General features: G+C 36.4%; 7 protein-coding genes and 2 long non-coding RNA genes across 15 annotated transcripts in view; 3 read left to right on the top strand and 6 right to left on the bottom strand.

Moving 5' to 3' along the window:
• Positions 1 to 11856: 11856 nt before the first annotated feature.
• On the bottom strand, positions 11857 to 22959 carry LOC109540977. Of its 2 annotated transcripts, none has more exons than XM_048661317.1 (13): positions 22757 to 22959; positions 20253 to 20445; positions 19864 to 20127; positions 18251 to 18420; positions 17638 to 17877; positions 17368 to 17546; positions 17194 to 17311; positions 16855 to 16978; positions 16313 to 16458; positions 15725 to 15972; positions 14324 to 14545; positions 13052 to 13244; positions 11857 to 12739 (listed from the first exon to the last, which is right to left on the bottom strand). In XM_048661317.1, exons 2-13 carry the CDS (start codon positions 20324 to 20326, stop codon positions 12612 to 12614), a joined length of 2106 nt encoding a protein of 701 aa, XP_048517274.1. In that variant the 5' UTR covers positions 20327 to 20445; positions 22757 to 22959; the 3' UTR covers positions 11857 to 12611. The 2 variants fall into 2 exon arrangements, with proteins under 2 accessions (XP_048517274.1, XP_019765144.1); XM_019909585.2 differs by lacking the exon at positions 22757 to 22959 and adding an exon at positions 20977 to 21131.
• Positions 22960 to 25726: 2767 nt separating this feature from the next.
• LOC109540976 lies at positions 25727 to 32169 on the bottom strand. Of its 2 annotated transcripts, none has more exons than XM_019909583.2 (13): positions 32089 to 32169; positions 30180 to 30336; positions 29495 to 29672; positions 29271 to 29439; positions 28862 to 29216; positions 28351 to 28803; positions 28178 to 28298; positions 27978 to 28123; positions 27732 to 27920; positions 27529 to 27678; positions 27298 to 27464; positions 26838 to 27030; positions 25727 to 26239 (listed from the first exon to the last, which is right to left on the bottom strand). In XM_019909583.2, exons 2-13 carry the CDS (start codon positions 30247 to 30249, stop codon positions 26100 to 26102), a joined length of 2331 nt encoding a protein of 776 aa, XP_019765142.1. In that variant the 5' UTR covers positions 30250 to 30336; positions 32089 to 32169; the 3' UTR covers positions 25727 to 26099. The 2 variants fall into 2 exon arrangements, with proteins under 2 accessions (XP_019765142.1, XP_019765143.1); XM_019909584.2 differs by lacking the exon at positions 32089 to 32169 and adding an exon at positions 31942 to 31999.
• On the top strand, positions 30513 to 31404 carry LOC109540981. The gene is made up of 2 exons (XR_002172274.2): positions 30513 to 30724; positions 31199 to 31404. It is a non-coding gene; the product is annotated as an uncharacterized LOC109540981 (long non-coding RNA).
• A 1393-nt stretch (positions 32170 to 33562) lies between the features above and the next one.
• On the top strand, positions 33563 to 34805 carry LOC109540979. Its single transcript, XM_019909588.2, has 2 exons — positions 33563 to 33701; positions 34430 to 34805. Exons 1-2 carry the CDS (start codon positions 33575 to 33577, stop codon positions 34741 to 34743), a joined length of 441 nt encoding a protein of 146 aa, XP_019765147.1. The 5' UTR covers positions 33563 to 33574; the 3' UTR covers positions 34744 to 34805.
• Positions 34806 to 35076: 271 nt separating this feature from the next.
• On the bottom strand, positions 35077 to 38172 carry LOC109540978 (formin-like protein 20). The gene is made up of 4 exons (XM_019909587.2): positions 37843 to 38172; positions 35651 to 35905; positions 35426 to 35593; positions 35077 to 35228 (listed from the first exon to the last, which is right to left on the bottom strand). The coding sequence occupies exons 1-4, from the start codon at positions 37892 to 37894 to the stop codon at positions 35116 to 35118; spliced, it is 588 nt and encodes a 195-aa protein (XP_019765146.1). The 5' UTR covers positions 37895 to 38172; the 3' UTR covers positions 35077 to 35115.
• Positions 38173 to 38746: 574 nt separating this feature from the next.
• LOC109541011 (keratin, type I cytoskeletal 9) lies at positions 38747 to 43172 on the bottom strand. Of its 2 annotated transcripts, XM_019909641.2 has the most exons (7): positions 43030 to 43172; positions 40590 to 40794; positions 39842 to 39943; positions 39551 to 39631; positions 39309 to 39403; positions 39133 to 39254; positions 38747 to 39073 (listed from the first exon to the last, which is right to left on the bottom strand). In XM_019909641.2, the coding sequence occupies exons 1-7, from the start codon at positions 43091 to 43093 to the stop codon at positions 38882 to 38884; spliced, it is 861 nt and encodes a 286-aa protein (XP_019765200.1). In that variant the 5' UTR covers positions 43094 to 43172; the 3' UTR covers positions 38747 to 38881. The 2 variants fall into 2 exon arrangements, with proteins under 2 accessions (XP_019765200.1, XP_019765204.1); XM_019909645.2 differs by lacking the exon at positions 39842 to 39943 and having other exon boundaries at positions 43030 to 43171.
• LOC125502609 lies at positions 42556 to 43129 on the top strand. The gene is made up of 2 exons (XR_007280378.1): positions 42556 to 42707; positions 42769 to 43129. It is a non-coding gene; the product is annotated as an uncharacterized LOC125502609 (long non-coding RNA).
• Positions 43173 to 43826: 654 nt separating the features above from the next.
• LOC109541008 lies at positions 43827 to 47229 on the bottom strand. The gene is made up of 5 exons (XM_019909636.2): positions 46838 to 47229; positions 46035 to 46337; positions 45683 to 45984; positions 45377 to 45630; positions 43827 to 45312 (listed from the first exon to the last, which is right to left on the bottom strand). The coding sequence occupies exons 1-5, from the start codon at positions 46983 to 46985 to the stop codon at positions 45126 to 45128; spliced, it is 1194 nt and encodes a 397-aa protein (XP_019765195.2). The 5' UTR covers positions 46986 to 47229; the 3' UTR covers positions 43827 to 45125.
• A 67-nt stretch (positions 47230 to 47296) lies between these two features.
• LOC109541009 (phospholipid scramblase 2) overlaps positions 47297 to 50798 on the bottom strand; it is a 5863-nt gene continuing 2361 nt past the window's right edge. For 3 of the 4 annotated variants that reach the window (XM_019909637.2, XM_019909638.2, XM_019909639.2), the window contains exons 4-7: positions 49321 to 49428; positions 48733 to 48950; positions 48351 to 48677; positions 47297 to 48297 (exon numbers count right to left, since the gene is read on the bottom strand). In XM_019909637.2, the coding sequence (XP_019765196.1) occupies positions 48235 to 48297; positions 48351 to 48677; positions 48733 to 48950; positions 49321 to 49428 (716 nt within the window). In that variant the 3' untranslated portion in view covers positions 47297 to 48234. Of the gene's footprint in view, positions 48298 to 48350; positions 48678 to 48732; positions 48951 to 49320; positions 49429 to 50446; positions 50792 to 50798 lie in introns of those variants that run through there. The other variant, XM_019909640.2, reaches the window with a different exon arrangement.

Here is a 50798-nt window from a genome sequence, read left to right as displayed (position 1 = left end):
GCAAGCCACTCGTGCTTGCGAAACGTCAAGAAGAAATTCTACCGAACGACGGCCTAAAAACCCGAAAAACCCATTAGTTTCAAGGAATGGCCTCGTAAGTATATCTCTTTTGATAAAACCGTAATAGCTTTTCAAACAACCCAATACAGAAGATCCTTGCACGTCTAGGCCTACGTGCTGCCTTGAGGCTTCTATTTGGTCACAACCTTTGTAGAAGAGTCACGTGGACAGTCCATGGTGCTGTAGCTGAAAAAGATGAGCATTCAGATTATGGGAAAATCAAGGAAAACAGGCGAGATATTTTTTGAGTACGTTCCAAATTTTCCAGCGGCTGTTTCAAGAACCATATGGGCCAAGATTGTTGATGAACTGACCGACATTAAAGCTGCCGTTGCAATTTTTCAGCTAGAAAATGTACTAAATCTAGTACAAGTGAGTGTTGAGCTTTCAACCAATTGGAATGCGGTTTCGTTGAAGCCCGCAAGTTTGGAAGGCGAGTTTAACCTGACCAGGCCGGTCTCCGTCTGGGCCAAAGCGGCCTCAGGGCATGTTCGTGGATCATTATTTTCCTGGAGGTCAATTCGTCTTATCTAAAACGATTTTCTGAAATTAACTAATTACAGTTCTGATTAAAAAAAAAACTCGCCAGGTTCAAAGAGTAATAAGAAACTACTGCCTTTCAGGATATGCTGCTTAGTTTAGCTCTAGTAATCAAATGCCGCTGATTAAATATGAAGACGAAATGCATTTAAGCTTCCCATTAAAAAAAGAAACAAACTATCCAGCGCTGAATAACAAAATCCATCATTAGTTCGAGACTGATTTGAAAGAGGCAATAGGGAAGGCAATTATTTAATTGAAAGGTTCTCAAGAATAGTAATCAAGGTGCTCGCCACTGATTTTAAGTGGGCTGGAATAATAACTATTGAAATCCGCAATATTCCGCAAATGTCAATAGTTATTAATGTTTCATCAAATAAAACTCTGCGATCCTGAAGCCATAGGACAAAACCCAAATCAGTAAATTGGAAATGGGAGAAGATCGAAGTAAATTGGGACACATTTCCATTGCGATCATTTCAATTCAAATTAGAAAGAATTTAAGCATCGGTTCAATATTTCCATCGTTCCCTCCGAGCAGTAAGACTGCATTAAGCAAATACAAACTGAGGAAGCTCTAAATATTTTCGCCAAACCCATAATTCAACGACTAAAGCCCTTATTAATTGGTTTATGTTAAGGAGCTTTTAGAAGTATGTTGTGAATATAAAAAGGAATTAATTGAAAACCGCTGAAAAGACAGCAATTATGTAACCAACGACAAGCCATTATAAGGCGTAATTAAAAAAAGGAACTAAATGTAGGCTTCAAAGCCTGGAAATAAAATAAATGGCATCAGGTAAAGCAAAATGAAAACTGGTGCGGCTGAAGATAGGCAACCTAAAGGCATCATTAACCTAATCGACGACAGTGATAAAAGCAAATATTAAACTCCACTGAACAACAATAAATAATTATAATGTGCTGAAATGCATTGATCAAATGGAATAAATTTAAATACGATCATAAAGCACGTTTTAGGAATGAAAAGCGGACTCGAAGATGCCGAGGAACGCTTCTTAAAGCAGACTGTAGCTAAGAGAGCTGGATGAAGTTCACAAGAGTAAACCGGTTATGATAATATATTATCGAATGGAACGATTGCTCTTTTCGAACGAGACGCCTATTTTGGTCTCGATTTTATCTTAAAATGCTAATTCGTAAATTAACTGTAGTCCAATTCATACAAAAAGCTAAAAAGCCCCATTCTGAGAAAATGTACCTGTGCGAATTCGTTCTATACCATCCTTATCACCTTTCAACAAAGAACGCCTAGGTAGTAAAACTGATTCTATTCTTCCTTTGGGGTAAAGCAGCATAGATAGTGAAAAGAGTTTGACAATCGCTAACAATATTGATGGTTCATCAATATTAAGGGATTTAATAGGGGAGGTACGGCTCAATATTGTTTAGGATTTTGACCATTAAACTTAATAATAAGACAAGTGTTTCTGATCCTTAATTCCAGAAATGCCCTTAAATTTATTGAAAACGACGTGACAATCTCATAAGGATTTGCATAATAGGCGGATTTTTTTAAGTTTAAATGGCTTGACACCTAACTCAATCTGGCAAATAAGACGGAGGTTTATAACAATACGAAGCTAGGGGATGCACAGGTGAGAAGAGCGAACTTGAAGAATTTGCGTTTCCAACCAACTTGGGAAGAACGTGAAAGAAAGTTGATAACATTTTTTGGAACATTAACTTCGCCAATCACAATATACATATTGATGTATCACAGACTGAAACTGTTCGACTGAAACTGACAATCGTGGCTTTGCTTGTCTTCCTAACATACACAAGTTGATGGACAGGATGTTAGAAGAGTGTCAAAATGAGCAGATCAAGCTTCACACCTACAAAAGGAGTAGGCAGGAACAATAAAACAGAGCCTTAAATCAAAAATCACATACTTGGACTAGACTGATTACTTCTTCCCACAAGTTTGGCAAACACCTAGACAAGTCCAACAGCAAGAAAATGAGGCGGACATTGTGGTGTCCTGGCAGCAGAAAAGCCGCCTATTAAGGTAGAACGCCAAAGCTGGAAACTTTGCTTGGAAGCTTAACAAGACCTTTAGGAAGGCAACTGCTCTCCTAGAGCAACTCCAGAGCCATACTACAAGTACATGCAACCACAATACAAAATGTTACATTTGGTAATCAGAGGTTTACCTAATGACGAGATCCGAGACCCAGAAACATTTCAAATGATCAGAGAAGGACCAAGCAGGAGCTTTCGCTGGTGCTGGTGAAACGGCCAACAAGAAGAAAGTAAAAATTAACGCAGCATCGAGCCAGGCCATACCTTGGCAGGAAACAGGACCGAGATGATCAATCTAAACGGAGAGGATGAAATCAAACTAGTCAGTTGTACTCACTCCTGAACAGAAGAACTCAGATGATGACGAGGAATAAGCTTGTTCTGATCAAGAACTGATAAGGTGAGTGAGTGCCACCTGAAGAGAATTCAGACCATAGAAAATAAACGTCTGCGGAGAGCCATAAATACACCCTGATTTGTAAGGAGCGCACAAATCTACACGATCTGACAAAAGGTTTCCAGAACCGTCGAAAATTATTTACGAAACAATCAGCAGAAAACCAAACAACCACAATAGAAGTCTGCAACAGAGCAGAATTTCATAAAATTTACAAACCAGACGATTTCGATGCACATCATCAGCAGAACTGATTTTGAATTTGTAGACAATTTGAAGCGGCAAATTCTCAATGTCTGAGAATGTTCAAATACGTCGAAGATGCACGAGGAAATGTAAAGAATCAATGTTACAAAAGGTTTCTAGAACATCCGCAAATTATTTTCGAAACAAACACAGCAGAAATCCAAGTAGTGGGAGTAGTAGTAGTAGTGGTAGAGCAGAAAACCAAACAACCACAATAGAAGTCTGCAACAGAGTAAAATTCATAAAATTTACAAACCAGACGATTTCGATGCACATCATCAGCACAACTGGTTTTGAATTTGTAGACAATTTGAAGCGGCAAGTTCTCAATGTCTGAGAATGTTCAAATACGTCGAAGATGCACGAGGAAATGTAAAGAATCAATGTGACAAAAGGTTTCCAGAACATTCGCAAATTATTTACGAAACAAACACAGCAGAAATCCAAGTAGTGGGAGTAGTAGTAGTAGTAGTGGTAGAGCAGAAAACCAAACAACCACAATAGAAGTCTGCAACAGAGTAAAATTCATAAAATTTACAAACCAGACGATTTCGATGCACATCATCAGCACAACTGGTTTTGAATTTGTAGACAATTTGAAGTGGCAAGTTCTTAATGTCTGATAATGTTCAAATACGATGAAGATGCTTGAGGAAATCTGGAGAATTAATCTTACCAATATTTGCGGAACATTCACAAATTATTTACGAAACAAACAGCAGAAAACCAAACAACCACATTAGAAATCTGCAACTGAGCAGGATTTCACAAAATTTATAAACCAGACGATTTCTGTACACATTGGTAGCAGTACTTTTGTTGAATTCGTAGACTATTTACAATTGCTTGTTCTCAACGTCTCAACAAGACCAAATATACAATATTCAGCAAAATAGCTGATGCTCAAAATAAATGTTTGTAGCACAATCTTTAACTTTGACTTGCAGCAGATGTTTAAACTTTCTCTCCAAGTCGAAGACAATTACAAATACTTTCAGTGTAGTGCTGGTTTTGCAGCAGTCTCAATTTGGATCAACATCCAGGACTCAGCCAGTTCATTTTTGTTCTAATTACTACTGCTATCTGCACATTCTTTGGAAATGTGCGTCTATCTGTAGACTTCGATAGTTTCAATTTATCTTCAACTGCTTGCAAGGTTGGAGACTGCGAACCAGGCAAACTTTCCTGAAACATCACTCATTGCGGTATTCTGGTGCATGTTATAGACAAGTTATCGTTATTCCCTACTGAGTGCAGAAATATCCTTGCCTAAACTGGTTTTCAGCTACTTTGGTACTTCAAATGTTTGGAACCTCTTCAGAACAGTTTGTCTCTGCTTGCTGTTCTGTCGAATTGCTGATGCGGTGACTGATGTAAATCTCACTTTTGTCCTTGCCCAATTCCGTTTTCTGTCGCTTCAAGTTTCACTGCCTTTTCTGTATCTGGACTTTTGTAAATATTTCGTCTTGTGCTTGAACTGGAGCAAATTTCATTGCTCGACTTCTTGAAAAAATGATTTGCTGCCAATCGTCTGAACATTGAACATCCTTCGTGCAAATTCTCTTCTAAAAAAAATTGCCTGTAAATTAAATAAAATTTAAAAACAGCGCCAACGAATGGAAAAAACGAGAATAACGAAAAGAAGACCGCACAACCCACAACGCTGACCCACTTCGCAGTGGCAAATACTTCTGAGGATTTATTGAAGTATTCCTGAAAGTTCAATGAATTAGAAGATTGTTATTGGTAGCCTGCTTCATTATTTATTATTTTTTCTGTATAAATAGATGTAAGCAAAAATAAATCGACACGCTAGCAACAACCAATCGACATCACATGGGAAGAAAAAATATTACAATTTTTTAACATTTATTTATTGATCATTTTACATTGTGAAAATATTAGGTGAATTGGAGGCCGTATGGGTCCCCAAACAAACTCAACCGTACATGATAACATTGCACATAAAATTCTGGAAACAAACATTTATTTTAATATTGACTCAGATTGGTTAAGTTAGTTGGGAGACCCTGAAGTCTAGTATTAATCCATAAATTCGCACATTTCACCTTCACATTAAATAAACGACATTTAAAAGGCCAAATGGCTTACAAACATTACGAAATTACAAAAACATTGCAAATAAAAGTAACAAACATGAACAGTGTTTCTTAGCAGGTATAAAAGAGCATTAAAAATAAATAACACAAATAAATTACAATTAATTCAATGAACAATCATAAACACAGTACAATATTCCACTTAAACAGTTCCATTCTGAGTAATCGAAAAATTAAAAAGCGAACAAGGCTAAAGGAATACTTGAAAATGGAACAATTACTCATGGGGACGATTGGGGCAAATGTGAGGATTGGAAGGGAATGCCAGAATAAAAGATGTCCAGTGGGATGGTACGAACAGTTGGTGCTGGTGTTTTACCACACGGATGTATTTTTGGCACGGCGTACAAAACTGAACAGAAGCTGTGGACTTGGTGTTTACAATAAGCATAGGCTCCCCTGGAGTGGGAAAATGAGGATGTTGGTAGTATTGAGTTGAGAATTGAGGGTTAGAAGAATTACACATGTTTCGTCAAATATTACTATAAACAACTGATCACCAACTATTCTCGCAATAATGAAAATGGTAAAACGTGCCTCTTCTAGGCCGTTAGTGGCCAAGTTTTTATCCAGTTCGTTGCGGTTTTGGCAGCGGACAATACTACAGCAGCTGTAAGCAAGCAAAGAAAATCAGTTATAAAACCACTTTAATTAAAATCAACTAACTGTTACAGATTTTGGAAAAAGCAAAGAAACAGGAAACGGGAAGATAGAAAGAACCAAAAAATATATAGTACGTTTCAAAGAGTACCTTTTAAGTACAGGTTTTTGGTAGTGCCACAGGCAAGCACTCTCAGAACCAGTTTCGAACCTGATAGTTCTCCTCAGATAGGTTTAGCTGCTGCTGAGTAGAACCATTGGTTGGAAACCGGTTCTGAAAGCGCTTGTCAATGACAGACACTACCAAAAACATGTGCCTTCTTATGTAAAAATGCTTGCTGATCAGTGATCAAAACTCCCAATACAATAAGATGCCCCAAAAGTTGGCTCTGCACTTTTGAATTCATTATCAATTATTTAACGCATCGAGATTTTTCAATGTTTGTTCTCCTTCGTTGTTTCTTTGCTAAAACCAACCGTTTTAAATCGATGTAAGTATTTATAAAAGCGAGTTGTGTATTTGGAATTTGATGAAAACAAGTGGCAAAGCAAAAGTTTTTTATTCGCAAGCTTTCGATGAAAATATGCGAAATAAGAAACTTTCAATGCCAAAATCTGCGAGTTAAAGTATAGGTAAAATCAGCAAGCAAACGTAGGGATAGAAATTCCACATTTCAAAAACCAACTCCAGAACGCTCTTGAGAAGATTTGGGGGGACTTTTAAAAGCTTAATTACACCTTGCAAGAAATTAAAATATTCAAGAGTTGCCGAGATCAAAAAAATATTTATGTATTGGTCAAGAAAAGGTGAAGCAGGTAGGCAGAACCCATGACGTTACATCTACGTTCCAGAGGCGGACCATTGACGAATTTTTGCTCTACCAAAGTCATTATTGAAAAATCAGTACATTTTGAGATGGTGGATTTGAGAAGGTGCCTTCGAGTTTAATGTGTGTTGATCCAATCATTTCCATAGCAGTACTTTTCAGAGCTGGAGTTGGTTTCGTCAAGTACCCGGTTGGAAGCATGATTTATTCCAAAGGTACGACCACGCTTACCCACGCCAATGAGGACTGATCTGCTAGCGGGGGGGATGGCAGGTTCAAAGAAGTTCGAAAATATCTGTGGTCCACCAGCCTCACCAGTCACGGATTCGATTAATAAAATTCTTCGGTTGGGTTATTCTATAAGAAGTGTATAAGTTAATATGATAAATGCTTCATCATTTTGTGGTCAAATTAATAAAGATCTTCAAACAATGGCGTTTGACTCTAAATTATCACGCAGTCCAATATATCCACAACATCAAAAGATACGAACGCGATAATAATATTCAAATAAAAAGCGCGCTAAGTGAGAAATGCGAGTACAAAGTAGATTAAATTTCCTCATAATCGCAATATCCTCCTATTCGAATGGAGAACTTTTTATTAACATTTATTTATTGGCAATTTTCCGCGCCCGCTTTCCTGTTTATTTAATAAGTGAAACCTGGAAGCCAAAATAATGGCTAAAAGGGGAAAATTCGGCGCAAGCAAAATCTCCAAACGAGCTCGGGGTAATCTCACTTATGCTCAGAATGACCCATGGTAAGTTGGTCCATGTTGGAGTTGGTTCATTGGTAAGTTTGGCAACATGGTGACATAAAGGGTACCAGCGACCGTCTCAGGCTTGGCTTTTCAAACAGGTTTTCCTAACCGGCCGATGTCGATGGGGAAAGCCAGACCGGTACATTGATGGCAAACTTTCCACTCATAGTTGTACATAAATATGTACACAAAAGGAGAAAATGCGAATTAAAACTGCTGCAAAAACGAAAACTGAATGGGCCCTCAAATATCGCAAATAAAACTGCAAACATTTATCCCGCAAGGAAAATGTCTGATATCGTTGTGGGTTGAAGTTGTAGCGACACACTCAGTCAACAATCGAAAACCTCGGACAGCAAGAATATTTCCAGGAAAAAATGGGCTAAAAACGTGTTTGTTGAACGTAAAAATGTAGCTCAGTAGCAAAATGGGCTGAGAAGAGTGAATATTTTACATAGTACATTTAAGCCGAAGCGAGTGGTTCCAGTACAAAGATTTGAAACGCAGTACAACGTCGCTGGGTGACCGGTACCAGCAAATTTTGTAGTACCAGCTCTGGGTCCACTTTTGGTTAATCCTGAACGGTTGGTCAGTTTCTCAAGAAGGTGCGTTTAGGTCATATGTCCTTGCTCTCAGTCTCACATTTTTGGTGCCGGGTGAGTCGTGCGTGCATCACGTGGCTGTTGATGGATTTCCTCCAGAATGGGTAATTATAAACAGTTACCATTTGGGAAAAGCAAGGAATTGAGATTTTCTTTGGTTATCTAGCTGTATGAGTGGTTTCAACTTCATAAAGCTAGGTTACCGGAGTTAACACCAATTCCACTAACAACATGTTTGAGTATTTTTTGCGATGTGCTTTTCGTATTTTCGAATGTTATTAGGTACGAAAACACATTCAGATTATATTATTGAATGCAATTACTTCCGGGCACCTATAGGTTTTTGCCAAAATTGGGTGTTGGTGTATTTGAATTATTAACCTGCATTCAATGTAGCAATTAGTAGCTGGTACTAGTAGATGATATGAATAGAAAATAATTAGTTTTATCAAATTTATTTCGCATCAAACATTCAAATCGAAGCGCGACATGCGGGACTACCGTTGGAACGCAAACCACTAATCAACGAGATTTTTTTGGTGGAGCCTGAATCAGAACTACGAACAATTTGAGCCTCCGAAACGCCATAAGAAACCAAATAAGATGGACTTGAACAGCAAAGAAGACATACTTTAAGTCAATAACTATGAGCAGAAACTGTTTGCGGTTATTGCACGCTGTGCCAGTTTCTTACCCGGATGTAGTAATGATTTTACTAACAAATTATTGTAGTAGTGGATGGCAATAACCAGAAATAGACAAGAGTGGGTTAGGCAGAATTTTTCTTGGTCGATCTATTCTTAGATTTCATTATGTTCTACCTTGATTATGCCTGACAGTTTTTTTAGCTGCAAATAAAAGCTGGACTTTGGCGCCGGACTTTTTAGTTTAAATGATTATTAATTGTAGATCCAAATGAGATGAATGCTGCATTGAAGAACTTCAAATTTTAATTAGCAATCTTCGAATAAAACTAGTTAATTTTATGGAAATTCAATTCCAGGGCCGTTTTATATTAAAACTCTTACCACGTTTTGAATAAGATTGGAGCAGACCAAGAAAAAAGCATTAATTTTATATTAAAGATTCATGATATATGTTGATTTAAACGGAAAAGTCCATGTGCTATTAAAAAATGATTTGACAAATTTCGTGCTAATTAAAATTGCTCTTGGCGGGAAAAAGAAAAAAAGGGTAAAGAAATTGGCATTTGAAAAACCGTGCATTGGCAATAAGCAAACTGAGGTCCGCATAACGCTGCATACGTAATGCCCAATTTGACATTAAAATTCATTTACACGCTTATTGCGAATGAGAAACGCACAGCTTTTCGACATTTCACGTATAAAGCCTGAAATAAAATACGTAAGCTTAAGCCAGTCACATATTATGTTGATTTCAAAATTATTTATTCATGTACAAGCAATTACCTTTCTCCGCGATTTTGTATGATAAATCGGTTAGTGGCGAAAATCCACTCTATTGAGCTTCAGTATATTCTTCAATACGGCGGGGAACAAAGCAAATGTGGCCACAAAATGCAATAAATAGACAAATATAAATGAAATAACTCAACCAAGCAATAGCGTTCATAACAAGCAGTTTTGGATTACACACGTTACCAAATGTAGCCAGAAACACCCCCAAGTCCACGAAAAACTTTCTAGAAAGGTCCATATAAAACCCACTTGCATTTAGCGTGTTTTCAGGCTGACACCAAACGAAACCCGTATGCAAATGTTCACATCTAGACTCCAACGTCGTATCGAATAATTGCTGCATTAAAGAAACAAGTCCAAGCAAGTTCAAGATAAAGCTACAAAGATTCCTTGTGAATTTTTGTAATTAAACCAAACTGTAGTTGGGTCGAAACATCCAGAGTAACGAGTAATTACTGCAGCCCAAACAACTTAAAGTCTCTGGCATTAAATGAAACTAAAATTGAGTGTAGCTGCATCCAAATATTCAATTCTAGCACCAACTTTCACATCGAGAAATTGCTGCATTAAAAGGACACGCCCAGACAAGTTTAGGAGAACCTTTACACCTGGCATCCTCCGAGTATCTAGAATTAAATGAAACCACAACTGAGTGTAGCTGCCTCCAGTTGTTCGCATCCAGCTCCAACTTTCGTTTAGAATAATTCCAGAATGATTAGCAAAATGCCCCTGCATGCCTTATGGCTTCATTAAATATTGAATCCCAATAAAATCGTTTGGCTCGATTAAATCAGGCGCTATGTTGAGTTATTAGTGGCTAAAATTGAAGCCGTTATAAACCTGAAACGACCAGGAACATTTGAGATGAAATCTAGCGATGTAAATGTGAGAAGCCGAAAGAATTTCCAGAAAAATCTCAACAATCCTAAATAGAAATGAAAAACTTGCTACAACATACATTAAAAAACTTAACCGAGCTTGAAATAAAGGAGGTATCATACATAAATTAATGCCATTTTTAGCAAAAGACAACGTCGAGCATTTGATATGAAAAATACCGATGTAAATGTGAGAAGACCAAAGAATTTCCAGAAAAATCTCAGCAATCCTAAATAGAAATGAAAAACATGCTACAAAATACACTTATAAACCGAACAGGGCTTGAAATAAATGAGGTATCACACATAAATTAATGCCTTTTTTTAGCAAAAAAAAACCTCGTAATTCCAAAGGGTTAAAATGGCGGTTTCAACTTACCTACTGGCGAAATTCTGGTCGTCGATCAATCACTGCCTGTAAAATGCTGCCCGACGTACCGGCTACCGACCAAATTTGATGAATTAATATTTAAAAAATGTATTTTGGAAATTTTAAATTTTTTTATCGCGAAAAACCGGTATCGGCAAGCGCAGCCGCATCAACGAAACGATCGGTGGAAAATAATGGAAGGATTCCTCAATGTTACAGGAGTTTATAGAGATGACACATGTCAACGACAAAATTGAGGTGGTTCTGTATGGCCACCTGTTGTTCGCGCAGGATATGCAAAAAGTCAGGAAATCTGTTATCCACATAGTTATTAAAATCGATTTAATTGATAAAACAAGGGATTAAAAACAAACAAAAAACAATTTTTAACTATTTATTAACCATTTATGTAACGCCGTGTTTAATACAAGTTTGCCTTCATAAAAAAAAGTTTAAGCGTGATTGTTGCAAAATTGGGCGTGTCACATACAAGAGCGATGTGATTATTTAATCTTATTGAAACCCCGATTCGGTGCCAGAGAGTAAAAAGTTATAAACGTGCGATTAAAACGCGTAAAAAGGTAGCATGTGAAAGGCATTAAAACAGAGCAAAACGTTCCAGACACGGTAATTTAAACAACTTGTACAACCGTACATAAGTAATATACAAAAAATAAAATGTGTTTTGAAATTAAATGTATTATAATGTATAAAACTCAAATTATTTTAAATTAATTTTAATTCCAATTTAGAAAAAACTGCTATTTGTGATCGAATGAAGTAAACATAAAAGCAGATTTTGGGGATAAAACTAAAAATATATCACAACAAATAAGAAACGTTTCTAAAAAAAAACCTTTTTTAGCGTTCAACTGCGAACTAACTGGAAAAAATGCCTGAAAACCTTTTTTTTACGTGCATAATTTCCTAGCAAAACTAGCAAACTGTTGGGTAGAAAAAAAACCTGCATAAAAAAATGTTTTTATTAGCTTTCAAACACAACTTATATAAATGTTCTCGCAGGCGTGGGATGCTTCGTTTCGCACTAAATGAATGAACAACATTCTATAACGCAGACAGTTTAATTAACATTGCCTTGTTATTTCTTATCTAATTAGCACGCTGGATAAATCATACATCTTTATTACCTTAAATACATACAAAAATCGCAAACCAAAAGCCTTAAGAAGATGAATTTTGAGATATTTGTCAGCAGATTTTTGGTTTTCGGCATGAAAACTTCTGAGTAGTTCATCTACTGCAAACATTTATATAGTATACTCTTATATATTCGCCATCTAATTTCGCAGATATGTGTTAAAACCCGATAATTGTTAAGAATGTCATGGCGAAAAACATCTAATAATACTTTAACGGTATTCAAATAACAGGCATCGAAGCACAAAATGTAAAACAGCAAAATGGACTATTTTATTAAGAGGATTTTTGGCAGTTTTTCCTTGTTTTTTGAGACAAGTCTAATTTATAATTTGCTTCTGTTTGTTTTTTATTATTAGCTTCAACATTCTTCATGCATTGTATATGGCCTTAGTCTAAAGCATATCTAAGCATTAAGGTAAAAATTTGCTAAATTCAATAATGTCAAGTATCACTTTAATCATACAGTTGAGATTAAACAAAACTATCTACTTTTATTTTCCGCAACTTGGCTGGAAAGTGCGTTTTTCCTTTCAGATCTCAGTCACTTATGAAGATGTGAAAGATTATATGTATTTTACTAAGTAAATTAATCCAAATAAGGCGCAAAAGTTGGCTACCAGACTAGATGCCCCGGATGAGTAGCTGTACGTGATTATCACCAGCACTTGGTCTGGGTACCGGCAGTCAGTTTCTAGAAAAATATAATCAACACATTAGCATTTCCAGATAATCATCATCAATACTGGAGAAAAAGCCCATAACTAGGCGTGAAGTCAATATATGGAATAATAATTGTAATAACGGACAGCAATAATAAAGCTTGAAATTGTACGTGAAACTTTCTTGCCTAATTGCTAAAAAAGCAGGAAAACCATTAACAACGCAGATCAAACTGCTATAAACATAAAAGGCAAAAACTTCATGTTTAATACAGAATTAGTATTTATTATTGATCCGTTATCCTTTAAAGCTAATAAGTATTCTAGCAGGTATGTGGCGTTACCTGCGCATTTGATCTGACTGTTGTTGGCCGTGAGAGAGTACTGCAGATCACAGGACGAATCCGGAGTACACAAACTGCCAGAATTAAAACTGATCTCACTGTTTACCGTTAATGGATGACATTGCCGGTTATTTGTATACGTCCGGCTCGTGAAGAAGCAGATGGAGAGGTCACCGTAGTACTTATTCATAAACTAAAACAAATTTCATTTTTGTGTTTTTCCAGTGCGATTTTTTAACCCGTTTCCCAAACCTTTCAATTAGTTCGCTTTCATTTTTCCTTAGTTTATTTTTTATTTAGTTCATAAACTCCAACATAGCTGATCAGCATGCAAAAGATCAAATACAAGACCCAATTGGAGTGGCAAAGATCATTACAAATATCGTTTAATGGTGCATGATTTGCAGGTTTAACGCATTATCTAACAGAAACCAAATTCTAAAGAGACAATTTTTTTGAATTTATGGTAAATCAAGTGAACAGGTTTTTGATTTAAGGTCACCCAACAAAAATGTTAATTTCGTAGCAGTTTAGACCTGCTATGAATTTTTAGCAGGCGTGTTAACATATCAGGGAGTTTTTGATCTGAAATCTTAATTACTGTGAATAATAACACAACACAGTTATTGCGGTATGGAAACGTTCAATTTTACCACTGCCTGTAAAGAATAAAAACTGATATATACACTGTAACAACAGTTAGATTCCAATTAAACAGAAGCGAAATTTTTAAAATAGGAAACACGATTCCGGCATGAATTAGGTGCCATCCAGTTGATATAACGAGTTGTATTCGGGAAAATAGAAAATATCGCGGAAATTGCTGGCAATTCTCATTTGGACAACCAATACCTTTTGAATCAAATATTTAATTATTTTCATGCAGCGGATGGCATCCGTTAGTTTAGCGATTATTGTTAAATGTAAAGTAATTTTCAGGGAAATATCAGACTGATTTCACTCTATTATCATCAGATTGAATGCAAAGCCAATTCATCGGTCTTAAATAGCGGAACGAAAGACCGGCTTAAATCGAAAACTCCCGTTCTGCGTGGTGTCATTGATTCTTTTGTAAACTAGAAAAAAGAGAGAATGTCTTTGCCTTATATGACTCGAATATGTAAAAGTGATTTGTATGCTTCGGCGTGACGCGTTTGAAGTTAATTTATAAGTAAGGTAGACGGGAATTTTCCAGTGATTCAGCAAAACCCATCAACCCGCCTACTTCTGGTTCTTTTTTAATTCGAGTAGGCACTAGATCAAACGGCTTACCTTAGTATTTACGTAGCCACGTTTGATATATTCCCTATGGATTTGAAAAACCGTCTCCACCCCTGGTGTGGCATAATGCTCGAAACGCACATCCGAATGATTGCAGTAGAACTTGATCAAACTGGCAGGAATAACGCTCAGTTTTTCCGCTATTTTTGCTACTGTAGAAAGCACATCGGTGGAAGGATTTACCAGGGAGTCGTCTTCATTAAGAGATAATTCCTACAATTTATAAACCCACAGTTAATTAAATACTTCATCTTTCCCCGAGCCTCAACTACCTATTTTCATATAAAGAAACCGAAATGTATATAAACACCCATTATCATCCCAATCTTTGCCTTTTACGCCTCTATATTAAATGTGGAATCAACATTCATATATCCTGCCTAATCCTCTTTAAACATCCGAATATGGATTCCTCCAAAGTTCAAGCGATATTCCAATTAAATCGGGATTTGGCCGCAAAATCAAACATTACTTTGAGCATTCAGCTTAATATTCCTTTCATGACTCCTGTTTATGCGAAAAATTTCAAAGTGGAATTTGCTGAAGGTTGGTTTCTAAGGCTTTCCAAGACAATGCATAATTCTGTTTCATTGTTCTAACGTGTAAATACATATTAAAATGTCGATAGAGTGGCTTCTCACATTGAAATCCGTTTCAAACCGACCTTACAGCACCTTTTATTTGGGGTATTTCCCTTCAATATTTCAGGCTTTTGGAAAAGACCGATTTTTCGCAAGTTCTTTAATATGAATGGATAATGAGTGCTCTTTTTGTAAAACGGACGAATTTTTTTATCAGACGCTGCGTTTTGATAAGGATTCGTCCTTTATATAAAAGGAGCACTCGTTATCAATTCAGAGTATAAAACGTAAGAAAATTGGTAAAGTAGGACCCTAATTGTGATAACTTAACGCAGAGTTTCTTTCGCATGAAAAAAAGCGTTCGTCAATTCCTGATAGAAGACGTAAGGAAGTTCGCTGTTTTTTAAAACCCTAACTGTAACAACAGCAAAATTTGCTAATTTAATGCAGTTTTTTGATTTCTTATGAAAAGAACGCTGATCAATTCCTAATAAAGCACGTGCGAAAAGTCGGTGTTTCTCAAAAGCCTAACTGTGATAACTGAGAAATTTCCTAATTTCAAACGGACTTTCTTACGAACGAAAAGCGCATTGATTTTTCAGTAAAGAACGTGAGGAAATTTCGTGTTTCTTAAAAACCCTAACTGCGATAACTGCGAGATTTTCGGCATTCAGCGCGGACTTTCTTATAAAAAATAAATTGCTAGTAAAGAACGTGAGGAAATTCGGTATTTCTCAAAACCCTAGCTGTGATAACTGAGAAATTTTGTAATTTAACGTGGATTATTTTATTTGTGAAAATTTCTGATTACCTTTAATACGCCATCCACATCCTGACTAACATAGACCATAACGGTTTGCGGATAGGCCTGCTTAATGGTTTCAAGAGACCTTCTGGCCCTGGTGTTATCAGAAGTCGTCAATCTTCCATCTCCACCAAAAACGACGACTGCTTGACCAATGGGATTCATGACTTTCACACTACAGTCCAATTGGGTTCTGTTCTGGTAGTATTCTATCACGGTTTCCAGGCTTCGACCGAGAGACAATGTAACTGGCCCTATGAAAAAATCTCCGTTAATCCACATGAAAGTCAGAAATGATATTTTACTACAAGAATCCATTAGCGCTGAGGCATATTTAAATGTCTTCAGCTGTAGGAGAATCAAATTAAACCAATTTACACACGATTATCCTTGCATGCTTAGGTATATAAAAACGCTAATGACCATGTATTCAATAGTGGGCCTTTGCTACGCTCTGATGGTTAGGTCATCGTTAAATAATATTTATGAGGCATTTAATGTAATTTCCAAGTCACCTACTTTGGATATTATAAACAATTCCGTTAGCTTAGAGTGGGTTCTAATGAGGTATAAATCAACGCAAATTGTACTCACATGCTCCTTCTTGATCCATCACTTGAAAACTGCGAAAGATTTCAAAATTTTCCTGCGTTACATTGGTTATCCATGCTCCAGTTTGGCCGTTGATAATTCCCAATCTACTTCCGTAGTAAGAGACATCGATAGCTTCGGAAAGCAAACTATAAACCAATGGAAGGTTGTGTAAAGATAATCTGAACATGGACGTAATTTTTCCAATTGCCAATACGCTCAGTCTGTGAGTTGAAGACCGCAAAAACGTCTAAGAGCGTTTAGTAAAGCTTTATTTTCAACTAGAATGGAAAATAAACGGAATAAACCTGCCTTTCAGATATTACTGTAAGGAATTGATATTAGGGATGTAAAACACTTCTTAATTTGTCATGTTGTGGAGATTAAAACTTGTTTAGCAAGGGGCTTCACTAATCATCTCTCTTGGAGAATTCTAATTTTGAATTAAATTATCTCGCGTTATGGAAATAACAATTCCAGCATTTGGGCAAAATTTAAGCTGCTGGATGAGCAACTTAATCCTGTGGTAAATGACAATTACTCACTACACCATTTGTTGCGTGGAATATGAATCAAAAGTGCCATCCAGAATAACTATTACTTCCAAACTGGCCGCCAACTGATTGACAGAAACAAATTCAGTTTTATCGTAGTTGTTTACTATTGATCCTGCAACAGAAAGTTAGAAGTTTCGTTTAGAGATCTTTGCATAAACTTCACGGAACTTAATTTAAAGTTTAGCGGGCTCTATAGAGTTTCGATCAATTCGTACATAATAGCAGGATAGATAGGTAGTTCAGGCCTGTGTGCCCTTTAACCCATAACTCAATTGAGTTTTATTAGTACCCAAGTAATAGGAAACTCGAAACACTGTTTTGGATTACCTGCTTTTTCTCTGTAGTCCGCTGCATGTAAATTGGATAGCGTCTGAATATAGCTATTCGTTAACGTAAAACTGTACGTGCCTTTAATGGCTTGGAGCAGTTTCGTTGCGCCATATATCTTAAAAAGAATCCTTCATAGATAATTAGGGTTTATAATACTGACTGAACGCCTACCTGATTAGAAAAATCAATATTCTGATATAGATACCGCAAAGCTTCAGTCCTGTTAGTTACTTTAAAATGGAATTCATAAGGAATACCGCGGTCTGAATAATACATATCCAGAAGCTGTGATAATCTGGTGCTGCTTAGAATATTGAGAAGATATTGAGTTTTTTTCCCGATTATAGCCGCTGAAACAATAAGAAAATTACATTTAGCTGCCGATTGTAATTATTCATTAGTTCAATTCAATTTGCTTTCATCGGATACTGAAATAATTACCGTCAATTCCTGCAAGAATTTCAGCTTCCGTTAAGTCCCATTGTTGAGATTTCAAATAAAACGCTCTCGGCATCAGGGTATCATGCCAATATCCCTGATTACCGATTATAGGATTTTCTGAGGCTTGACTCAAAAGAACTTCGCCTAAATCTCCGGCTATGGCGGCGAAAAGTACAGCATCAACTTCCTGAGTCGAGTTAGTCTCATTTGATCCAGATTGATAGTAGGCCTTCCTAACTCCTATTGAAAAAATAATTGCTTAACTACCTTATGTCCCTTTCAACCATATCCCAATTAAACCTTTGCAAAAGCGATTTGATTATTAATGCCTAAAATGGCTGGATAAATGGATGTAATTACTACTAACAATCCGCATTAATATTCGAGAAGCACCATAGGAAAAGCATTAATCAGGATTGTGGCTATATTCGAATTAAAGCCAGAAGCTGTAAGTAGAATTATTTCCTGATATATTCAATGTGGAAGCCCAATGAGTAATAAACTAATTCTATGCATTTTAAGCAGGTCGCGAGAGTATTAAGAATTTTGATTTCATGAAACAATGGTTGCGATTTTCATATCCCCTCCAAGCTAAACGGCAAAATATACTAGCCTTTATGGTAATGAATAGCTTCAAACACCCTTTGGAAAGTGACTTGTTCCTGCTGCAATCCAGCCGCTATTCCTGCAATTAGGTGGGATACCGATACGGGGCCCCACTTTGTTTTTACGTTTCCAAGCTTCAAAGGGCAGTTGCTTAATGGGGTGGTAGTTAAAAGTGAACTGCAACAAAATCCATTCTCAATTCATGCCTCGTGGCTTTTTCATATAACGTGTTTAATTTCTCAATTGAAAAAGTTCTGACAATTTGTTCGCATATAAAAGTGGATTACAAGCAAAATTCCTGTGGTGGCTTAATCCAATCTGAGCTTAAAGCCGATCATTATCATTTGCGGCGAATAAAAGCCGTCGCTTTTATATTTCCTTATTTGTAATGCGACAGGGGAGATGCGGAAACTGGAAACGTATTTTAGAATAATTCCTCCCTTTTACTTTATTCGGTTCGTTTATTTCAGAAAAACCAGCCCTTTTATTTTATATTCACTGGACGTTTCTCATATTAAAAACAACGCAAATGACTAATGCTTTTGGCTTGATATGTAGCCTACAGGTCCTGATGCTACAAGAAGATAGGAGCCATATGCAGTTAAACCGGTCCGATTTCCTACTTACACAAGCCTTGTTCAGTTGGTTCTATTTTACAAATATATTTACGTGAATGTTAGCGAATTTATTTTCCTTGTGCCCAACTCCTCGTCAACACCTCTACTGCCAGGTTCAAGAAAATGTGATTTTCACCCACAAAAAAGGGTAGAAACTGATTCCTGTCACCTGCAGCGCAAAAAGGGCGTTTGATCAAATTTTAGCCGTGATATAAACAGTTAAATGAAGTATCTAGCTATAATGAAATTATGATATTACAGCTTGACCCTTGTAAGTGTCAAATATTCTGGGGAAATTTAATATACACGCACGGGAGAAACAACCTTTCCTGAACGTTTTTGTACCCCTCAAGGGTTCATAAAATCAAATCATACCTCTGCGGGGTTCTCATTCATGCGAATGACTGCCCTATATCATAATAAATGAACGGTTAAATGTTTGATAAATATTTATCAGATACTTTATATAGCGCGTGATATTTTATCGCGGGCTTTTGCTTGATGTACATTTTGCCCCAACTGAATCTCCTCAGAATCATTGACAATCCAAGAGGGATGGATAGGATTTTTTCCAGTACCGAATACAATAAAATTTGCCTGCACTGAATTTTTCCATTTTACTAAATGAACTAAAATAGTTTTTCCGTTATTGCTCGTAGCCAATTTCAAATTCCTGAGTGCTTGTTAATAAATTGCTCAAGCATTTTCTTCTTCTGTGAAATTTTAACAAAACGCCCGCTTTTCAAAGGGCGTATTCCGCCCCTTTGAATGCAGATCTCCCAATCAGATAATTAAAATACGCTTTGCGATAATAATTCCCCAACAATAAGCACCGAACTTTAAACGATTTTATTTGTTAAAGCTGAATGGATTTTCTGCGACAATTAAACAGGGATTGTAATTGTTCCTGAATTTGGCAGGGGGTTGATTTTAATCGCCTTTCAAGATTTGTCCTGCGTCTTAAACAATTTACATTCGAACATTAGGAAGCATCTGCATCTACCTGGGCATTAAACTGTTGTCTTCGCAAGTCGACCTTTCGTCTCCCCTCTCATACACATCAACAGTATTTGAAGTGAGTCGATGTAGGAAACAAAATTCACTTTGCGTCAGTGTTTCGATGGGAAACTGCGACATTCTTCCGGATATCAAGTAGTCCACGATCACTTTGTATTTGTGAAATTTATTCAAAGAGGCTGCGTAAGGAATTGCAAACGCGTCGTCTACTTGAACACCTGGGGATCTTTGGATACCATCAAAAACCACTCTAAAAATCGGTTATGAGTAAGAAATTGGGAAAAGAAAAACAGGAAAAAATCTGCGAGGGCATTTTATTGCCAAATTTGCCATAAATTACTTTCGCAACTTCATCATGTTTCTGAACTTTCTCACCCATGCATAATCGATGTTGCAAACATTCTGGTATTAATCCCATAATTTTTGCTTATTTCCACTTTGCGAAGCATTTCGATTAAAATTTGTATTGTGAGGGGCGGCCTAGACACAACAGTAAAGTTTCGTCTGTAACATGGCTGTAAAATTTCGGAAACTAATGGCGAAGTCTCACAGCTTGTTGGTACGGGACCTGGAAATAATGATAAATTTTTAACTTGTTTAACTACTTAAAGTTGTCCATTTTTGAAAAGTTATCGAGGGAAACACAAGTGACTCCTATACTTTAGCTGTTGTAATTAATGTCTAAGTAGTAGTTACAAATAAATGCTTAATGTTCCATTTCCGTTTGTCGTCCACTGTTTTAAAGCTTTTACAATAATTGAGTAGATAATTTCCATCCAATTAAAGAAATTCTGAACTATAAATCGCCATAAGTAGTCGCCTTGGATAAAGTGAACAATGCTCCAAGAAAATGGAGCAAGCAATTTCTGCAAGCCATAAAGAATGTGAACGCTTCAGAATGGAATCAAAGCAACGAGTTGATCAAAACACAAAAGTTTCCAGGTGAATTAATTAGTTTCGCAACAAGAAACAGTGAGAAATAAGTAGTTGTGCAGTTTTCTATCAAACAAGCTTTTGTGAGTTGTTTCGCAATTATTTTAGAGGGTTTCCGAGGCGGTGTCGCATATATTAATAAATTGATATACTTCAAATTACTCACTCAGTAAGCTAAATATGAAAATCACCAGGAGCGTTAGAAAACCTTTCATGGCGCATTATTTTCACACATTAAACCCGAGCTCAAATGATAGATTAATCATTCATAACCAGATAAGCGAAATTTTGCTCGAACCTTACCTATCGTTGCGATATCTTTTGATAACGATGTAATATACCTGTTCCTTGTTCTAACCCAATTTTATCTTACCTCATTAATTTTAGACAAAAGCTAAGCGAAAACATATCATAAGTGATAAGAGCGCATCGATACCTACTGAGGTATTTACTCAATATCGTTAGATTCAAAATTGACCGAAATGAATTAAAATTTTAGTCTAAGGAAGTGCTAACAATTTTACAAGCTTAGCTAACGAAGTCCTTCAAATAAGTTTCCTTCAATTTGAGCGTGAAACACCCGTGTAGATTTGAGTAAATGGACAAAGCCTAACTCAAACAAATTGCGGTATGAAGTTTGGCAACTAACGCAAACATTACATGTTACTCAAAATTAATTTGCACATCAGTTCTAAATAGAAATGCCACGTAAGGCCTCTAGAATGCAAATGGCCAGTTTCTAATTAGAGAAATAACAGTCCCCTTCATAAAGCAACCCTTTCCTGCCTATGCTGGCCCGTAATTAAGCCTTGTCAGAGATTTTCAATGAGATTCGCTGCACAGTTTAATGGCAACATATTGGAAATCAGCGATAAACAATTGGATTGGCTTGGTTTTGAACTTGAACTACATGGTTTATTAGTTCCGGGTTCCAAATTGCCATTGTACTCGTTACGGTTCCAATTTACTAGAAGTAATCGAGCAGCAAAAAATATGCAAAGTCGAATATCGCGAGAACTATTAGATTTATCGGATGTTAACAAGAAAAGTTTTTGCTGAGGGATGAATTGAGTACCTAATAAGAAATTCCGCCCAGGTTTGGGACTGGAAAATGTCGAGCTTTCCGCCCTTAAACTCACGCACATGACCAGCATATAATTTTTCAGCCCTACATACGAAGCTCAACAGTTGTTTTCTTATCTATAGTTTAATGCGTTTCTAAGGTCTTCATCTTAGTGTTACGGCCAGAGTCCTCTTTAGTTCTTCAGTTCTTATTAGCTCGAATCGAGATTCCTTGTCAATAATTCTATGTTGCCAGGGTCTTCATCTCAGTTCCTTCATTCCCTCGTTTTTTTATAGTTTGTAACAAAAAAGAGCAACTGAGATAAGGATCCTACAAACACAATAAACTGCATAAGAGAAAAGTTCCCCCAACAGACGATGTAGTCAGATGTCGTCCAGATTTTCAGTTTTTCTCGTTCATCTCCCTTATTTGTTTTTAGGTATTATTTTTTCTCGGTTTGCTGTATGGTGGAATTTTTTCCTTATGTGTGTGTTTCTTTGCTTTAACTTAAGTAATCTGTTTCTGGGATCTTCATCTCAGTTGCTAAAAAAGATTTTGTTACGAACTCAAAAAAAAACAACAAAAGGGCCAAAGAAAACGCTAGGAGCTCATTAAACTAACGGCAAAAACAAAAATTATAGTTTTGCGTGTTCAGGGCCTTTTTGCTCCCTCGGTTTTTTTTATTTCGTCCGAAAAAAGAGCAACTGGGATTAAGATCCTACGAACAGAATAAACTATATTAGGCAAATCAACACGGACCGACATGGCAATGTTTTTTGCTTCAAACCACCTGTTTTCAGTTCACTGTGTATATGCACTCAGGGGGTTAAACAATATACTCGAACCTAATTCCTTTCAAATGCGAAGTAAAATGTAAACTTACCGCCGGATCTTTGGGCATTCTCGACTATTTTTTTTGCGAATGTACAACGATTTAAACTTTGTTACAGATTAAGTTACAAGAAAAATTAACTCAGCGAAATTGAAAATTCAGCCACGGAACACAAATATTGTGGAATAAAGCTTCCGAGAAACTAATCGCATAACCCCCGTAAAGTGGTTTCCTAGGTACCTCGTACGTGATGAGCGGAAAACAAAAAGCGACTGAAACAATCAGGATGGTTCTTGTGATAGAGCTGGGTACGGGAGCCATATCGATATATTTCGACCTTTTGGCCTCCCTATATGTATATGTTTATAGCCCCTTTTTCTCACCGATGATCATGCAAAACTAAACAAAAATGTCCTTAATTTCCTGTAAACTCAGTCTTTATATCAATTACATGGGCATCAGGAACAGTAATTAAACATAATAAATTAATATTTCAATTAAAATTCTGTTAAACGTGGTGCCGTGGTACCTCCGCCATTGCATGAAGATTTGGGATCTGCTGGTTCCCAATTGATTAGATTTACAGCGTAGGAAACTCGAACCATAGGAAATTTATTTCGCTCTTACTGAAGACTGTAAAGTGCACTGGGGGCAAAGTTTTGATTTCATAATTGCATAAAAGCGCATTTAAACTGCATAAACAGACAATGAGAGGCAGGAGAAATGCGCGGGGATTTTATGCCTGAGCGGTGAATCCTAAGGGAAATTGCACTTTTCATTCATCTTTATCAATATACTTACATTTCGTCCATAGCAAGTGGTTTAAAAAATAAACAACCCACTCTCATGCACCATGCTGAAACGACATCCTTTACCAGTGAAGGATTGTAGAGCTCATTCTTGAAAACATTTGGAAACTTCCAAACCGGAAAATTTTACTCGAATTGATTGTCGAATTTCCAACGGTAATCCTTCAATTAAACTGGAAGCTGAATTATGACAACCCACTTTATGCCTTTATTCTTATTGCCAAGGTTGACATAATTATAATCTGGGATGGATCAAAATAATTTGCATCCTCTCAACGATTATTTAATGTGAAAAGCCTTGATTAAGATAGACCGGCCTAAGTATGGAATTTTATTAATTAATCGGGATTGTTACTCATTGCAGATTTTTAAAAGGCTCACATGGGCCCTAATTGGGCTTCGTTGTTATTTCAGACACCCTGGAATTTCCAAATTAAATGATGATGCTAAAATGTGCTGCCTCAAAACAGCTTATTCAAGATTCTCTACCTATTATCGGCCTCAAATACCAGCCTAACTAGTGGTTAAAATAATTACTGCTACGTCAGAACTAGGGTTTATACAAAAATAGATATTTTAGAAAAATTTTTGCTCGAATATTCTGTAATTCGAACAAAAAAATTTAACAGAAAATTTAGAGTGATTAAACTGTTTTTTACTGAATTTATTTATTGATAGTAATTTTTTTATGCAATTTAGTAGAACAAAGAAATAATACTTTACCAGGATTGATGTACGCTAATATTTAAATATCTTCGATTTCCTTTACTAGTCCATTCATCTTAAGTTATAGAAAATTTTTGCCCTTTATTCTTTTAATTCATTCATAGTTTCATTTTTTATAGTTGCATAAAACTTATAAATAAGATTCATAACTCTAGAATTATTTTATGGTAAGCAACAGTTTCGTTGCTGCAATGACTCACGTATGATCGAGCTATTTGTTATGCAATTCAGCAAGTTTTGATATCCAATGCAGCAAGTTTTGATACAAATTCTTCTAAACTAGTCCTTTTCACAAAGTTAAGAATACAGGGCTGTGCACTTATAAATACAACGGGCTTTTTCTGTGTCTACTTTTTTGAAATAATTCCACACGTCTGACATTTAGGACTACAAAGATATAAAAAATATAAATAAAAATTTATATTTTTATAATATTGAAATACCCTACTTACATTTTGTATATCATCTATGTATATCAAATATCGATCAATGGCACTGAACGCTAAATTTATGAACTGCACATAAAGACAACAGAAGACTAACTGATATAAAATCTAAATTAATTCATCCAATAGACAAAACACACCGTTTCTTGAAATTATATCGAACTGATATGATTCCAAGAACCAAACCGCTTGCGACAGTGTTTTCATCAATCTGGTATATTTGGCTACATTTGTCATTTTCAAATTTTTGTGTTATTCATACATTGAAAACCGATATTTTCTACTAAAAACTAGGTTTTCGAATTTCATAAATTTCTCCAAAAACCCGGTTTTTAAAAACCGGCAAACCCTAATCAGTATATATTCCCCTCGATACATTTACTATTAATTATTTTGTCTAAATTTTAGTAACTTAATTAGGATAATCTTCCTTTGCAAAAGTGCGTCAATCAAGCCTTGGTGGGGCATGTGCTTTGATATCTCGCAAATTTGAAACTGTTCAGTTTTTCGGGCTTTTAAGTCATTGTGGAAAGGAATGAATTAAAAGCAAAGTTTCGCAAACACGAGTTAAGCCTCCACTGAAAGAGCAAGCCATTCCTATTTGTAAAACGTCAGGAAAAAATTATTTTCTAAGGCCCGAAAAATTCGCCAGCTTTAAGCAGCATTAAGTGTTTCGCATTTTTGTCGCTTTTAGGCCGTCGTAGAAACTAATTTCTTCCTGGCGTTCTAACAAAGGCAAAAGAATCAACAAAGTACACGCAAACTGGTAGGTTTTTCGGGATTTTGACGCGATCGTACAAAAGAATTTATTCCTGACGTTTCGCAAGCACGAGGGGCATGCATCTTCAGTGGTGGCTTGCTTGACGCCGCAACCACCGAAACTTTGCTTTTAGCTCATCAGCCCGAAACATTTACCGGTTTCCAGCAGGTGTCGCAAAACTGGTTTAATACCGCCAGTTTTGTTACTGATACTAAAACACTTTACGCGCTTTAAAACTTAAAATTTTATTGGGAAACGGGAAATTTAAGAAACAGTGTTCTAAAGCTAAAACTTATTTTATTAAATTTGTACAGTCCTAAAAGGGCAGTAATAGATTATTTATTAAATATATTATTTATGGAAAATTATGGCAAAACATAACAGCTAAATCGCTAAAAAAAAAGGAATGCGGTGTAACAAAAAAGGTAAAAACACTACCTAGTTGGCAACGAAAATGTCAAACATACTTTCAGCAGCAAATTAAATTGTTCGTCTCTGGCAAGTGATTTCATTAGTTGTACATCAAGAATAAACTCCAAACCCTTTGCTTCGGTGCGTCTAAATTTGCAGGATAAATATTTGTAATTTCCTTGATTTTCCGAGCAAAATTAATTTAACTCGACGAAAAAAAGTGTGTTTTAGTTGCTCAAAGTTTACGAAAATCGTGCCAAAGCACAAAGCAAAATCACCAAAATCACACTAGCAGTTGCAGCTATCGATCCACTCGTATTGCAGCCTACATTTTCCATTGTAATGCTATATGCAATGTCATTGGGGTAGCGACAGGCAGCGGCTGAAAAAAAGGAAATTATTCCTCAAAAAAAATTGCAGCTGAAAGCATAACAGTGACTAATTAATGATCAAAGGAAAAACTATGAAGACAAAAATATGTACCCAGTAAAATACAGTTAGCTAATTTTGCTTAAACATGAAACCTCAGTTAAACTATTTATCCTTTAAGTGTGTGAAAACAACACTTGTCTTATTAAGTTCGATTTGAATTACATTCATCCGATGAAAGAATATATACTGGGCTGAAGATCAAGAGCAAAAAAACTGAATATTTACCACCCCTCAAAAGTTGATAATTTCTGCGTTTATTTGGCAATTCTCCGGTAAACCGAAGTTAATTTAGTCATGGTCAAGTATTCAGACTACGCTCCAATAGCCAGGTTCGCCTGGTCTTATTATTAAAATGTATTTTGTATATATCATTAATTGAAATTGTTCATATGCGGAAACTGTACACCTGCGGGCTTTACTGTTATCAGATAATCAGACATAAATGTTTTTAGTTCAAATAAAATCGATTCGACATTATGCAACTAAGCGATGGAAGCTAATCACTTCAATCATCAGTTAGACGCAAAAAATTTGCTGATGTAGCTTACCAGAGCAAACGATGTTTGAACTCACACCAGCAACTGACAGGAAAATTGGTTGGCATTCGGTTACTGAATTACCATCGCAATAGCTGGTAATGTCGATTGCTTCTTCCGCTGATGAAAGAGTTCTGCAGTTATCTCCCGTGGAATTGTCCGGCCTGGTTCCTCTGGCGATGCAAATACTGACCGCACCATGTCCCTGATAAGACAATAATAGCCAGTGAATTTGATGCGATACAAAGCTTAATGAATAATAATTTATGCACAGCTCGCCCTCAAAATACGTGCCCCATAGAATGTTTGTGTCAGGTCAATTAAGAAGGATATATTAAATATCACGAATGGAGGCTACAACCAGGAAAGCCGCAGCAAAAGCCTTTCAAAATTCCGCGGTTATTGTTGCAACTTTGCCCATATTTCGGACTAATTGGCCAGAACTAAATATGAATTTTACATCACTTCCTACCTGTTCCCTTAGGATAAGATTCCTGGTGTCGCCGCCTGAATAGAAATAATTGGGCGAAATCCGATAGTAGTTTATACCATTGGGTTCCACATAACCCGTTATGAAGAAGGTGCTGCTGGCGCCAGTAAACTGAGAGGTGCATGCAGGGTTTACTAGAGCCCTTGGAACTGAAAAACATATAGGAATGCCCCAAATATTCCCAAAATATTGCAAGTATATTTTCAGACTCACCATCTTTGATATTGTTCACCACTTGTTGACCGAGACTGATTAAAGTTTCCTCAACAATAGTATCTTGCAAAATAACCACGTCTCTAGTATTGGAAACGATGGTCGAGTAGTCGCTGGCCGCTCCACTGCCCAGTACCAAAAAGTTTACATCTGCAATATCAGATGATCATTTATTGAATTCCCCAACCTTCTAACACATTTACCTGGCAAATAGGCGTTAAAAACTTGTCTCCTCTGAGTTAAAAACGTCCTCTGGTCATCAGTTAGGCTGGTTCTCGGAACCAGTAACGCTACTGTGCTTTCTCCCCCCGCATAACTGGCGTCGTTCAACTTTTGGTATCCATAGCTTTCCAATGTTTGGAATATATCCACGTAATTAAATCCAGCAGTTTCTGAGAAAGGGCAAATTTATTCTAGACAGTTCTTCTCCAGGATCAAGACTCACTTACCATTAGCATGCACGGTTTGGTTGTACTGAAGGAAAAAATCGGATAAGTAGCTTGTTCCATTTGCAGTCAAGTTCCTCAGGCTAGTTCCCCCATAGAGCGTATATTTTGATTGAAATGGGTTTACATCGATGTTGTTCAAAATGTACCTGGAAACATCTGGGTAAACCAAACTGTGTGAACTCACGGTGTCAGGAACTTACGACAAAACCGATTGAAGTGTGCCGAATTGCCATCCAGAATCAATGAAGATGAGAAGATCAGTTTTGACTCGTTCAATCGACAAATTGGTTGCGCAAGTCAAATCTGCTGAAGTCATTTGGGCTAGAAATTCACAAATTTACTTGAAGTGTAAAAAATTTTAATATCAACTTACGTAAATAGGAACCAAACGCGGAAATGCTAGAATTAGAAAGCACCTCGAAAGCATCTCGAGTTAGCGATATGCCAGATAAGGCTGCGGTGTTTAACAGAGGCATAAAGTTCAGCAATTGAGTTCGCATTGTTTCGCTGGTGGTCATTTCCGTATAGAGGATGTTTCTGTTGCAAGCTTTGAAAGAACTGTCGAAAACCCCCTTATCGTATGGCGAGTAATACATGTCAATAATCTGGGATATTTTCAAGTCTGCAAAGGCTGAGGTCAAGTTGGTCATTCTTAGACTGATGTAAAGTCCATCTAATGCTCCTCTTAGTTCCGCGTCTGTCGCCTGGAGGAGGTTGTTGTTTTGCAAGAAAAAGTACTTGGGATTGATTGTGCTGTTCCAGCCTCCGGACGCTCCCAGGCTAATAGTTGGATCTGCTTGATAGAGTGAAGCTTCGGCCAATTCCCCTGAAAAGTGCATGATTTTTGCGTAAAAGGTGAACAAATTGCCTTTCCCTCATCTCACCTATGATTGTGGCAGCATATCTGTTATCAACAGTACCATTTCCTACGGTTTGAGGGTTCAAACCAGCTGCAATTCCAGCTAGGACATTGCCAGCTTTAATGGTTCCTGATTGTGTCTGTACAACACCCAGCTCAATCGGACACTGACTTAAATTCCTCGCTACATTCGTGGATAGCAGTCCTAAATTACCACCAGAGTCTTGATTGACTAATTCAGTATCCTCCGTATCATCATCTTCTCTACGACGTCTGTGATGGATTCGCAAAGTATATCTAGATGATCTGGAACATTCGAGCGCTTCGTTTTCTCGTTGCATATCGGCTATTGTGTTCGATATCAGGTAATGTAAGGAGCACTAAAATGAAATGAAAGTATTGCAGATGAACGGCTTTTGTTGCTTTCAGCGTACTCTTTCAAAATCGGAAAGCTGCCCACTTGCTAAGGTTTGTTCAGCGTTTGGGAGCAAACTTTGAAGCAGAACTCTGAACTTGTACCGTTCTGGTCTACTTGCGGAATATGCCAGTCCGAATCTTTCATCAATTGTTCTTCCAGTCTGGGTGATTCCATCTTGGCGTAATCTGGACAGAGTTGATTACTGTAGTACATGGAAATGCTAGAAAACAGCCACATTACCTGTGCAGTATGTGAAGAGCTAATTCTCTAGGGGTCATAGTGGGATTGGCATCTTCCAGTTTTCGGATAAATTCAATAAACAAGTTTAAACTGGCCGGCGGTCTTTCGTTTGCCGTTGTTATACCTGGCAGGGCCGTATTGTTGTAACATTGCGAGACTTGAGCACCAACATTGTTCCCTAGGGAATAATTTACCGATGTTTGAATTGGGAATTTAGTTATTAAACAAAAATGTATTTATTGCAATTGAGGGCGACCATCCTGATTAGGGATAAATTTGAAGTTTCAACAGCTTTTCCCCCGAGGGCATTTGCAAATTGCTAGCGATTAGTCCTCAAGTGTGAGCGGTTTTCGGTTAATTTACAAGTAATTCTAGGTAGTGGAAGAATGCATTAAGGGTTCCTCGCCTACCAGCATTATATCGATATATCGAATAAGGGTAATAATTTTATTACTTCGGTCGCTTGGGAAACTGGCTCTAAATTTAATGTCGATAAAGGAAGTTGGAATATTTTTCCCGGATATTTGAAGCATATTTCAAGGATGCTCTAATATGTTTCCTGGATGAATATGAGGCCAATTTCACGTTCTCACTCATCAACATGGTTCAATAATCCATACATTCGCTACTGATAAGCGCAGAAATACGTTTTAACACGATTAGGAAAACATTGATTTCTATTTACCTGTATTTGCCTGACAATAGCCTATACTCCAAATTGTTATCACTTGCACCAAAATCACCCTCAGTTCCATAGCTCTACAGTTCAGCTCCACAACTGCCTATTCCTTACTCTAGGTGTGGTGAATGTGTGTCAGAGAATATTGCAGGTGATAAGATTACTAAAATAATTATTATCTCGTTTAATATATAGGATTGGCTAAATAAGGGAGCCAAAGCACTAAATTTATCATAGGCACTGGAACAGGCCCGTATACACTAATCTGTTCCAGGAATAGATATGCAAAATGGTTTGTTTCGGAGGGTTTTAGTTTATCTAGATGCTACCAATGTCATCCTCTAAAACATTAAACTATCATTTTTTTCTTTTTTGGAAGGTGATGGTTTGCATATGAGTCAAGGTGATTTATCACTATTATATTACTGGGTTACTAATTTCAAAGTTGAAATGATTGATCAGCTTCAGGGCTCAGAACGACCGCTGTAAGCGAGTTTACATCGCAAATTAGGCCACGTGGAAGATAGTGGATGTCTAAGTTGGACTCGGAGGTAACAGAAGGAGCAAAAATTATCTACGTTACCAAAAAATTAGCTGGGTAAACGGCAAACATTTAATCGCAATTTCTGTCGGCAGTTGATTTAAAACCGATTACAATATTCTGTGAATCATCATCCGCGTGTCTGTAGACAATTCAACGAATAATGACTTATAGCAAGTATTATGTGAGACTGAAAAAATATCTAACAATAATTTAGTCATAATTGCGTTGATTAATATTCATGTAAAATCAAAAAACCTGTTGATTTTTTAACAATAACCAATTATTGTATCTTCATGGCGGAAGTGGTGGTAATAGATATAAACAATATGTATGCGAAATCCATCAAGCATCATCACCTTTTAGAAACCATACCGGTATTTTTAATATTGTTGTTGATTCAGAATTGAAAATATAACAATTTCATCAAATTTATCCTGAGGACTGGACAACCTTTTTTGAAGTTGGTTTTTTATTATTCTAGGAGCAAAATGGTAGTCAATTTGCACTAGATTTACTTTGCCGATAAGGACAGTTTGAACCTGCAGTAAAAAGGATCCCAAAGCGACAGTTTTATACCAAAATGGATGTGATAAGATACCCCTATTTAAAAAAATTAATGATAACTGAACTAATATTGAACTAAGCCATTTATCGGAAATACGTTTAATAAACACAGTCATTTATGAACCTGTAATTCGATTTCAACATGTCCATTCAATACTTATCCGATATATCAGACTATGAAGAAGATCAATACTTATCCGATACTTAATCTCTTCGCAAAGTGAATCATTCTTAGTTTCTGTTCTATAATATTCCTAGTTGCAGAAGCCAATTATTTAGTCTTCACTAGTCAGTTTAATGCAACTGAAAACTCAAGCAAGTCAATCAATTCCCAAATATTGGAAACTATCTAGTCTGAACTATATGAACTGATTTGCCGAATTTCGCTTATTATTAGCTCGTTTAAATCCAATCTAAATAATGCATAAAGCAAAACTACAGTTCGCTAGTTCACCAATTGCATCATTGAAGCTATTAAGTAATCGCATTTACAGCCCATTTGATGCTATTAAATAGTAAAAATATTGCATACATTAACGTGTAACATTTTAACGGTCAGTGGCTTTCCAAAAGTAGTATGTTATGCCACGCCTTTGATTGTTTTTCGTTTTATCTATAGAAATTAATTGATAAAAGGGTTACAGTTCATGTACGACTTACTTCGCTCAAAGGACATAAAATTAATGCAGTTGCTACTGCGCTTCCAAAGCAACTGAAATCAGAACATGTTGTTGGAAAATTAATATTATTTTACGGTTTGCCGTACTTTTAGAAGCTAAAAATCGTGAATAAAGCAAATGTACATACCAGCACTAATTTCACAACTGTTTTATCCAGCATACACCATTCAATTACTCACGGTAGATAAGATAAGCTATTTTAGACAAGACAACAGGTACGAAATGACTGAAATTTACTCTATTTAAGATTTTGATCCTACACTTACATTGCAGACATTACTAAAAATTAGACCAAATCAAATTGAATAAAGAATGAAACAAAACTCTTCAATTTCAGTGGATAAAGGCTCTATCAATATGAAACTGATATTAATAGAATATATAACTACTGCTGAAACAATTTTAAATAAACAGAGGGTAGCAGAGAGAAAATCACATTAATCCCTTCAGTTCTGAATGTTTAATCTGGAGACAGGAATGTCCGTCGTTGTTAATTTCAGCGATTTTTAATTCTTTTGTCGAACTCTTAAAAGTTTCCCTTATCTAATATTTATGGCGTTCATGAGGGAACCTTAAAATTTACATTTGTAGGGCTTTTATTTTTGTTGAATGGTTTCGGTTTTCGTTCTCTTTTCCGCAGGGATATGATTTGAAAAACCGCTTGCCTCAGTTGTGGATTCTTCATAATGTTGCTCTTTTGCTTGCGGTTTTCCATTGTGCCTTTGAAATCGCTTCAAAACTCCGAAGGGATTTTAATTCCATTGAAGCTTTAACATCCTGTAGGCTAAAAGCTATCAACATTTATTAACAATCTGTTTTAATCTGCATCTTACCAGTTGATGTCCCCTTTGATATGTAAACGTTAGCCAATTTGGGCCACTAAACTATTAAGGATTTGGCTTGGTAGAGAGAACTACCCAATGCGGTTTTTGAATGTTAAGAATAACGGTGAAATTAACAAAACGCAATACCGAAATGTTGCGGAAATATGCAAAGTTCAAGGATCACAATTTATAAAAGAAAATGACGTCAGTGACTTCAACACCACTTTTTCTCTTAATTCCTAAAATTCTAGCCACTTAAACTGCTGATTTACATTGTTAAATTAGGCTTTGTTCCATGAATGCTGTCATATTATCGGCATTTAAAACTGATGCCTTTCAAAGCTAGTCGTGAGTTTCGGTCGATTTTATCTAAAAGTAATAAATTTTAATCAATCGTTAATTAACACGCATTAGTTAAGATGTTTTTTTGCCCTCTATAGACTCTAGGAAAGTCGTAATTTTGCTAGAGAATTTGTAACTTTAATGCGTTGTACCTAATGCAAAAAGGGGCCTTTTTCAACTACAACTGTTCTTCTCCACTCTATTACAACTCGTTTTAATCGACCGCATCGACTGCTAAGAGCAATTTTTGTTAAATTTTCAATCTCTTGTTTTTGAATTTTGACAATTTTTATGCGCAAGTTGCTCTCAGAGCAAAGTTCCACTAGAACAAAATTTGAAGAAAAAAAATTGTTTGGGGTCTTCAGCTTCGATTATCCGTTCATCAAAGAAATTGAACATATTACTAGCTTAACCACATTCAAGTTATAAAAGGTAATCTCTGACTTAATGCGTCAGTCTCTCCGTGTATCTCTTCGTTTGTGTGCTGGTGCCTTCTCGTTTCGTTACCTCAACATGATTACTGGCCGAATCTTAGACCTTGTGATCGGAGCTCTTATTTTCGCATCATTAACCGGTGTGTATTTATTTATTGTTATTTTTGTACATCAATAATTAAACTTCCTTACAATTGAGTCTTGAATATTCATAAAAAATCTAGCAAAATTAATCGAATTTTCGAAACCCACTTCAATTTTACAATCCAATAAATAAATATCAATTTTAGTTAATTCAAATGGGAATTTTACTATTAAAATGCAATTTTTAGAGTCGAATAAATGAATTCAATTTTATTCGGCTCATGCTATTGGTTTTTAACAATTTCAATTTGACTGTTTAGATAACCTTTTGATCTTTTGATAAAGTTTCATAAAATATGTTTCAAAGTCTTTATAAAATACACATAAAAAGTGAAAGTAAATAGGGGTTCAGGCCTTATCATTTCAAAGCTGAAAGTCACTTTGGAGAACCCGTAGGATGAATTAATTTAGATAAGTTAGCCTTTTATCCTGCTTAAAACAAAACATCAAAGGAATTTAGGGACAAGGTCTTGTGACATTTTCCTGATTAGTTTAAATAAACGTTATTATTGTATGTACATATTTCAACATTGTGGCTGAAAATTCCATTAAAATGATAAGAGCATTTGGGTAAAATCAATCACCCGCATCACATTTTGGAAACTGAAATGTGGAACACGCGCGCCACAAAATATCAGAATGTGGAAGTTGCGGCGCTTATTTCTAGAAAAGTATTGTAATCTCCATATTAATCTGGATTTTCTAACTCAACTAATTTTTCTAGAATCCCTACCGGCACGACTGAAAGAAAGAAACCTCCTTTACTCCGAACCTGGGGTAGTAGCTGTCTACATTAGACCAGGAGACACGCCTCTCCAAGACATAAATCCGGATCTGGCAGAAGCGTTCAACTTCAATGATGTAAAATACGGAAGACGCGCTTTCGGAAGGGATATTAACAAGATACTTAACGAGAAGAAGGAAAATTCCGTCCTTTTCAGTTCTGGTGAGTTAGCGGAAGGAGAAAGCTACGCCCCAAAGAAGAAAAGCCTCAAGGAAAGGGGGGAGTCTCACATCCAGAAGATTCCAAAACATTAGTGGATGCTCTTTGTGATTTATCTAATGCATATTTATTTTTGTAAATAAATATTCTCACACGATTGCCTTGTTTAGTTTATTTAGTTCTGGGTTATTAATGAAGTAATTATTGTTTGAATTCGGGGATTTTTAGCGAAACAACGTTTTATTAACAACCACATAATTTGCAATCAAAATAGCGATTACAGATATATGAAAATTCCATTAATCACTATAAAACTCAACAATGGGATAATTTGCCTAATTAGCGTATTCTACGTTGAATACATTGGATGCCGAATGCGCTTTATTATCATTGTTTTTGCCTCAGAGGTGAAAATGAAACAATTCTGATTAAAATTAAAATTGATTTAATATTGACTGCACAGCAAACTATCTTCGAACTTCATTTTCCTGATCAAGCAATATCACTGGGAAGTTTCCATCGAAATAACCCGAGATCAGCTTCTTGTCTTCATCTTCTGGCTGCGGTTGTGGAAAATTGCCTAAAATCAAACGTGAGTTTTAGCTGAGAAAATACAAAAACAAACATGGACAAAGAGACATCTACTCAAATCAATTCAAGTTAATTGGTTAAATATCAGAACCAACAAAAACAGGCAATTTGATACAAATTTAGTGCAGTTATGAGGAACAGGATCACCACAACACAAAGAACATGCACAGTCGATAATCGACTAACCACCGTGATAGGGTCCGTATGGGTCATATGGGGGAGGAGGTGGTGGTGGAGGTCCATATTCTGGAGGGGGCCAACCCGGACCTCCAGGTGGCGGGGGCCCACCCGGCGGCCCAAAACCTGGAGGTCCATATCCAGGATATCCATGTCCGCCAAACCAGTCAGGATAACCTTGGCAAAAAACTTACTGGAGAAGACCTGAAATTGAATAACTGGAGATCAGTTTACCTCCATGAGGGGGTGGAGGTGGAGGTGGAGGTGGATAGTGCCCTTGGAATCCTGGATGCGGAGGATAATGGCCCGGAGGTCCCGGTGGGGGTGGTCCAAATCCATGATTCGGCCGATTCTGTTGGGCTCGATCGAGAATGCTTCCAGCGATATTGTGTAGTCTGGTTGCCAGGTTTAATAATCCTGGTCGTTCAAGGATAGCAGCAGCGAGGTCAGATGACTGGGCATGCCTCTTCTGTATAGAAGCTGCATCCGCTTTAAACGACAAATAATAGTCAAAAATCCATTTTGAGCAGTCAATAACTACGGTAAAGCAGCATAGACCATTTGCCGGGGGAACAGATTCCTAATCATGTTCAATTAAACAGAATCGAACTATTCACTTACATGAGCGCATTTGATATTGGATATACCTAATGCTTGGCAGAATACGGAACTGAGTTACATGATTATCTACTTGTTAGCTGCCCATTTAGATGTAAAAAGCATAATATAAAACCGCCCTTCAGGCATTAATTCTGAATTATTTTTATGGCTAGTGGGAAAATTAGCGTGCAATTTATAGCCGGCTAAAGAAGCTCTAAATAATGCATGAATTTAAACCCCCTTTGGTATGTCAAAATTTATAAGCCGCTGTTCAAATGGGTCGCTTTTATGCACGGAAACAGTGGATTACTTTCCAAACTGAGAAGGCTTAAGGGAAAAGAGTTACTGATAAAATGTCCTAGATTTTACTCGATGATTAGGCCGTCGTAGAAGAGACATTTAGGGTGTGCTTAAAAATCCCCTGTTTTTAAATTTAATCAACAAGACAAATTGTTTTTTGCAGCTAATTGGCTAATTATGTGTTTTTAAGCGAAAAGTTATCACAACGAGTTGGTAAGCAAAATTAAGTGTCAATGCCTTAGAAAATATACATACCTGAAGAATTGCTAAGCTTAATTCGAGTCTTACAGTAGACATCAGCAGGAAAAAATGATGATAAATTATTGGATTGTTTAAAAGCTTCGAAGTGTGAAAATCACACGAATTAGGCAAATGGAAGTAGTTGGGAAAAACGTTCGAGATTCGAGTAAAGATATGCCGCGATCCGGAAAATACGACAAATAAATATAATAAGCGTTTATTAGCAGAAGCACTAGGGCTAGCTCCAAGTTCTTTCTTAAAGAACATTCCAACAAGTGTTCCATTATCGAAAAATTTGTTAAACCCTGCTTTAGAGACTGTTCTTTCGATAACAGATAAGATTTAACACGAAAAAACTTTATTATGGAAATTGCTTAGAAAAGTAGCTTAAGAGCCACTGCAATCAGACGATGTTGCTTTAGGACCTCTCTGGAAAGAGAGGTTTTCTCGAATTTAAAAACCCTGGCACCCTTAATCATATTACCCTACTCAAACAGTTTATTTTATTTAGGTCGACCATCAGTATATTTGCGTGTTCAGTCGGCGTATATTTGAATCATACCTTTCCACACAGACCCTTTTCCTTCTTATGTAACAGTTTGTGGGCGATTGGTTAAATCGAGCCGCAACTGCAATCAATCGGTGATTAATCGGGGTGTACCTACTGCTGACCAATAGGAAGTATTGATTTTGCGTTTTGCTTTTCTAAGGTGTTGCTAATTCTAAATTTTTTTTAGGTGTTAAAATAAAGTTCAGTAGAAATGTGACTGCTTGGACGGAAAAGTGCAAATGCGAACGTAAGACAAACATGAAATAAGAAGAAAAGCAAATAAATGATTGGCTTAAGTACGTAAAACTGTCAGCTAAAATTAGATATCGCAAACTGTTCTGGGGGTCAAATTGGCAGGCAAATAATAGTCGCCATCAGTAGATGATATTTATGAAAAGAATTTAAAAAATTGGAAATATAATTGTTTATTTTCAAGTATGTGGCATATTTGGGCGATGCTGGAATTCTCACAATTTACGTTTTGCATTGGCAAAAATGTTTTTAACATGGTTAACAAATGTTTGGTCTGCGAATTACCCTAAACCGAAGTTAGTGCAAGCAGAAAAATAAACACCGTAGGTACATGTGTTGGAAATTTCACAATACGCTCAGATGGAGTTAAGCTAAGAGATTCTACATATACATAAAGTATATAATACCTTTATTTACTGAACTTTCCTTTCAATGAACAGTTTAAACTTATTTACATTATAGAAAAAAAATTAGTTAGACTCACCAGATAAATAGCACACAATAACACAAACACTTAATAAACTGAAACGATACATTATTTACATGTGAACTACAGAAACAACTGCAACTGAGCTTGGTAAATCCTTCGTGATTAGTGCTGTAAACACGTTGGTCAAACTGATCCTGGGAAAACCAAGCATGCGATCCTCCAAAACTTACAATTAGTTAATCTTATGAGGATTTGATGGGATTTAAATGTTTGGATAAATCGATAAAAGAAACGTGATTTTCAACAAGGTCATAGGCCACGATTCCAAATGAATACACTCACTAATTGGGTCCTCAGGCAATACTTGTACGGGTCAACATTTCAAGGATGTGCTTTCGCATATGCAGATTTCGTTTTTTAAGGTATGCCAGTAAAAGTGGGGAGTCTGAATTGGTCAAAAGAAAACTTTCCGCTCGGCGAAATTCAATTTAAAAACAAAATTATTCAGGATATATTGGCCTCGATTTTTTACTTTAATAACCCGGTTAAGTCCTCTGGGCGAAAGCCGGAAAAAAGGGGGAAAACAGGAAAGAAAACACGTCCCGAAGAGTAAATCATGAGACATGTAGGAGTCTCGACTAATATCAGGATACAGCTCTATAACTCTCTTCAATTTTACGAGCTTTTTGAAGGTAAGAGACGGAAAGAAAATTGGCCCCAAAATACATTTAATTCACCCAACATCTGGTTAGAGAGGCAAAGACTGTTATCAGGGTAGCCAGAATACAAAAACACAATGAAAATTAATCAGGATTCAGTTCCTTGGCAAACCATAAATGGCAAGATCTATTGAAAAATATTTTTCTTTTCTACTAAGCTGAAATAATTCAACAATCTTCTAAGCGCTGCAGGGCTCAGACCCACGACACTTGAAGATGATGAAAAATAAAAAATATACTCAGTTTTCTAGAGGTTTTATTGCAAATAAAATAACAAAACTAGAAAATACGGTTCCAGAACACTTCTTCAAAAAGAACCCAGCATTGAAACCAAAATACGAGTAGAACTAATTTTTATCATGATTATTCACAACCTAAGGATTGTGAGCTGTATAGGTGGTGACTTTTCCATTATCATTCACAGTGGTGGAGGCCTGACGAAAAGTTTGGGGCTTCCCATCCACATTGGAACTGACACTTTTGCTGGAAGTGAAGACACTCTTGAATCCTCCACCGTCTCCTCCTGATGATTCTCCCCCAAAGCGTGTATTGACATTAGGCGCATTCTAGAAATCGGAAAACACGAGATTTTTCAATCTGCTGCCAGGAGGCAGGTTGCGCTTACCGGATTTTCTGGGAAAACTGATGCAGTTTGATGAACTCCGGTCGGTCCGATGGAGCCGCTCGCTATTGCCGATCCGCTATCTCCAAGAGGGCCTGAGAAGGAGAAGCTGTTCCCATCAGGACCTAAAATAAGACTTCATATGTATCTTCTTTTATTGTATTTTAGGACGCAACTACCGCCAAATCCGCCTCCATAGCCGCCCACAAATCCTCCTCTATTTCCTAAGTCAATTCCGCTTCCGTAGCCAGCACCGCTTGCAGCTGGTCCTTGACTATAAAAAGTTTCAAAAGATTATATTTTTTATACAATCAGAAGTCATTCCTATTGTCAGTTCGGGTATTATGGCATCCCGATTAGATTTGTGTTGTGTATTTCATGTTCTATAGACTTGCAAAATGGTCCAATTTTTATTTCTTACCTTCCTTGATAACCTGAGCCAACATTTCCTGTTCCGGCCGAGGATCCAGCTTGCGCTTGTGCCTGAGCAAGTGACTGTATCCTTAAAGATTTAAAAAGTCCAATTTGCTAGCTATTAGTAAAATTTCAAGGAAAAACGCCACTTTTATACGGTAACTGTCCCCAGCTAATGAATGTATTGGCTCGTTATCTGCATGCGGAAGACGTCCAGCCCCTATCGAAATTAGTGCAGATGCAATGGATATTAGATAGATGAGGGTTGTCCAGTTGTATCCCCCAAATCCGTACGTACCCTGTGGTAGGCATGCTATCAAACACAATAGATGATTGTGCCTGGGCAGAAGAACCAGGTCCAGAAGAAGCGTGGCTATAGGAAACTACACCACCACCGTAACTAAAGAAAAACCAGCCACCATTTACGTAGACCTACATGCGAAAGGGTTTAAAAATGAAAATTATACTGGTCATTCTAATTTATGGAAAATTATTCGGATTTTACACATGACCTGGAAGCTTAGAACAAGATTTTTCCTAAATGAGCATAAAAATATACAAGAACTTGGCATTAAAATGAATTACTGACCGACTTACTTGGTGACTTTTATTGAAACTGACTGATTATTAACTGTACTTTCGCCAGAACTCTTAAAGCTGCTCACAATACTTAAACGAAAATTCCTTTTTATCTTCAATGGATTAAAATAAGAGCAATACGTGCTTGGAAGTTTTAAAGTGCTCTAGACAGTACAATGAATGAAAAAGATGTCTTTAAACTCTCGTATATTTATAGACGCAAGCAACTCCTTAAACCCCACTTGAACTATGAAGAATAGATTTTTTCTGCTTTTGTAGTAGCCGAGATTGCTGAAATGAAATCTGCAATGGCACATTTTATAGCGCCATTTCCAATTGTTACGCTATCATCTAATTAAGTAGAAATAATATTTCCTTCAAGCGAAGGTATGCGAAATAAAATTTGCCCGTTAAAAGGAAAATCCGCTTACAGAGGAACATTATATGTTTGATATGTGAACTCTTACTGTTGAATGAATTCCTGATGTTGCCTGTTCAGCTGATCGAAAAACGAGGAAAAGTCAAATTGCGGAATAAAAGGCACAAAAGAGGGAATATTTCCCGCAGGAAAGCCCCCATCTCCAGAAAAACTTCCGGAGTAACCGTATGCGTTTCCTCCTGCACCTGCTGTGTTTGTTCCATGGCCTAATTCATTTTCGGCATTTGATGAACCTGCAAACAAAAGATGTATTATCAAAAAAGGCTTTCGCTGTTATTGCTTGAAACTGATAAGAAAATAAATTGTTACTGATGTCTCGCAAGCACGAGTTGGTTGCATCTTCAGAGGTAGAGACATTTTAAGTGTGCCTTTAGTGGGTTTTATTATTTAGAAGCACTATTTATTGTGTATTAAAACCAACAAATTTCGAAACATTGTAGAATTCCATCATGAAGTCATAGGGAATTAGAAATTTCCGAACCGATAGAGAGCCGAAGGATGGTATTAGTCCTTATCAACTAAATTAGTGACGATTGGAAATCGCAGCTGATGAACAGGAGCATGAAAATTAGATTTGAGCGGCTAATGATTTGGATGAATCACTAATACAAAATTTCCATTCAAGTAAACTTATTTACCAAACTTAAACCGGTATGTTCGCTCAAAGGATTCGATGGGAAAATTCAAATGTGGAAAATTAATAAGTGCATACCTGGAAGCTTCAGAGCTTAAACTAGACAAAGAATTTTTAATTATTTCCAGAAAATCTGAAATTGATTCAAAATTGTTCATTAATCGATTGATGGCAGCGTGCAAATAGCAGCAACAAACCCGAAAACTGAAACGGCACAAAGATAAATCAACATCTCTGAAACCGTAGGAAAAGTTCCATACATTTCCGGCTATGTTAGCTTTTTGTACAGTTTGCCATTGCATACAAGTTTTAATTACAATTCTGTTGAGAGCGCTCTTTGGCGGTGTACACAAATGTATATTGTATAATGTTTTAAAATAAAATCAGCGGAATATTTAAACTGGTTATTATAATGTTATGGTACTCAAACTTAATTAATTTACTTAGCGGAACCTGAAAGCAGACTTTGAAAAAACGCTACTCATCCCAGTGAAATAGAATAAGCCATAAAAATGTATACCGTGTGTTGGATTTTCCCAGATTAAATCGGCGGGCAGATTTATTGCCAAATCATCAAATTAATACCAAGCAAGGAGGACCACCAAATACAAAACAGCTAAAAATAACTTCAATGATATAATGAGGTCCTCAATGATGACCGCTGGTACTTAAATTGAATTCAGAAATCATGCAACTAATTCAGTGATCAAAAGAGAGTTAATTCATCTGTGCGACTACATTTTTTAAATCCTCCAGTGATCATAAGATAGTTCATTCATCTGTTGGGCTATTTTTTTTTAAATTCTTTCCCAAAAATTTTTGAACAGATAAATTAACTCTCTTCTGATCACCGAATCGTTTAGATAACGCTCTAAAAAATATCATAGAGACAATTTATATTGATAAAGAAAGTTGCGTGTTTTGATCGATGAAATTAAAAAACAAATACACCAGATCAAAGAGAGAGTTATGAATTGTAATGTCATGGCATAGTTAAGGAGACTTATTAAATATATTAAATAATTCATAAACCTAACTCTAACTATGGGTGTGTTTGGAACTAGAGGTTTGGGCAAATAAATTCGCTTTGTTATGTAAATGTGTAACCACCTTCAAATTTACCATACGGCGTAGGTAATGTTTGTGCAATAATTCCTACTAAAAAACTAACTGCTTAAAGTTCGCGTTGGTTAGTTAGATGAAACGGAAAATTCGCTTCCCAGTAATTTCCCAGTTAAACAAACAATTCAAAAATCACTGTTTGTTATTGATTATTCCGTAGAAGATGCATTAGATGTACTTGGCTGCAAAGAAAATGAGCTAAGTAACCTTGCAAATAAATGCACAATCAGATGGAGGTTTTATTGTATATTAAATAGGTTCTTGCTGAATATGAACCGCTTTTCGCATGCTTCTTCCTAAAAATAGGCGGAAATACACATTTTCCGCGTCACTTCTCCCGAGAAAATTGGTACATGCATTATGCTGTAGTGGCAACGTAACCCATTTAGTGTAAATATGAGAACAACGAAGATGTTTCCAGACAAATGTAATAAGTTTATTAAATTTCCAGTCCTAGATAAGATGCGTGGCATGTGTATTCCAAAAATCACTATAAAAGATGCGAACTTACAACAAAAACAAGATTCCATTATCTAGAACAATTATGACCAGGCTGCTGATTTGCCATGATAATCAGCGAAGAAAACAAGATGTATTATTAATAATAACAACCTTTCTTCAAAGTGTCGAAATCCTTGGCCTCACTTATGCGAAAAAGGTGAATTGAACATGATAAAGTTGGGAAGGTTTAATTAAACTTAAGCTAAATTACCGGAATAACCAGGTTTGGCATCGCACACAACCAACACAAACGCGAAGAAAATTTCAAAAATCATATTTCACTTGGATTCGCACAACAAAAACTTTGGAAATGATTCGAATATTCCAAAGCCGGCAAGTCTTATGCAGGTATTTTTATTAAACAGTGGCGTACAAGATTTTCCTTAGATGAGAGTGGGGACGCTGAAGATGCTTAGAAGAACGTGTTTTGTGAATCTTCGCAAGTATTTTCTTAGCTGGAAAGAGCCTAATAATAAGAAAAAATTGCGGAAAATAGAACAGAAATGCGGAACTTGAGGCTGAAAGCCTGTTTAAAGTCTCAACTCAAATCTGAAACTGGTTTCCTGTTTAACTCAATTTTTTTTCAAGCCCCAACTAGAGACGTCCAATTTCACGAATATTTAGCCAATGGAAATTTACATATTGATGAAAACCCTTGAAACTGTATTGTGCGCCAATGAAACCAATAACGAATGTTAACTGCGACCAGTTGTGTTTTAAAACAAGCTAATTTTTCCATGAGATAAAATCTCCAGTTGTGTGTATTCTTCTACCCAATGCTAATTATATGTATTTTTTTACTTTAGGTTGAAATCAAATTGTTGTTTCACTGCGGTAATTGCATTAGATTGATTGCTCTTTGTGTAAATGGCCTGATCAACGTATCCTTCTCGGAGTAAAAAAACCACAGACGATTTTAATTATTTTAATAACTCTGTAAATACTTCTGAGGATCAGGATATACGTTCATGAAGACCAAGCGGATTTGGGGACTAAAAACAAACACTATTTGCAAATGATTGTGTTATTCAACTAAATTGATTAAATTGCAGACATTTCAAAAATTGCCACTGGAACGAAATTTCAAGACCATAAATGCATCAACATTAGTGGGTTATCGAAGTCAAGTTCAACACATGTCAGATATATTTAATTACATTGCATGCAAAATTCAACATTTAAGATTAAATTAATTTAAAAAGACGCAATTTCTTCAACTTCAAGTGGCTTGATGCGAAAATATGCATCGATATCCTCACCGAAAAAGTTTTTCTCAGTAAATTTCAGACGAACTGGTGTGGTAGTTAAATTGCGCCTAACAAGCTCGATTATTTTTTGAGTTTTAAAAATAAAATGTTCCAAGATGCATAAGAATTCACCTCAATCCACCATAATAAAAAATCCCATATCAGGAATCGCCGGATTTTATAACATCGTACTACACGGACATTAAAGGAACGAGCTTCTTTTATACCTACGAAAAGAAAGTAAAGCTTCCTGGCTTATTTATTTCTTCGGTGCTCTAAGTCAATGTTATCTCCTCCTCTGCAATTTGGCACTGGCCTTTCCAGATAAACATTTTCGCTTTCCCTCGGAAAATACAATCATTGACACAAAATAAAAATGATATATTTTACGTAATTAACAATTGGAAACTCATTCCGGGTCCCCCAAGTAACCGAAAGAAATGGCAAATGTCTATTTATTCGGCCGCACATTTACAATTAAGAGCACAAATATTTATTTTTTTCGTCTTTTGCTGCCTTCCGGGTCTCGAAAAATGACTAAGGCTTTGTTGAGGGTAAAACAAAGTATGGAATTTCATTACGTTGGCCCTTATAAAATGAAATCGCAAAGGATTAGAAAGGATTGAGATTTAGGCCTACTCGGGGAACTTAGCAACTATTGTCTTTTGATATTCTCATTGTCTGTGATTATCCCTTTTCGCTTTGAAAACGCTCCTTCAATATCTTCGCAACACAGAGTTTATTCATTTTGAATCAGAATTCAATTTTCCTTTGTCGAGAAAAAACATATTCACTACATGCTCAGCGTGGGTTTTTGATTGATAGTTACGCTAACAATTGTACTAATTTGTTTTCATGCTTATTAGGTTTTTCCTATGTTTGCCTGCAGCAGTTGGAAATATTTTCATTGCTAGGTAAATAAATATGGGTACCTACACTTCAGGACCCGTCAACAACTGCTAAAAACTTGATTATTCACACTAAAACTGCACCTAAATCTAAGTAAATTCGTTACTTTTCATTATTAATGAAATCTCTTATTTTAAAATGCTCAAATTGCTTAATTCAGTGAAGAAAGTTTATCGTCGATAAACCCAGAAGCACGTTTATGTGAGGAGTAAACTGTGGCCGAACGGTCATATCTCTCAGTTCTGTGATCCCTGCAGGAACATTGAGGATCGTCGTTTCTGGGTCGGTATTCCTGCTGACGGTACTCTGGATGTGGGTCGTTTCTGCGATAACTTCCTCTGAATAGCGACATTTTTCATAGAAATTAATGAAATTTCGCGTTACATTGTCGATTAGACTCACTCCAAATTCCTGCTTGAATCGCTGAAACTGTACTTGTTGTTTCTTCCATTCCAGTAAACAGGACGCCATTGACTTCGCGGGATATTCTGGAATTCTACTGGGTTTCGGGATGTTCCCTTCCTCAGCCATACTGTATGCGGGGGAGGCTCTTCGTTAAAGTAGTGCTTATTGTAGCTTTGCTCGAAATATGGTATCTGCAAATTAACCCCATTCTCTCTATATTCGGGCCTGTTTGAGTTTGAACCTGTTGAGTCCTGAAATTAAAATCACTCTCCTGAATTAGACCTGGTCGTTTTGGTCACTTACTAAAGGCCTACGTGTGGAGGAACCAAAATAATTTAAACCGTTTGCAGGTCGGTTAGTATCGAAAGAAGCAAAAGTTGAAGAGTGTTCCCGATACCCATTGCTAGCTGGCCGGTATGAGCTCTGATAAGGATACTGTGAAGAATCTCCTCCCAGTCCGTAGTTGGTACTGGAAGAATCTGAGTAAAAGTGCTTGGGAGGCGTGAGGTCGCCTCGTGACGAGCCGTAATGCTGCTCAAATCTGCCTGGAGGGCTCCTGTTGAAATTATCGTCATCCGAGAAGGGCGGACGGTCCGATTCCCCACCTTTGTTTAAAAAATGAAAAACCTACCAAGTTCTATCTACAAATCTGTACCTCTGTATCCGGCCACAATCGGCACATCAGAAGCATTTTCCAGGATTTTTTTCCTCTGAGAAGGATCAAAGTGTACTTTCGTTTGCACGTGAACCAAAATTTGAGTTTCCACTGAATTGTTATTGCTAGTAGCATTACATCCCGTGGAACCACAGGAAACGCTTGCAATTACATGAGCAGGTCCACCAGCTGAATTAGTTTGTACGGAAATCTTCGTAGGGATGGTTTTTTCAGTTTTAGCGAGCGATTCTTCGGTTGACGCGTCTTCAAAATCCAGTTTGCCTGAAGGCTGAATTGCTTTTGCTGGAAATAGCTTGAACGTTACGCACATGTTCAATTATTTAAAGTTTGAGAATTGTCCTCATTAACACGTGCATGAAATGAAAACAAGCTCTGCATTCTCGATTTCTTTGAGTTCTCGGGTCATTCGCGCTTTATTTGTCCAGTATTCAAAGCAACCTCCAGATGAGAAATTCCCTTTTAATAATCCCGATTTCAAAAAATGTCTACTGGACGATATATTTTGTTTGATCATTTTTAATAGCGCCAAATATTGATCAAATTATGATTTTCCCCGCATCTTAGAAATTCTGCCATTGAGGCCAAAAATTGAAAAAAAATTACCCTGGTAGTCCCAGTTTCTTGAAGTTAAAAATTACGATTCTACAAAACTGTTGAAATATACCTACGTTAAATTTTGTCGTTCTAAGTTAAATATGCGTCTAATAAAATAATTAAATCAAAAACCAGTTTAGAAACATCTATCGAGTGAAAGGATGCAACATTCCAGTTAAGATACTCACAATTCACAGATGCAAACAGCCAAAAGAGCACAAAACTTCCTAAACTTAAGCCGGGTTTCATGTTTGCACCGCGTCCAAACTTAGAAGAAACCAATTTGACAAAATTCGCGTGAAGATGACTGATGACTGATGATGGCGTGCCTGACATTTCCTGAGATTAAATTTTTTTCATCTGGTTGATCTCCTTCATCTGATTCAAGGTTCTATATAATTATCACTGGGTATTTTTTGCTTAATTCGACTTTAAGGATTTTACATTTTACAGTTCTGTAATAGGCAGTAATCGTACTGCCTCGAGGGAACAACTAATGACGCAGTCCACTTTTTTATCAAACACCTTCAATATTCAAGTTAGCTTAGTAACAAATAGGCAGCAACTATACTCCTGGTTTGCTAAAGTTCTCCCAAAAACAAAGCGGAGTCCAACGCCTATCATAAACTACAGGCAACAAACACAAATTCAATTAAAGTGCATATTTAATTTAAAAATAGATACATTTATAAACATTGTAATATGGTAAAGTCCACTGGGTTCTACCCACAAAATACGTATACATTTACATGCACAAACATGAAGGATTTATATATAATATATATCTTAACAATTGAGTTTCGTAAGCGTTTTTCGAAGTCTTATCAGGGTGTGAGAAGCAAAAAGGCCATAGACCTAATTGATAAAGCTGTTTCAATAGATGGATTTGGATAAACCTGCAAATTTCAACCAGAAAACAGCTTTAACAATATTAACACTATACTTAGAAAATACCAAACCAATGTCAAATAGTTATACAATCACAAATAGATCTTTTCAGATTAGGATTTAAATATTCTAAAAGTTCAACAATGGAAGAAAATAAATTACATTTTGGATCCGTCGTAGTAACTGTCCACCGGGATATTTGAAAAGTTCTTTGGGTTTTTGGCACTGGTACAATAGAAACTTTTTTTTAAATACTACTATTTTGTAGGATTTTAATCCACACAGTTCCCAACATTGGCGACTGCTGAAAGTTTTTTCATTATATGGCCCCAAAGCAATTTGCCAAAGCCGAAAATTAAACTATGTCATTCCAAAAAACCCTCATCTTCATCCAATCACGGTCAAAAATATTCAGTCACAGCGCGTAACAATTCACATCATTATATAATCCAACTTCTGTGTTGCGTTTGCTGATTTTGGTAACAAAATTATCATGGTATATAAATAGGTTTAAATATAAAACCAGTATTCGAGATGATATTATCACTTAATCTGGGCATATGCAGCATTACAGTCTAAAGGTTGCGTTAAAAATATCGTTGTTGCATATTCGAATTAAAAAAAATTAAACACACCTCACGCAATAGAAATTCGAGTACAAAAATAAAACACGTATAAGACATAGCTTTAAATAAGCCTACAACATACTGGACGAGGCAGCTTCACCTGCTCCTTTGGCTTTCTCGAAGAACATGGCATCCTGTAAAACTTGCCGTTAGCTGAAATTATTAGTTTGGATAAGAAACAACTTACGATGAGGAAACAAGCGCCCAACATAACAGCTTTCATTCTGGCGTCCAAATCCATGGGAAATGTGATACCGAAATAGTCGGTATCAGTGAACATTTCCCTGATCAGACCAGACCATTGTTTTGAGATCTTGCCGACCTGAACGCTCCCATCACTGGACATGATCTTGAACTCCACATCCCCACAAATGCTCATTGTGCAGAAAGGTCCCTCCACCCTGAGAACCGTATCTCCACTTGCATTCTTAATTGCAAATGAAGGGCAGAATAAGCTCCATTCTTGCTCCACTGTGCCTACTATTGTACCGGGTGGAGACGACACTTCCATACTCTGAAACAGCGCCATTTTTACTTTCCATTCTTGGACATCAGTAGATTGCAAACACCTGAAGGCAGCATGGAAAGCAGCAGCTATCGCAGGCCAGTGGTCGATGTAAGTGGATTATTTCGTTCCTGTAATTGTCCAAAATTTGCATGTCAAAGGGCCGGAGCGGGCCGCAACAGTTGCGAGTCAGGCAATCAGACTCTTCAACCGCATAATAAACTTTCTGACCGAGGCTATTTTTTATGGTAAATTTATTTTTCGATTCGAATCCTGTGAGAGCTAAAACAAAAAAAAACAGTTCGAATAAATGCGTGTTTATTTTAAATCAATCGATCGTTTTCGGTCTGAGAAGCTCCCTAATATTCATATAGTGTTTAATTATAGAATGAATAAAATATGGTCGATTAAGGGTTCAAGCCGCTTAAATTGGCAACAAAATGTTCGATTATTCGGATCTGGCTGGTCTAACTGCTTTTTTCATCCATTTCTCGTTTCCTTGCAATGAAAATAATATACTGCTTGAATCAATTTGAGCTTTTTCGAAAAAATCATAAACTATATGCATACATTGAATGTTTAAATCTAGAGTAGAGCAGAAATATTCGGTTAAAGATTGGACAAAAACATGCGCTCTCGTGCTCCATCTTACCTTCCAAAATTTCAACTTTTTGATGTACCAAAAGCTGATCAATCATAGTAAGGTATTCCAACCCTGGTGGACAATTGGGAATACCTTGAGGTATATTCATCCAACCACCTGTATGAAAAAATGTCATGATATTATTAATAATCCAGTTGCTCAAATAGTAAATTCTTAACGGATGGTCTCCAGAAGCCATATAGATTGTTTCGCTATTAAGTTGGTGACCTTTAATCGCTATAAAGATGTGGATTTTCCTGGTTTTAAACAACCATATTAAATTGGGTAGAAATGTAATCAGGAAATAATACAACGTGGCTGCTTATCAGAATTTTCGAAAGTTAATCGTGTTCTACAAATAAACAGTACAATTAATTTTTAAGTCAATCCCAACACAGGCAAATACAAGGTTCAAAAAATGCTTATGACGGTAGACAATATACATTATCTAAAAGGAAACGATAGCAAGTAATGATAAGAGGTACTTACAAACAAGTTGAATATAAATCATTAAATTATCGTCTCGTCATTCATCATGTCAACAGATTTGTATACCACCAAAGAAAATCAGTACACAAAAATTAAGTTTTTTGTCGCAAAACATATTTGAAATGTTTGAAATATGTGGATTCTTATTTTCATATTTCATCAGCAATTAGATCGAAAAAACTGATAGCTTTTTTGAAATTTTGTATATTTAGAAGATAACTGAAATTAGACCAAAAACCCTGTAGAAATTGAGAATAAACATGTATTATGTTTGTGAAACAAATATTATTAATGAATAATCAGCAAGCGCTCCGAGATTAATGAAGTGGTACTTAAACTTAAACTTTTTAAACCTCTTGACGCTAAGTCCACTCTATAGGTCTATTTTTAGCCAAATAAACAAATTGCCCATTTCCTTATTTCCTTATTAGAATAGCGAATTGCCTGAATCAAGTCGCTACTTTTCTATGCAATTCAATGTCATCATGCTTAGATTTGTAAATTTTTAATTGCATCTGTGCCGAAAATCCTTACAAAAATGCGAATTTAATTCTTAGGATTTTTACAAACTGTTTTTTGGAAACCAGGAAAGTTTTGCAAAAAAACGTATTTTTTTAATAAAAATGCAAACTACATATATACAAACCTTTGTTCTTCATCGGTCAAAAACTTAACGTATCCTTTCTTTTTGGGGGACTTTTTTATTTTAAAAAACGAACGAATTTTTCGGACAATTACCGAGGTTCTAAAATGAAGTCTAAAGTGATCGCGTAAGTCCGACATATTACATTGGAAACACCAGCAGCAAAGTCTTAAACCGTTTATGCCACCAAGTAAACAGATGCACTACTGCCTTTATCAAGTCAAGTCGCGTTTTATTTCCTTCAAAACAATTATTGAAAATTTATTTGTTTTCACAATCTTAAGGATCTTGTTGTTACAATACAGTGTGATGCATGTCAAGGAATAATGCCGTGCCTTTTTGAACCTAATTGAAA

The sequence above is a fragment of the Dendroctonus ponderosae genome, unplaced genomic scaffold (genome assembly GCF_020466585.1).
Source record: "Dendroctonus ponderosae isolate FM_Combo_2020 unplaced genomic scaffold, Dpon_F_20191213v2 Dpon_F_20191213_1, whole genome shotgun sequence".
Lineage (NCBI taxonomy): Eukaryota > Metazoa > Arthropoda > Insecta > Coleoptera > Curculionidae > Dendroctonus > Dendroctonus ponderosae.
The sequence above is the reverse complement of the archived record's forward strand: the minus strand, read 5'-3'. Positions and strand labels throughout refer to the sequence as shown.

Bases quoted from the DNA above. Each gene is read 5' to 3' on its own strand.
- LOC109541008 (XM_019909636.2), bottom strand. From the start codon at position 46,985: ATGTCAGGCACGCCATCATCAGTCATCAGTCATCTTCACGCGAATTTT. The intron at 46,338-46,837 runs GTGAGTATCTTA...AGCTATTTCCAG, and splicing joins GCTGTTTGCATCTGTGAATT to CAAAAGCAATTCAGCCTTCA. The intron at 45,985-46,034 runs GTACAGATTTGT...TTTTAAACAAAG, and splicing joins GATTGTGGCCGGATACAGAG to GTGGGGAATCGGACCGTCCG.
- LOC109540979 (XM_019909588.2), top strand. From the start codon at position 33,575: ATGCGTCAGTCTCTCCGTGTATCTCTTCGTTTGTGTGCTGGTGCCTTC. The intron at 33,702-34,429 runs GTGTGTATTTAT...TAATTTTTCTAG, and splicing joins TATTTTCGCATCATTAACCG to AATCCCTACCGGCACGACTG.
- LOC109540976 (XM_019909583.2), bottom strand. From the start codon at position 30,249: ATGGAACTGAGGGTGATTTTGGTGCAAGTGATAACAATTTGGAGTATA. The intron at 29,217-29,270 runs GTACGCTGAAAG...ATTTCATTTTAG, and splicing joins AGCTTTCCGATTTTGAAAGA to TGCTCCTTACATTACCTGAT. The intron at 27,921-27,977 runs GTAAGTGAGTCT...GCCCTTTCTCAG, and splicing joins CCAAACCGTGCATGCTAATG to AAACTGCTGGATTTAATTAC.
- LOC109541011 (XM_019909641.2), bottom strand. From the start codon at position 43,093: ATGATTTTTGAAATTTTCTTCGCGTTTGTGTTGGTTGTGTGCGATGCC. The intron at 40,795-43,029 runs GTAATTTAGCTT...TTTTGTTTGCAG, and splicing joins TGCCAAACCTGGTTATTCCG to GTTCATCAAATGCCGAAAAT. The intron at 39,944-40,589 runs GTAAGAGTTCAC...GTTTTTCTTTAG, and splicing joins CATCAGGAATTCATTCAACA to TTACGGTGGTGGTGTAGTTT.
- LOC109540977 (XM_019909585.2), bottom strand. From the start codon at position 21,025: ATGAAAGGTTTTCTAACGCTCCTGGTGATTTTCATATTTAGCTTACTG. The intron at 20,128-20,252 runs GTGAGAAAGTTC...ACCGATTTTTAG, and splicing joins GCAACATCGATTATGCATGG to AGTGGTTTTTGATGGTATCC. The intron at 17,547-17,637 runs GTAATTATTTCA...TTATTGTTTCAG, and splicing joins AATTCTTGCAGGAATTGACG to CGGCTATAATCGGGAAAAAA.
- LOC109540978 (XM_019909587.2), bottom strand. From the start codon at position 37,894: ATGTATCGTTTCAGTTTATTAAGTGTTTGTGTTATTGTGTGCTATTTA. The intron at 35,906-37,842 runs GTGAGTCTAACT...TGTCGTTTAAAG, and splicing joins TATTGTGTGCTATTTATCTG to CGGATGCAGCTTCTATACAG. The intron at 35,594-35,650 runs GTAAACTGATCT...TTTTTTGCCAAG, and splicing joins ACCTCCACCCCCTCATGGAG to GTTATCCTGACTGGTTTGGC.